The 72089-nt window shown below is 45.7% G+C and overlaps 1 protein-coding gene across 1 annotated transcript; it reads right to left on the reverse strand.

The window, feature by feature from the left end:
- Positions 1-32896: 32896 nt before the first annotated feature.
- LOC142302856 (olfactory receptor 11L1-like) lies at positions 32897-33874 on the reverse strand. The gene has a single exon (XM_075343963.1). It carries the CDS (start codon positions 33872-33874, stop codon positions 32897-32899), a length of 978 nt encoding a protein of 325 aa, XP_075200078.1.
- Between the last annotated feature and the right edge of the window lie 38215 nt (positions 33875-72089).

The raw sequence follows: 72089 nt of genomic DNA on the forward strand, positions 1-72089 counted from the left end.
AGAGAAAATAAATAAAACACAAATACCAAAAAACCCTTTATTTCAAATAGAAATCACACATCCGTTACACTACTTTATTAACCCCCAAAACACACTTGCAGATCCTCCTTAATCAATATGAAGTCCCATGATGTTCCCCATCTGACCTGATATGACTGGTTTGTCCCAGTTGACAGTTCCATGGTGTCCAGCAGTAGAAAGTTGCAACATTTGGCTGCACAAACTGTTCCCTGACATTCTATTTTTCCTGGTGTGGTGTACATGTTTTCCTATGTGTCTTATCTGCTTTAGGTGTATCCCTTTCCTTTTAGGACCCTACCGAAATCCTCACCTTTCAGCTGCCAACCATCATCACTTCCCCTTGTGTCCTTAAATATTTACATTTTTTTCTAGATGTTTACAGGTGATAGAATTATCTTCCTATACAGGCCTTGGATCCAAGCATCGGCTTGCAATCATATGAAGAAACATTGTAGTGTGCTGCTGTTCATGTCCCTGGCTTCTTTGAGATAAGATATTTGTTCACTCTCCCTGTTTGTGCTCCCTGTGTCTTCTTTAGAGCTTAGTGGGGTTGACTAAGTGATCATCCCATCTGTTCTTTACCTAGGGCCCACTTTCAATCTTGGGTGGTTAGGGGAGCTAGGGGCCAGCTTAAGGTTTAGTCAGGGGGTTACAATCCCCCTTTCCCTAGATACAGGGTCTCCCTTCCCTGTTGACATACATGTGGTATTTCCCCATACCTAGCACAACACTATCACCAGCTGTATAAAGAAAAAAAAAATGATACTCTGTTTTTTTGTTGTTTTTTTATTAGCATTTTTATTATTATCATTATGGACCCCATCACTGTTCTGACTGAGAAACTTCAGGGTCTGTCTCTGGAGGAGGCAGACTCTCGGTTAGCTGTTCAGTAGCAACAGAAGTCACAGACTCCTAATTTGAGATTCTCTGGGTAAACAAGTCCAGCTAGAGCCCACAATTTCTCTCCTAGACAGGTTTGCAGGATATAGAGGCAAATTATTGGTGTTTAAAGGAGCATGTAAGTTGTACACTGGGCTTTAGCGTTACTCCATCGGGAATGAGGAGCAGCGAGTGGGGATTGTGATCTCAAGGTGGCGGTGGGATCCACAATCCTGGGCTTTCCCTTTACCACATGACTCTCATTGTCTTCGGTTGGTGGATGGGTTTTTTGAGGCCTTAGATCTTATCTGTGATGATCCTGACTGAGTCTCCTTGGCTGAGTCCAGACTGCGTCTTCTCCAACACAAGGATTTCATAGTTGTGCAAATGACACCAAGTGGAATGAGCCAAGTCTGAGAAGCCAATTTTTTCAAGGGACATTCAGGAAGGTTGAAGGATGCCTTGGTGATTTATGAAACCCCTGAGACCTTGGAGGCTGCTATGTTCATGGCTATATGTGAGAATAAACGTCTCTGAGATAGGAAGGTTTAAACATTTTCCCTGGAGACCCTCTCGGGGAAGCACCCCATTGCCGAGGGGTGATCTCAGGGGGACCATCACTCATGGATTTGGAGGAGCCCATGCAGTTAGAGGGAGACACTTTTTTACATGTTTCTACTGAGATCCGTAAAAAAGAGGGTTTTTTTGTGGTAAAAAAGGTCATTCTGTTGGAGTCTGACCCTTGGTTCCTAAGCAAATAGGAACATCTGGGACGCGGCTAATCTTTGGTGGTGTGGACAATCCGGGTGGGACATTGTCTTTCACATGTAATTCTCAGTTTGTCCTGACAAAGCTGGTGCTAAAGAGCAGTATTGGGAATATTGTTGTGTTACCATGGGGCAATTGTTGCCACTGTCCTGCCGTCTACCTCTAATTTTTGGAAATGTGGAGACTCCAAGATGGGTCTCAAACATAATAATAATATTATTTTGTCACTTATATAGCGCTATAGATTCCACAGCGCTTTACAAACATTGGCAACACTGTCCCATTATCTCACAATCTAAGGTCCCTATCAGTATGTCTACAGAGTGTGGGAGGAAACCGGAGTACCTGGAGGAAACCCATGCAAAAACAGGGAGAACATACAAACTCCTTGCAGATGGTGTCCTTGGTGGGATTTGAATCAGTATGTCTTCAGAGTGTGGGAGGAAACCGCAGTACCTGGAGGAAACCCACGCAAACACGGGGAGAACATACAAGCTTTTTGCAGATGGTTTCCTTGGTGGGATTTGAACCCAGGACCCAAGTGCTGCAAGATTCCAGTGCTAACCACTGAGCCACCATGCTGCCCATGACGTAGCTTGTCTGCACTGGCAGGGTTCTCAGAGCAACAGACCTACACTTGTCACTCATCCAACTACCCACCTCTTGATTTGAAAGCTGTAAATGCTGAATCAGACCATGTATTATGTATGGCCCATACTTGACTGTAGCGCTAAAACACTGTGGGAACAGTGGAGAAATTGATGCCATTGTCCTGCTGTCTGCCTCTAATTTCTGGAAACAAGAAGATCCCAAGATGGGTCTCAAAGTTGTACCTTGTCTGTCGTGACAGGGTTCTCAGAGTAACATGCCTACACCTGTCACTCATACATTCACCCACCGCTTGATTTGAAAGTTGTAATTGCTGGGCCAGACCCTGTGCCATGTATGGCTTATGCTTGACTGCAGCAGTAATACAATATTGGTACTGTGTTAATGTTGGCCATAAATTTACTGTGATGCAATCTAGTCATGCATCCCTCTTAAACTGTCTGCAGTCCAAATTATGAGTCACTCGTGGTAGCATGCATACCACTCTCTTTCACTCACACTAGAGACGTACTCAGATATGAATAGAAAGTAAGACTGATTTATTCAGGAAGTTGTACAAATATTTAAACGGACTTATTGGCTAGGTGCCAAGAATACGTAACACGTCTCCTATTGGATAAAGTAGAACAGCTTATTCTGTGATATACAATTTACTGCAATGTGCTTGGTTCCTCATTTATATTAAGCAATGTCAGCATGATTCACTTGTCACAAGAATAGCCCAGACTGTCTGAGTCTTATGTCCAAATGCAGAACTAGGTATGGTAGACAGTCTGAAACAGCATCTTAAATCTTGGTTTTTGGATATCTTCATATATACTCCTATATACTCATAATAGTTCATAATCTTGTCCATAACAGTCCCCCCTTTGGAGATAGACAAACGTTTTTCCTTACTTTCCCAAGTCTATTGATCTGTCCTAATGCTGATGGTTACATCACTCACATACGAGATAAGTCATCCCTTATGGATGAATCTCCCCACCCAACAGACTATGCATAGGAAGCCAGATCCTGACCGTATTCTCTAGACTGTCCTCATGGCTATGTTCCGCTGGCACACGTTATTAAGGAAGGGGGAACATGGCAGTAGTCCTCTAATTGGCTAATTTTTATCAGGGTTGGTTTCACTCAGAGTCTCATGCTCCTCAGTCCTCAGGCGGTAATGGTGGGACATCATCAAAGGTGGGATGCACAGTCATCTTCTGGTCCACATGCTTAGATATCATCATCCTGGCACAACGTATTGGGTAGAAGAGGGAAGACAGCCATCTACTGGTCTCAGGTCCGACATCTCTTTGTTGTGGAATGCATGGATCTTCGTCCGAAAGAAAAAAGTGAGAGAAGAGAGAGGAAGAGAGAGAGAAAGATTGAGAAGAGAGGAAGAGAGAGAAAGATTGAGGAAAGAGAGAGAAAGAGAGGAAAAGAGGAGAGAGAGAAAAAGAAGAGAGAAAAATCTAGATCTGGTTGGATCTGGAGGAGAAAACTCAAAAACGTATATTAGGCAAATGTTTAGTTAAACAAACAACAAGCTTAGTTGAAGTATCTGGGGGTACTTCTAAACAGAATTTCATAGGGTCTCAACCTAGTGGTCCCTGCTGGGGTGTGTCTGACACTGAACAATTCAAGGGGAAGACTCTCATGCCCTTGCTTTCTACACTGCCCCATCCTCCCAACCTTCCCTTTATTCTGTGGCTGGTATGGGGTGTGTAGAGTCAGTTCTGTGTCTAAGGCCTGCCATATCTCTTTGGCTGGCAGTGAAAGCAGGTCACTAGCCACTTTCTATGGTCTTCGGGAGCCCACAGCTGCACCCTATCTCAGTCCTCTTCTTCTTCTGAGACTTGCTCTTGTAGGGTCAGGACAACGTTTTCTCAAGACTTTCCCTCTTTCCTTTCTTCTTCACATCGGGGTCATTCAAAAAGCACAGATTGACTGACTGTTTCTTTGGTAAGTGGTCTTGGGGCTTCTTTGGATGTTCTGTCAGTGAGGGCACTTCTTACTGCTTCCCTTGACTCCTCCAATGTAGGCCTCAACCCTGCTCACCACGACTCCGTTCTTCTATGGCCTCATGGCGGCGTACAGTTCCATTGGCAGTGATCAAGTCTCTTCTCTTCCATACAGAGTAGATGCTGGCTGCCATCTTGCAGGCTTCAGAGAGAGCACATACATCTGCTTCTTCACAGACAGGCATGCGGGTAGCGACTGCTCTATCAGCACAGCGTCTTCTGCTACCACCACCATACCCATGTGGAACAGTCTTCTTGATGCACATCTTGATCCATCCGCAAAGGGGTTAAGTCAGGGTCCAAAGGTGTTTCCATCACTGTATCGAATCCAGAGTTTCCTTAGCTATGCCAGAGTCGACTACCTCTTCCACCAAGGTGTCAGAGGTGGGACACTCCCCTCTTGGAAGAGGGAGAAGTTTTAGCAGGATTAAGGACCGCAAACTGGGAGTTGGTGACTTTGTCAGGGAGCAGTGATGTCATACGGACACTGATCTTCAACTGGTGCTTTAGGTAGGTGTTCAATCTGGCTGAGTAGTGTTCAAAGGGCTGCTGTCTTCCTCCATGGCAAACAGGTAGAATGACTTCTGGGCTGGAGATGACGTGATGATACTCTTCAGGTGACTGTGACAGTAACTCAGGTGATTGTGAATGCAGCACATCCGTATGTGGGGTGATCTTGTAAGCTGCTAGATTCATCTCCAGACATCTTGCCACTTGAAGGAGGGTGTCTTGGTCTTTACCAGCTGTAGTTTGCATGTGGGCTCTCGGTGACCTGATACAAAGGACTATACCCAGGTTTGTAAGAAAGAGCAATGAGTGTAACTTGGGGTCAGGAGAACACTGAAATTCTAAAAACTAAGACTCCCTAAAACCTCGGGGAAAGAGAAAAGAGCACAAGAGGGTTTGGAAACTACCAAGCAGTACCCCCTGACTACATATACACAACTAGGAAAAAGCAGTGGAGCGTATCTACTCTACCTCTCCTGTGCTGACCCTGTAACTGGGGGCCTTGCACTCTCCCTCATCCCGACGGTAGACCTGATGGTGGTCAGGGTCGGGCCTCCAGCGTATCCCTCTCTCCTGTCAGACCCTGCAAACTAGGACACAAAGGATTACTGGGTGCTGCCAACGAAAACCCTAATATATGCCAACTTCTGATGATCAATGTCCCCTTGGGACCACGTGATCCTTCACCCTCTCTATCAGGGAACTCTTGTGCAAGATACCAGGTAGGATAACGTACAAGTGAAAATATCTCAAACCAGGCTAAGCAGCAACTGCCATAGGCAGAAAAATATTCACTGTCCACCAGGACTAATAGTGAGCAGTCTATATGGTCTACTAAATTGTATACTAGATACAGAAAAAACAAACATGCAAAAGTGAGGGGAAAAGGTTTCCACAGGACTATCAGCAATAACCTCTGCTAAAGTTCATTAATGGGAACACAATGGGGAACAACTGCATATATGATCAAAAACGGAGTGTGTGTTTCAGGTCCCTATGTCCCCCTCTGCAGTCCCTGCTAGATCAGCAATAAACAGAGCAGTGGCTTTGGCTGCTGAAACAAAAATGGAGAGCTGGGTGTCGGCTGGACTAAAATGGCGTCAAAAGATGAAGTATGTAGTGTCTGAGTTAAAACAGCCGCTAAAGATAATTACCGATAAGAAACAGCTGCTAAAAGGGGAAGTAGGTGTTGGCCAAAAATGGCGTCTGAAGAGGCCTGGGAGGGAGTGACATGGATTGTAACATCTACATTCAGGAGGCATTCAATCTGTCACTGGGAATACGGATTATATAGGGACCCCTGGGCTGACCCTGTAACTAGGGACCCTGTACTCGTCCTCATCTCCTGTCAGCCCCTGCAACAATATCCCCATACCATACCCCACCCAGGGCTGGGCAAAACACAGAGTGACAGAAAGAAATCTACATTCAGGATAGAAAATAATGGGGTGGGCTTACGTGGACGCAGTGCTCCACAGACAACACACAAGTCCACCCTATATATCAACTTATATCATCTTATTTTCACAGACAAGTAAAATACACATAGTGTAGTTACTAGATTCAGAATTACATCTCTTCTAATCATCTCAACACTTTCACTATATTGACATTCAATATAACATCCTGTACCTTCAATCAATTCTCATCTAATCTCCACCCTTGGGAGAATTCTCCTTTTCAACATACGTTTGTCACTTACAATTAAACTTCACAAAACTTCATTCACAGGACGAGCCCCCCATGAAATAGAAACTAACACTTCTTTTTCATTTTTTGTTTGTTTTTCCTCTACGGTGTTCCACACCAGAAACTGCGTGCATTATACATACAAACATCTTCCAGGAAAACCTAGAGCACCAGGGTGATAATAAGGTACACGCAGCCTCACTGTAAACCCGAAAACCTGGCTCCTTTACTGGCCAGAAAGAATCCCCAGCTTTAATTTGGGTGAGCCCATACAGTCTCTTCGGGGGCGTGGATTTTTCAGGCTAGGGAGGGCGTTTGGTGGGCAGGGGGACAAACTACACAAGTCCAACCCTCTGGGGACGACTTATATGGAGGGAGGGTTGCTTCCTAATGGGCTGGGCCACTTCCTAAGGTGCCATTTTCTGAGCTGGTGCAATATAGAAATATCTACCATCTCTATCCCATTCCTCTTTCCATGCCAATTTTCTAACATCTTTTGACGTTCTATACCACGCCTCAGTATCCATAAGGAGATCTTTATCTTTCAAAATCCCTTGCTTATTTAACAAGACATCTATCCATTCTTGCTCCTCTAATCTCCCTCTTGGCAGTGATCCCTGAAGGAGCGACTTCATATTTTTAACATACTTTTTACCTTTTTGCTCGCTTACTAATTCATCTGCCGTTAACTTGACAGGTGTGGACTGATTAGACCCCATATTCAAAAGGGTAAACAACCTAAAACTAACACGTCAACCTGGATGTCTGGTCTGTGCCGTAATGCACTTCCTCTCCTGGACCAGCGACTATACACATCCACAGAATACACAGATTTTCTACCTCAGTCCACAAAAACACAACACAAACGGGTTGTCCTACCAGGAAGAAGTGTCACGTGGGTGATAGAAACTAAATTCACCCTCCCTAAATCTTACTTCAAGTACTAGTAACCTCTGTTCACACTATATACACCTTATTTGAACAGTCCGTCCACAACATCAATACTCAATGATTAAGCCCACAATCAAGGGTTTCCCCCAATGTATTCAATCCTAGGTAAGAATACACTGACATCCACTAAAACAAGACCAATGAGTACGCATACAACGTTCAACTCACTGCTTAGCAGGAAAACCGTACCAGGTAACAGTCAGGGTCCGTCCCCCACTTTATAACACTGCACCTGTACATAGAAAACCCTTCCAAATCTTCTATTCCCGAAGATCAGGTCCAAGGCCTTATCAAACATCAACTGTCGACCGGACTTGTCACACACCAGTGTATCTCACAGTATACACAGCAGTATACATAAACAGTTAACTTTTCCAAAGTAAGGCTGCAGTTTTGTTTTTTTCCTCTCAAAAGACAGCTCTCACTACATTATCGTGACACTTCTTTTTCCGCCGTAACTGAACAAAACAGAACTTCCTGTTTCAGGCAGCCAGCAAGTACACCACCTGCTGCAAATAGACAGACATTTCAACAGGTAGACACAGGTAAACACAATGACATAACACTATATATACCATCCAGGTGGCTGATCTCACCTGCAGATATAACCATATATATATATATATATATATATATATATATATATATATATATAACCAGCGTATATAACAACTTCCTCATTTTCCAAAAATGAAACTTAGAACTTCTGCTTTCTCCCAGAGCAGACAAAAACCTCAAACCACATTACATTTCATGCGATTTAGAATTACATTTATACAGACAGCTTAAGGTGAACCTGACCACCTTGGTGTGGGATCTCTTAGGACGGCTTATCTCATGCGAGATGGCGGTCATTAGGTGTCTAGACTGGGACAGCCCAACCCCCCTTTCGAAATGCAAGTACACGCATGAGGTTGCAAGGTGAGATTATACAAATGTTCTCACCTGCATATGGAGTGCGCATCTTCATTCCTCGTCGCGAAGTTGCCTTTCGAAGGTGTCAGCACGGCTGTCCGCCATCCAGAGCTCCGTCCTAAGGTTCGCTGGGCGCCAACTGTTAATGTTGGCCATAAATTTACTGTGATGCAATCTAGTCATGCATCCCTCTTAAACTGTCTGCAGTCCAAATTATGAGTCACTTGTGGTAGCATGCATACCACTCTCTTTCACTCACACTAGAGACGTACTCAGATATGAATAGAAAGTAAGACTGATTTATTCCGGAAGTTGTACAAATATTTAAACGGACTTATTGGCTAGGTGCCAAGAATACGTAAAACGTCTCCTATTGGATAAAGTAGAACAGCTTATTCTGTGATATACAATTTACTGCAATGTGCTTGGTTCCTCATTTATATCAAGCAATGTCAGCATGATTCACTTGTCACAAGAATAGCCCAGACTGTCTGAGTCTTATGTCCAAATGCAGAACTAGATACGGTAGACAGTCTGAAACAGCATCTTAAATCTTGGTTTCTGGATATCTTCATATATACTCCTATATACTCATAATAGTTCATAATCTTGTCCATAACAACTGTGGGGCAATTGATGCCCCTGTCCTGCTGTCTGCCTCTAATTTTTGAAAATGGGGAGACTGACGCGTTGCTCTCCAATTGTATCTTATCTGTAGTGGCAGGTTTCTCAGAGCAACTGGCCTACACCTGTCACTCATTCATGCACCCACCTCTTTATTTGAAAGCTGTAAATGTTGAGCCAAACCCTGCATTGTGTATGGCCCATGCTTGACTGCAGCACTAAGACATTTTGTGTGCTGGGCAGCAATTGATACCACTGGCCTGCAGTCTGCCTCTAATTTATGGAAATGTGGAGACTCTAAGATGCATCACCAAGATGTATCTTGTCTATAGTGGCCAGGTTCTCAAAGCAACAGGCCTACACATGTCACTAATCTATCCACCCACCTCTTGATTTGAAACCTGAAAATACTTGACTAGACCCTGTGTGTTACGGGGGGCTGTCTGATAACCTAAAGGAGTATCAGACAGTCAGGGTCCACCGTGCAAAGACTCTGCTGCAGACTATGGCAGAGTGCAATACCTCTGTTAACTCACAGAAGGATATAATAAGTAAGTAAAGCAATTCCTTCCTTACTTGGAGGGTGTGTGGAATGATCTCTGTTAATAATCACAGAGACAAAGGCAATGTGTGCGAAATGGCACCTACCTAGGTCCGCTCTTCTAGTGGTGCAAAAGAGACGAACAGCAGCGTAAGCCGCACAAAGCTCCTACCTACGTTCGCTCCACTAGTGTGCGAGGACACGAACCACTAGATATGGCACCTGCCTAGGTCCGCTCTTCTAGTGGTGCAAAAGAGACGAACAGCAGCGTAAGCCGCACAAAGCACCTACCTCTGTTCGCTCCCCTAGTGTGCGAGGATACGAACAACTGCCAGACGCAGTATAAGGAACGTTACCCTAGCGGCAACGTCCACCTACGAGTCGAACCACAAGGCCCAGCCAGACCATGTGCCTCAGGCACCTGCCTATGTCCGCTCCCCTAAGAGGTAAGGATACGGACAGCAGCCGAAGCTGTAAGGTATAAGAACGCTACCCTGCCGGTAGCGCTCACCTAGCATAGACAGAGGAATGCCTAGAGGAACGCGCACAGAGCGTCTACTCTTATGCATGAACCAAGAGGACTGAGCACCATGCGGCGTGTGTCAGGGTCTTATATAGACTCTGTGCCTCATCCAAGATGGAGGACACCAGAGCCAATCCGCTGCCAGAACGACAGGAGTGACGTCATGCTGGCCTATCACCGAGCAAGGCATCACAAGCACATGACCAGCGACCAATCGGCATAGAAGGTGTCAGAGACATGTGACCTCGTGTCAGCGATGATGTCACCCGCACATGTGCAATGGCTCCAAGATAGGACTTAGTCTCCGGCGCTCACACATGTGCAGTAGCAAGAAATCTGGACTTAGTCTCCAGCGCTCGCACATGTGCAGTAGCAAGAAATCTGGACTTAGTCTCCAGTGCTCGCAGCAACCGTAACAGTACCTCCCCCTCAAGGGCCCCCCTCCCGGCGACGCAGGTAATCGGCAACTAAGTCGGGAGCATGGACAGCCTCCTCAGGCTCCCAAGAGCGATGTTCCGGGCCGTAACCCTCCCAATCTATCAAGAAGAACCTGCGCCCTCTAACCATCTTAGAACCAACTATGGCTCGTACCTCATAGCTAGAGCGAGAGGAATCAGAGGCAGGAGAGTGCACTTCACGAGCGTGAGGTAAAATAGCCGGCTTTAGCAGTGAGACATGGAATTTGTCATGAATCTTAAGATGGACGGGTAACTTCAATTGGTAGACTACAGGATTTACCTGTCGAAGAACCTCATAAGGACCCAGGAAACGAGGAGCAAATTTGACAGAGCTCACTCTACGTCTCACGTGTTTTGCAGAGAGCCACACAAAGTCCCCTGGAGAAAAGACAGGAGCCGGGCGACGAAACCGATCGGACACCGTCTTCATACGGTCCTTAGCTGCTTGGATCGACTCTTGAGTCCGATCCCAAACCTCTCTGGCATTAGTTGCCCAGTCGGCCACAAGAGGAGGAGGTGCAGCAGCGGGAAACGGTACCGGTACCCTAGGGTGTTGCCCATTATTGAGTACGAACGGTGTCTGCCCAGTGGCCTCAGCCAGCGAATTGTTAAGGGCAAATTCTGCCCAGGGTAGGAGGGAGGACCAGTTATCGTGGTTCTCAGCAACAAAGTGTCGAAGATTTATAATCATAGATTGATTGGTACGCTCAACCAAACCATTGGTCTCCGGATGGTATGCCGAAGAGAGATTCAACTCAATTTGCAGAAGGCTACAAAGATCTCGCCAGAAACGGGAAGTAAATTGCGGGCCTCTATCACAAATGATACGATCTGGCATCCCGTGAAGCCTAAAGACATGCTTGAGGAATAGTTTGGCTAGTACCCTGGAAGATGGGATTCTCGATAACGGTACGAGATGAACCATCCGGGAGAAATGGTCCGTAATGACCCACACAAATCTATGTCCCTGTGAACATGGAAGATCACCCACAAAGTCCATGCCTACCACCTCCCATGGTCTATCTGGCACTGGTAAAGGATGCAAGAGTCCAGCCGGTCTCTGCCGTAATGGACGGTTGCGAGCACACGAGTAGCAGGAACCGACATATCTCTTGACGTGGCTGGCTAAGTGTGGCCACCAATACCACCTCTCCAGTAACTCTCGTGTCCGCCTAATACCAAAATGCCCACCCACCTTTGAGGTGTGGGCCCATGACAGTATATCATTCTGTCGATCAGGCGGAACAAAGGTCTTGCCCGGTGGGATTTGGTCTAACGTCACAGGGGAGAGCGTATGAAAAACCCTGGAGGGAAGGATAAGACGAGGTTCGTCAATCTCCTCCTGGGTAGAAAGCATAGAGCGAGACAGGGCGTCTGCCTTGTTATTCTTACTCCCAGACAGATAGTTGATGGAGAAGTGAAAGCGGGAGAAAAACAAGGACCAGCGGGCTTGGCGAGGATTCAGACGCTGAGCGGTTTGTAAGTACGTCAGATTCTTATGGTCTGTATAGACCTGGAAAGGATATTTCGCTCCTTCCAGCAAGTGACGCCACTCCTCCAAGGCTAATCTCAAGGCGAGCAGTTCCCTATCCCCAATGGTATAGTTTCTCTCTGCTGGTGAAAAGGTTTTCGCAAAGAAGAAACACGGCCTTTTTCTACCTGCACCGTTCTTTTGATACAAGACCGCACCAGCACCCACTGAAGAGGCATCAACCTCTAAGAGGAAGGGCTTACTCTCATCGGGTCTTTGAAGAACGGGAGCAGTTGAAAAGTGTCTTTTTACTGCCTCAAAAGCCTGAGATGTCTCAGTAGACCAGGCTTTGGGATTAGCACCTTTCTTAGTCAAGGCCACCAAAGGGGCCACCAAAGTAGAAAAATGGGGTATGAACTGCCTGTAATAATTTATGAATCCTAAGAAGCGTTGCACCGCCTTCAAGGAATGAGGTTCGGACCATTGCAGGACAGCAGAGAGCTTCGCAGGATCCATAGCCAGGCCCTCTTGTGAGATAATGTAACCCAAAAAAGGTAATGAGGACTGCTCGAATACACATTTCTCGAGTTTAGCAAACAATGAGTGCTCCCTTAAACGGTAAAGGACACGAACGACATCCTGACGATGAGTCTCCAGATCAGGAGAAAAAATCAGGATGTCGTCCAGATACACCACTACTGAGGATAACAGTAAATCCCTGAACACATCATTTACGAAGTCCTGAAATACTGCGGGTGCATTACATAACCCAAAAGGCATGACGAGGTATTCATAGTGACCGTCTCGGGTGTTAAAAGCGGTCTTCCATTCGTCACCCTTTCGAATTCGTACCAAGTTATACGCACCCCGCAGATCCAACTTTGTAAAAACTTGAGCTCCTCTCAATCTGTCAAAGAGCTCCGAAATTAAAGGTAATGGGTATTTGTTCTTTATTGTGATTGCGTTGAGACCCCTGTAATCTATGCAGGGACGCAAATCACCCTCTTTCTTCCGAACAAAGAAAAACCCAGCTCCCACGGGAGAGACAGACTTACGAATGAACCCCTTCTCTAAACTCTCTCTTATATAGGTCGACATGGCCTCCGACTCAGGTATCGACAGGGGGTAAACCCTGCCTTTAGGTGGAACCCAACCTGGGATAAGGTCTATGGCACAGTCATACGGCCTATGGGGTGGAAGAACCTCAGCACCCTGTTTGGAGAACACGTCAGCGAAATCCAGATAGGGTGTAGGTATGGGAGAGAGATCAGTAGATGCAACCGCAATGACCTTAGGTGGTAAGGGAAGACATCGGGACTGACATTTCGAACCCCAACTAATAATGCTGTCAGACTCCCAGTCAATGTGAGGAGCATGAGTCCGAAGCCATGGGAGACCCAGAAGGATGTCGTCTATACCCTCAGGCAAAACAAGAAAAGAAATCTCCTCTATGTGACCCTGAGACAGGGAAAGGCGCAAGGGAACTGTCCTCAATGTAATGGAGTCAGACAACATAGTTCCATTAACAACACGGACAGGAATAGGCGCCTCTAACATGATAGAGGGAATATTGTGTCCCTTTACAAATCCTGAGGACGCAAAAGTCCCGTCAGCTCCGGAATCCACAAAAGCCATAATAGGCCATGTATTCTCAGATAACGAGAGCTGACCTGGGATACAACACTTAGAGGGTGCAGAAGACGTCTCTAGTAACCCCCCTCTAATGGTTACTAGGCCAGGGAGTTTCCCTGACGACTAGGACACTTGTTGGCATAGTGCCCAGCCTGACGACATACGTAACATATAGGAGGACCAGACTTGCGTAGTCTGGAAGACATATGACCTAACTCCATAGGAGTGGGAGATGTTTCAGATGCTGAGGAAGATGGTAGTGGACCCTAAACAACTGGAATAGCCCGATGCTTAGGGCGTGAGGAAGAGACCTCGAGTCTACGTTCCTTATGGCGTACATCGATCCTCGTTGCTACTGTGATCAAGTCCTCCAGAGAAGCAGGGACCTCACGAGTAGCAAGAGCATCCTTGACATAGCCTGCCAACCCTCTCCAGAAGATAGGAATCAACACCTTCTCTGGCCAATCTAGTTCTGCACCAGAGTTCTAAAAGCAATGGCATAAGAACTAGTGGATAACGAACCCTGAGATAGATCTAACAGTCTCAGGGCCGCATCATGGGTAACCTGCGGACCCATGAATACCGCCTTAAGAGCATCAAGAAAGTCTTGATGTCTCAGAGTAACCACATCAGAGCGCTTTCCTATTGGAGTCGCCCATTCTACGGCTTTGTCCTGAAGTAAGGAGATGATAAAGCCTACTCTGGACCTCTCCGTAGAGAAGCGAGAAGAGTTGACCTCTAGGTGTATCTGACACTGACTAATGAAACCACGACATGATCTGGCATCGCCAGAATATCTGTTTGGCAGAGCAAGTCGAGGATCATGTGCAGATGTCACCATGGTCTGAGGTTTATCCTCTATACTCTTGAGCCGTGACTCAAGTACTTGTATGTAACGGTGTAACTGCTGATATTCTGCTATAACTGCCAGACCCTTGGCTCAGTCCTAATGTTACGGGGGGCTGTCTGATAACCTAAAGGAGTATCAGACAGTCAGGGTCCACCGTGCAAAGACTCTGCTGCAGACTATGGCAGAGTGCAATACCTCTGTTAACTCACAGAAGGATATAATAAGTAAGTAAAGCAATTCCTCCCTTACTTGGAGGGTGTGTGGAATGATCTCTGTTAATAATCACAGAGACAAAGGCAATGTGTGCGAAATGGCACCTACCTAGGTCCGCTCTTCTAGTGGTGCAAAAGAGGCGAACAGCAGCGTAAGCCGCACAAAGCTCCTACCTACGTTCGCTCCACTAGTGTGCGAGGACACGAACCACTAGATATGGCACCTGCCTAGGTCCGCTCTTCTAGTGGTGCAAAAGAGACGAACAGCAGCGTAAGCCGCACAAAGCTCCTACCTCTGTTCGCTCCCCTAGTGTGCGAGGATACGAACAACTGCCAGACGCAGTATAAGGAACGTTACCCTAGCGGCAACGTCCACCTACGAGTCGAACCACAAAGCCCAGCCAGACCATGTGTCTCAGGCACCTGCCTATGTCCGCTCCCCTAAGAGGTAAGGATACGGACAGCAGCCGAAGCTGTAAGGTATAAGAACGCTACCCTGCCGGTAGCGCTCACCTAGCATAGACAGAGGAATGCCTAGAGGAACGCGCACAGAGCGTCTACTCTTATGCATGAACCAAGAGGACTGAGCGCCATGCGGCGTGTGTCAGGGTCTTATATAGACTCTGTGCCTCATCCAAGATGTTGGACACCAGAGCTAATCCGCTGCCAGAACGACAGGAGTGACGTCATGCTGGCCTATCACCGAGCAAGGCATCACAAGCACATGACCAGCGACCAATCGGCATAGAAGGTGTCAGAGACATGTGACCTCGTGTCAGCGATGATGTCACCCGCACATGTGCAATGGCTCCAAGATAGGACTTAGTCTCCGGCGCTCACACATGTGCAGTAGCAAGAAATCTGGACTTAGTCTCCAGCGCTCGCACATGTGCAGTAGCAAGAAATCTGGACTTAGGCGGGCTTTGCACACTACGACATCGCAGGCCGATGCTGCGATGCCGAGTGCGATAGTCCCCGCCCCCGTCGCAGCAGCGATATGTGGTGATAGCTGGCGTAGCGAAAAGTATCGCTACGCCAGCTTCACACACACACTCACCTGCCGTGCGACGTCCCTGTGGCCGGCGACCGGCCTCCTTGTTAAGGGGGCGGGTCGTGCGGCGTCACTGTGACGTCACACGGCAGGCGGCCAATCGGAGCGGAGGGGCGGAGATGAGCAGGATGTAAACATCCTGCCCACCTCCTTCCTTCCGCATATCCTACGGAAGCCGCAGTGACGCTGGTAGGAGATGTTCCTCGCTCCTGCAGCTTCACACACAGCGATGTGTGCTGCCGCAGGAGCGAGGAACAACATCGGACTGTCGCGTCAGCGTAATTATGAATTACGCCGACGCTGCACCGATGATACGATTACGACGATTTTGCGCTCGTTAATCGTATCATCGAGACTTTACACACTGCGATGTCGCATGCGATGCCGGAAGTGCGTCATTTTCAATTTGACCCCACCGACATCGCACCTGCGATGTCGCAGTGTGCAAAGCCCGCCTTAGTCTCCAGTGCTCGCAGCAACCGTAACACTGTGTCATGTATGGCCTATGCTTGACTTCAGCGCTAAAACACTACAGGTACTGTGGTAAAATTTATGCCACTGTCCAAATATCTGCCCCTAATTTTTGGAAACATGTAGACTCCAAGTTTGATGCCCAAGTTGGGTATTCTCTGTAGTGGCAGGGTTCTGTCACTCACCAATCCTCCCTTGATTTGAAAGTTTTAAATGCTGGGCCATTGTAACACCTGCCTGGAACCACAGACTGGCTGTCATGGACAAGCTAGAGGAAAGCTGCTCACAAAGCAGGACCCCAAAAACCCTAAAACCTTTTAACCCCTATACAGGGATTTGGAATTACTGCAAAGCCCCAAAGATTGTACCTGTGGAAGGCTGCAGTCCAGAGGAGAGTAGTAGTCAGGCAGGGTCAAACCAGGAGATGCAGAACAGGGACAAAATTGGCAGACAAGGACATAGTCAGGAAACTAGGCAGAGGTCAAATCCGGATCTGGCAGCGAGGTACAAAAATAGCAGGCAGAAGGGTAGTCAGAGAACAGGCAGAGGTCAAAACACAGGGATCACTAGTCAGAACAGAGCAGGAACCAGAAACCAAGAATACAAAACTATGTCTGGCAGTGACCAGCAGACAGGAGGGGGAATTAGAAGGGTGTGGTGTCTTTCCATTGGCAGTAGCTGAAAGGTGGTAACTTCAACTGAAAGACACACGCCACCTACAGTCAGCCAGTGGTACTGCAGGTGCAAAGGAAACCTAGCTTAGTGGATGAGTGGAACTTGCACTGACCAGAGCCACTGGCATCGACTCCTCTCCCATCATCGGCACAGTCCAAGGCGGGAACACGGTATCGCCCAGTGATCGAAGCAGGAGTCGCAGAAGTGGACACTGGTGGGACGTGGTAGCCAGACCCTGTGTCATGCATGGCCCATGCTTGACTGTTGCGCTAAAACACTATGGGTACTGTGGGGCATGCCTCTGTCCTGATGTTTGCCCCTAATTTGTGGAAACACGGAGACTCCAAGTTGTGTGTACAAGTTGTATCTTTTGAGCTGTTTGGTAGCTTTTGTCCCCAATAAAGGTGTTATCTCTGCCTTTGTTTTTGTCTCCCATTACATTTAATGGGTTCTGACATGTTCGGCAAACATGAACCAAACTAAACCTCTGGCAGTTTGCTCATCTCTAAGCTCGAGCACAGTACTCAATCGAGTACCTGGCAGTGCAAAGCACATTCGCCCATCACTGAATTTATACAATGGTTTCAAGATAACGTTTCACTAAAATTTATTTTTAGGATAAAATAATTTGAATATAAAATATGAACTATTTTCATAGGATTTGTGAATATTTACTGCAGGACCCATATTATTATTATTATTATTATTTATTATTATATCGCCATTTATTCCATGGCGCTTTACAAGTGAAAGAGGGTATACGTACAACAATCATTAACAGTACAAAACAGACTAGTATAGGAGGAAAGAGGACCCTGCCCGCGAGGGCTCACAGTCTACAGGGAATGAGTAATGGTACAATAGGTGAGGACAGAGCTGGTTGCGCAGTGGTCTACTGGACTGAGGGCTATTGTAGGTTGTAGGCTTGTTGGAAGAGGTGGGTCTTGAGGTTACTCTTGAAGCTTTCCACGGTAGGGGAGCGTCTGATGTGTTGAGGTAGAGCGATCCAGAGTATGGGGGATGCACGGGAGAAATCTTGTACGAGATTGTGGAAAGAGGAGATAATAGAGGAGCAGAGAAGGAGATCTTGTGAGGATCTGAGGTTGCGTGCAGGTAGGTACCGGGAGACTAGGTCACAGATGTAGGGAGGAGACAGGTTGTGCATGGCTTTGTATGTCATGGTTAATGTTTTGAACTGGAGTCGTTGGGTGATGGGAAGCCAGTGAAGGGATTGGCAGAGTGGCGAGTCTGGGGAGTAGCGAGGGGAGAGGTGGATTAAGCGGGCCGCAGAGTTTAGTATATATTGGAGGGGTGCAAAAGTGTTGGAAAGGAGGCCAGAGAGCAGGAGATTGCAGTAGTCGAGGAGGGAGATGATGAGGGCATGCACTAATGTTTTTTCTGATTCTTGGTTAAGGAAAGCACGGATCTGGGAGATATTTTTGAGTTGTAATCGGCATGAGTTGAAGAGGGCTTAGATGTGTGGCTTGAAGGATAGAGCAGAGTCGAGGGTTACTCCAAGGCAACGAGCTTATGAGACTGGGGAGAGTGAGCAACCATCGAGTTTGATGTAAAGGCTTGTTGGGGGAGATGAGTGAGGAGGAGGAAAGACAATGAACTCTGTTTTGTCCATGTTAAGTTTAAGGAATCGCGCAGAGAAGAAGGATGAAATAGCAGACAGACATTGTGGGATTTTGGTTAGTAGAGAGGTAATATCAGGTCCAGAGAGGTAGATCTGTGTGTCATCGTCATAGAGATGATACTGGAAGCCGTGGGACTCTATGAGCTGTCCCAGTCTGAAGGTGTAGATGGAGAACAGCAGGAGTCCAAGAACTGAGCCTTGGGGGACACTGACAGATAAGGGGCGAGATGAGGAGGTGGTGTGAGAATGGGAGACGCTGAAAGTTCGGTCAGTTAGGTATGAAGAAATCCAAGATAGTGCCAAGTCTGTGATGCCCAGAGATGAGAGAATCTGTAGTAGGAGGGAATGGTCTACGGTGTCGAAGGCAGAGGACAGGTCCAGGAGGAGGAGGATAGAGTAGTGTCGCTTGGCTTTGGCGGTTAGTAGGTCATTAGTAGAGATGAGCGAACCAGCCGCGGTTCGGCTCGAGTTCGGTTCGTTGAACGGAGGTCTCGTTCGAGTTCAGTTTGGTGAACGTTCGACGAACCGAACTCGAACCGCATAGGAAACAATGGCAGGCAATCACAAACACATAAAAACACCTAGAAAACACCCTCAAAGGTGTCCAAAAGGTGACAAACAACTCACAACACAACACAAACACATGGGAAAGTGACAAGGACATATACTCATGCGAAAACAAAAGAGCTGGACAAGTAAAAAGAGGAGGAGACACAGATATAGGCATGGCACGCCCTTCTAAAATCATGTAAAACACCACAAGGTGACTCCAAGCGGAGTTCTCCCTTTTTTCCCAAAATTGGGCCACACAGACACCCCTTCAGTGGCAGCACTTGTGCCCCAGTTATACACTTCACAGGTAGATTTGCATCAAGCACATTCAAAAATACGCCATACTTAACCGTCCCCAGGAGGACACCGGGGTAGGTAGCAAAGTCTTTCCTGATCCCAGCTCTGTTCATCTTGGATCATTTTTAAAAACAATGTAAGCAAGGGTTACTCCAAGCGGAGTCTCCCTTTTTTCCAAAAATTGGGCCCCACACACACCCACCCATTCAGTGGAAGCACTTGTGCCCTAGTTGTACACTTCACAGCTAGATTTGCATCAAGCACATTCAAAAATACGCCATCCTTAACCGTCCCCAGGAGGACACTGGGGTAGGTAGCAAAGTCTTTGCTGAACCATGACTTGTTCATCTTGGCTCCTTTTAAAAAACACAGCAAGCAAGGGTTACTCCAAGCAGAGTCTCCCTTTTTTTCCAAAAATTGGGCCCCACACACACCCACCCATTCAGTGGCAGCACTTGTGCCCCAGTTGTACACTTCACAGGTAGATTTGCATCAAGCACATTCAAAAATACGCCATCCTTAACCGTCCCCAGGATGACACCGGGGTAGGTAGCTAAGTCTTTCCTGATCCCAGCTCTGTTCATCTTGGATCATTTTTAAAAACAATGTAAGCAAGGGTTACTCCAAGTGGAGTCTCCCTTTTTTCCAAAAATTGGGCCCCACACAGACACCTTATCAGTGGCAGCACTTGTGCCCTAGTTGCAAACAGGATGTTTTGATTTACATCAAGCACATTCCAAATCCACAAGCATTTTCTCTCCCCAGGATGACACAGGGGTAGTAAATTCCTTGTGGATCCATGACTTGTTCATTTTGATGAACGTCAGTCTGACCACATTGTCACTGGACAGACGCGTGCGCTTATCTGTCAGCACACACCCAGCAGCACTGAAGACACGTTCAGAGACAACGCTGGCAGCTGGACACGACAAAATCTCCAAGGCGTAACTGGATAGCTCTGGCCATTTTTCAAGATTTGAAGCCCAAAATGAGCAAGGCTCCAGTTGCACAGTCATGGCATCGATGTTCATTTGGAGATACTCCTGTATCATCCTCTCCAGCCGTTGACTATGTGTCAGACTTGTTGTCTCTGGTGGCCTTGCAAAGGAGGGTCTAAAAAAATTATGAAAAGATTCAATAAAATTGCTGTTACCAGTAGCACCAGATGCGGTGCTACTGGTATGGGTAGACTGTTGAAAATGACGAGACCATCCCATGTTTGTGAAGTTACAACTGGGAGATTCACTCTCTGCACCTGCACGGTTGTTTGGTGGAAAAGCCGAGCTAAGATCGAGTAACAGCTTCTGCTGATACTCCTGCATACGTGCGTCCCTTTCTATGGCTGGAATTATGTCACAAAATTTGGACTTGTACCGGGGATCTAATAGTGTGGCAAGCCAGTAGTCATCATCACTTCTAATTTTGACAATACGAGGGTCATGTTGGAGGTAGTGCAGCAAGAAGGCGCTCATGTGTCTTGCGCAGCCATGCGGACCAAGTCCACGCTGTGTTTGTGGCATAGAGGTGCTAACCGTTCTTTCTTCCTCTGACATCTCCCCCCAACCTCTTTCAACTGAAATTTGACCAAGGTCTCCCTCATCCGCTGAGTCTTCCATGTCCATGGACAGTTCGTCCTCCATTTCTTCATGTTCTCCTGCACCTTCCTCAACATTTCGCCTGCTACCATGCGCCCTTGTTGATCCCTGTCCCCCATGGTCCCATGCCTGCCGCGTTGGTGATGATGAACGTCTGGACCTTGGTGATGTTGTTGTGTCTTGCGCATATGAATCCTCCTGTAGTTCCTCCCCTTCCTGTTGTCCCACCCCCTGACTCCGAATAGTGTTTAGCGTGTGCTCCAGCATGTAAATAACTGGAATTGTCATGCTGATAATGGCATTGTCAGCGCTAAACATATTCGTCGCCATGTCGAAACTGTGCAGAAGGGTGCATAGGTCCTTGATCTGAGACCACTCCATCAGGGTGATCTGCCCCACCTCTGCATCTCGTTGGCCCAGGCTATACGTCATGACGTATTGCACCAGGGCTCGGCGGTGCTGCCACAGTCACTGTAACATGTGGAGAGTCAAATTCCAGCGTGTCGCCACATCGCATTTCAGGCGATGAACCGGCAGGCCGAAAGACTTCTGGAGCGATGCAAGTCGCTCAGCTGCGGCGGTTGAACGGCGGAAGTGAGCAGACAGTTTACGTGCCCTGGTCAGAAGGCCATCTAGGCCGGGATAGTGTGTTAAAAATTGCTGGACAAGGTTCAACACGTGAGCCATACAAGGCACGTGTGTCACCTTGCCCAGGTGAAAGGCCGCACCCAGGTTTGCAGCATTGTCGCACACGGCCTTACCAGGCTGCAGGTTGAGTGGAGACAACCATTTATTAAACTCAGTCTCCAGAGCTGCTCACAACTCAGCCGCTGTGTGACTCCTTTTTCCAAGACATGTCAAGCTAAAGACCGCCTGATGCCGTTGCGCTCTGCTGCCAGCATAGTAATGAGGGGTGTTTGATTCCTTCTGCGCAGTGAGAACGCTGGAGGCCTGACCAGGCAGGCTTGGGGCGGAGGTGGAGGACCCAGATGAGGTGGAGGAGGCAGAAGCAGTGGTGGAACTTGGACAGACAGAGGATTTACACACAAGTCGTGGGGACGGCAAGACTTGTGCAGCAGACCCTTCACCATCTATCACCATAGTTACCCAGTGCCCAGTCAGCAACATGTAACGTCCCTGTCCATGCTTACTGGTCCAAGTATCGGTGGTGAAATGCACCCGTTCACACACAGAGTTTCTCAAGGAAGCGGTGATGTTGTGTGCGACATGCTGGTGTAGCACGGGCACACCTTTCTTAGAGAAGTAGTGGCGACTGGGCATCTGGTACTGGGGTACAGCGACAGACATAAGGTCTCTAAAATCCTGTGTGTCCACCAGGCGGAAAGGCACCATTTCGGTAGCCAAGAGCTTACAGAGGGATAAAGTCAACCTCTTAGCTTTGTCATGGGTCGCAGGAAATGGCCTTTTATTTGTCCACATCTGATGGACAGAGATCTGGCTGCTGTGTGTAGACGGTGTTGAGTAGGGTGTCCCTGGAAAAATGCAGGTTTGTGAGGAAAGTGCAGGCATAGACATGATGTGTCCTTCATCCAACGTTGGTGCTATCGATGTCTGAGAGAGCTGTACACGCACTTGTTTCCCCTTCCAAACCAACTGACGACCTACCAAGCAAACTGCCTGTTGCGGTTACAGTGGTGGAAGTTGTGCATGGAAAACCAGGTGTGACAGCTGTCCCCCACAGTTCTAGAAGATGAAGCGCTCGCGGATGCACTGGAAGGGGCAGGCGGTGGATGGTTCGCTCCGCTAGGCCGCATTGCAGCACGGTGAGCTTCCCACTGGGACATATGATATTTATTCATGTGATGATTCATGGAAGAAGTTGTCAAACTGCTGAGGTTTTGCCCTCTACTAACAGAATCATGACAAATTTTACAGATCACATAATTTGGGCGATCTTTTGCTATGTCAAAAAAGGACCAGGCTAGGCAAGGCTTAGAGGTCATGCGACCTGCTGATCCACCCCGACTAGTGCTCAGATGCAGAGTGGTGGCTGAGGATGCAGTTGTAGACGTGCTACCAGTGCTCCGACTCTGTCCAGGAAGGCGCAAGGTAACTTCGTCGTCGGTTGCATCCTCCTCCACCGCCTCTGTTGACCTCCTCGAGTGCCTGTCTGTGGGTTGACAGTAGGTGGGATCTAGAACTTCCTCATCAATTTTTGTGTTTGCACTCCCCTCACCCTCAGACCGAGCCTCTTCTTGCCCTGACCGAATATTTAAGTTGTCATCCCAATCTGGTATCTGCGTCTCATCATCATCAGTATGTTCCTCATTGTCTATAACAACAGGTGTTACAGTTTGTGAAAAAGGGTCAATATTATGCTCAGAAACTTGGTCTTTACTAGAGATGAGCGAACCGGTCGCGGTTCGGCTCGAGGTCGGTTCGCCGAACGGGGGTCCCGTTCGAGTTCGGTTCGTCGAACGTTTGACGAACTGAACTCGAACCAATAGGCTATAATGGGAGGCAATCACAAACACATAAAAATGCATTATAAATGTACACAAACAGTTAATAAACATTGCCATAACACTTACCGGTCCTCGCGATCCCTTCTGCACTCTGTCTCCTGCCGCTATTCCATCCGATGATCGCTGAATCCTCCCGGTGACGGCACTGCCAGCAGAGATGCAGGACCTATCGTGACGTCAAAATAGCCATGTGACCAGTCATGTGGCTATTATCTCATTGGCTACAGACTGGTCACATGACTATGACGCGTCATGTAGGACCTGCGATTGCATCTCTCCGGTACACGGTGCACATATGTGTATCGCCGTGTACCGGCGACATGCTCTAGCACACGGTCGACTCCCCGTTCCGTTAGGGACCGGCTGTCACAGCCGGTCATTAACGGAGATCACCGTTGCCATAGCAACGCAGTTAGCGGTGACGTCACCGCTAACTGCGGCTCCGAGAGCACCGTTGCTATGGTAACCCGTCTGTCAGCTTTACTGCTGTTACCGCTGACAGCCAGCACTGATCACTCACGGAGTGAAGGCTGCACGGTGCTTCCCGATTGTAGTGAGGATTGTAGTGAGGATGAGGTTCCCCAGCCCCAAGTGATGAGCTGGTGAACCTCATCCTCACTACAATCGTCACTACTACTACACTAGTGAGGATTGTAGTGAGGATGAGGTTCCCCAGCCCCAAGTGATGAGCTGGGGAACCTCATCCTCACTACAATCGTCACTACTACTACACTAGAAAGAAAGAAGACAGAAGAGCAGGATCGTGGAGGGCTGACAGGGGGTAATAAAGATGGAGTCTCTAATGCGTCTGTGTATTTATTTCTATTAAAGTATTTTTTCTCTGTGTGGTGTTTTTTTTTAACCCTTTATTGGAGATTCTTAATGGCCGGGTCAAACGTGCCTGACATTAAGAATCTCTGGCTTAATACTGGCTAGTAAAACAAAGCCAGTATTAACTCATGATTACCCAACAAGCCACCCGGCTCCAGGGCTGTTGGAAGAGTTGAATACAGCGCCAGATGATGGCGCTTCTATGAGAGCGCCATTTTCTGGGACGGCTGCGGACTGAAATCCGCAGCAGAGGCGCCCAGAAACCTCGGGCTAACCTGTGCTGCGGATTCCAATCCCCAGCTGCCTAGGTGTACCCGGCTGGACACAAAAATGGGGCGAAGCACACGTCATTTGTTTTTTAATTATTTCATGAAATAAGTGAAATAATTAAAAAAAACGGGCTTCCCTATATTTTTGGTTCCCAGCCGGGTACAAATAGGCAACTGGGGGTTGGAGGCAGCCCGTGGCTGCCTGCTGTACCTGGCTAGCATACAAAAATATGGTGAAGCCCACGTCATTTTTTTGGTGGGCAAAAAAATTCTGCATACAGTCCTGGATGGAGTATGCTGAGCCTTGTAGTTCTGTAGCTGCTGTCTGCTCTTCTCCATACAGACAGACAGCAGCTGCAGAACTACAAGGCTCAGCATACTCCATCCAGGACTGCATGCAGAAGTTTTTTGCCCCCTGAAAAAATTATGTGGGCTTCGCCATATTTTTGTATGCTAGCCAGGTACAGCAGGCAGGTACGGCTGCACCCAACCCCCAGTTGCCTATTTGTACCCGGCTGGGAACCAAAAATAAAGGGAAGCCCTTTTTTTTTTATTTCATGAATTTCATGAAATAATTAGAAAACAAATGACGTAGGCTTCGCCCCATTTTTGTGTCCAGCCAGGTACAACTAGGCAGCTGGGGATTGGAATCCGCAGCACAGGTTGGCCTGAGCTTTCTGGGCCCCACTGCTGCGAATTGCAGTCTGCAGCCGCCTCAAAAAATGGCATTTTCATAGAAGCGCCATCTTCTGGCACTGTATCCAACTCTTCCAGCACCTGCCTGCTATACCTGGCTAGCATACAAAAATATGGCGAAGCTCATGTCCTTTTTTTGTAGTTTTTTGGCAAAAAAAATAAAAAATGCTTCCCTGGATTTTTCATTGCCAGTGAAGGTAACACCAAGCAGTGGGGGTTAGCAGCCAGTAGCTGCTTGGATTACCCTTAGCTAGCAATACAAAAAATGCAGCGGGAGCCCATATATATTTTTTTTAATTATTTATTTAAATAACTAAAAATAAAATCGGCTTCCCTGTATTTTGATTGCTGGACATCACAGTGCTGTAAAAATAAATCTTTAAAAAAATGACGTAGCGCTCCGTGGTATTTTTGATTCTCAGCGCAGATAAAGCAGACAGCTATGGGTTGCCACCCCCATCTGCCTGCCGTTACCTTGGTTGGCAATCAAAATACAGGGAAGCCCATTAATTTTTTCTATTTAAAAAATAGTTAAAAAAAAAAATGTCGTTGGGTCCCCCCATTTTTGATAGCCAGCTAGGGTAAAGCAGACGGCTGTAGCCTGAAAACCACAGCTGGCAGCTTTACCGTGGTTGGGGATCCAATGTGGAGGTCCCCTCAGGCTCTGTTTTATAATTATTTTATAAATATTAATAATTACACAATAAAAGTAGGGTCCCCCCCAAATTGGATCACCAGCCAAGGTAAAGCGGACAGCTGTGGTCTGGTATTCTCAGGGTGGGAAGGTCCATAGTTATTGGGCCTTCACAGCCTAAAAATGGCAGGCCGCAGGCACCCCAGACGTGGCGCATCCACTAGATGCGCCAATCCTGGCGCTTCACCCCAGCTCATCCCGTGCCCTGGTGCAGTGGCAAACGGGGTAATAAATCGGGTTGATACTAGCTATAAAGTAACCTGAGATCAAGCCCAGCAGTTTGTGATGTCATGGCGTCTATTAGATACCCAACATCATAAACTGTCAGTACTAACAAAAAAAAAAAATCGACAAAAGAAATTTATTTGAAAAAACAGTCCCCAAAACATTTCCTCTTTCACCAATTTATTGTAAGAAAAAAAATAAAGGGGTCCCACGACGACTCTGGACCATCTAGAATATGGGGGGGAGACACTCAGGGAACGTATCCCCCATTTTCTAGGAGTGCGGACCCTTCATGTGAGGAGTGTGGGTGCAATGAATATGCACTCACTCTTCTCGGGTCCACAGCAGCAGAGTCCATGTCGTAATGGTTGCTACCAAAGCTGCAATGCCCTGCTCATGAGGTAAGGGCATGCCTAATCAGGAGAACTACTGTAGAGGAAGCTCTGCTCACTGGTATATAGGTGCTCAGAGGTAATAATAGATAAAATTAGTGAGTAACCTCGGCACTCTAAATCTCCCAGACTAAGTCAGTAAGTCACAACGGATAGTAATGCAAAATCACTCTTTATTGGTCCGTATTAAGAAAAAAAATGTTTTCATAAGCATATATGTTTTTGTCCAAAACAAGTTACAAATGACGTTTCGGCCTGAGCCTTCGTCAGATTGGACTTATCTGCATGTAATCATGAAAAATGACAATAATCAGTATCACATAAGAGTGAGAGAACAATAACATAAGCTCGAACAATGTAGAGCTACAATTGGGATGCAGCAAAAAAATTGCAACACAGCAAGAAATGAAACACATGATACAAATGTCATAATACAGTACAAGGACAATATAGTAATGACAAATATGGGGTCAGGGTAGGCTTAGACAGCTCTGGTACGAAAGAGATGTCAATCATAAAGTAACATGTGCAGTAGGTGTAGAGCTACACTATGCATGGCAGAGCTAATGGGTAGACCGACCATAGAAAAAGAACGGAGAATAAGTGGAGAAAAAGTGGAGAAAAAGTGGAGAAAAAAATGGAGAAAAAGTGGAGAAAAAAAGTAGAAAAAGTGGAGAAAAAAATGGAGAAAAAGTGGAGAAAAAGTGGAGAAAAAGTGGAGAAAAAGTGGAGAATAAGTGGAGAAAAAATGGAGAAAAAAAATGGAGAAAAAGTGTAGAAGAAGTGGAGAAAAAGTGGAGAAAAAGTGGAGAAAAAGTGGAGAAAGAGTGGAGAAAAAGTGGAGAAAAAATGGAGAAAAAAATGGAGAAAAAAATGGAGAAAAAGTGGAGAAAAAGTGGAGAAAAAGTGGAGAAAAGGTGGAGAAAAAATGGAGAAAAGGTGGAGAAAAAGTGGAGAAAAAATGGAGAAAAAAATGGAGAAAAAAATGGAGAAAAAGTGGAGAAAAAGTGGAGAAAAAGTGGAGAAAAAGTGGAGAAAAAGTGGAGAAAAAGTGGAGAAAAAATAAAGAAAAAGTGGAGATAAAGTGGAGAAAAACTGGAGAAAAAAATGGAGAAAAAGTGGAGAAAAAGTGGAGAAAAAGTGGAGAATAAGTGGAGAAAAAGTGGAGAAAAAGTGGAGAAAAAGTGGAGAATAAGTGGAGAAAAAAATGGAGAAAAAAATGGAGAAAAAGTGGAGAATAAGTGGAGAATAAGTGGAGAATAAGTGGAGAAAAAGTGGAGAAAAAATGGAGAAAAAAATGGAGAAAAGGTGGAGAAAAAGTGGAGAAAAGGGGAAGAAAAAGTGGAGAAAAAGTGGAGAAAAAAATGGAGAAAAAAATGGAGAAAAAGTGGAGAAGAAGTGGAGAAAAAGTGGAGAAAAAGTGGAGAAAAAATGGAGAAAAAAATGGAGAAAAAAATGGAGAAAAAAATGGAGAAAAAGTGGAGATAAAGTGGAGAAAAAGTGGAGAAAAAATGGAGAAAAGGTGGAGAAAAAGTGGAGAAAAAAGTGGAGAAAAAATGGAGAAAAAATGGAGAAAAAGTGGAGAAAAAGTGGAGAAAAAGTGGAGAAAAAAATCGAGAAAAAGTGGAGAAAAAGTGGAGAAAAAGTGGAGAAAAAGTGGAGAATAAAATGGAAAAAAAGTGGAGAAAAAGTGGAGAAAAAAATGGAGAAAAAGTGGAGAAAAAGTGGAGAAAAAGTGGAGGAAAAGTGGAGCACCTTTTGGTGCCTTTCATGTGGCACTAAGGGTTGCTTAGCTTTGTATTTAGCCAAAAAAATGAAAAAAAAAATGACGTAGGGTTCCCCCTAGTTTTGTAGCCAGCTAGGGTAAAGCAGACGGCTGCAGCCTGCAGACCACAGCTGGCAACCTCACCTTGGCTGGTAATCCAAAACTGAGGGCACCCCACGCTGTTATTTTAAATTAAATAAATAATTTGAAAAAAAAACACGTAGGGGTCCCCCAAAATTGGATCACCAGCCAAGGAAAAGCAGACAGCTGGGGCCTGATATTCTCAGACTAGGGAGGTCCATGGTTATTGGACTCTCCCCAGCCTAAAAATAGCAGGCCGCAGCCCCCCCACCCGGAATGGGGCATCCATTAGATGCGCCAATCCTGGTGCTTCGCCCCAGCTCATCCCGCGCCCTGGTGCGGTGGCAAACGGGGTAATATATGGGGTTAATACCAGATGTGTAATGTCACCTGGCATCAAGCCCTGGGGTTGGTGAGGTCAGGCGTCTATCAGATACCCGACATCACCAACCCAGTCAGTAATAAAAAAAATAGACGACAAACACATTTTTATTTGAAAAAACACTCCCCAAAACATTCCCTCTTTAACCAATTTATTAGAATGAAAAACAAATCCAGGTCTGGTGTAATCCAAGGGGTTGCCATGACGATCCACACTGTCCCAGTCAATGAAGGGCAGGATGTTCCCCATTGGCTGGGAGAGCAGTGCAGTGACCTGAGCTAACATCAATGGGTCAGCCCAGGTCACTGCAGGGCATGACAAGTGCTGCTGTCAGCGAGGTACATTACCTGCGCTGATCACCAGCACACTGACAGCCCCTGTCACTGAGTTCAATGACCGGCGCCTTCACACCAAGTATCGCGAGAGGCCCGTGACGTCACCGCTAGTCAGTCTCGGGTCGGAAGCGAGAGAAGGTGATGTGACAAGCGGCGGCCATGGATGACAGTGACAGCGCTGAGGTCGGGACTTCATCACCGCAGGTAAGCCGAGTGGGACCATGTGTGTGTGTGTGTGTGTGTGTGTGTGTGTGTGTGTACGTGTGTACATGCCGCGGGCAGGAGGGGGCGGAGTGAGCTGAGCGGGGAAGTGTGGGCTTCCTGCACGTAACTAGGATAAACATCGTGTTACTAACCAAAGCGCTTTGCTTGGATACCTGATGTTTATCTTGGTTACCAGCTTCTGGCAGGCTGCCAGCGATGGCTCCTGCACACTGTAGCTGTAAAAAGCCCTGCTTTTTGCTGCTAGAACCATTCTCGAACGTATCAAGAACTAGAACTGGAGAACCTAGAACCTCGAACCGCGCTCAACTCTAGTCTTTACGGCCTGAATCAGAGTCACAAAGGTTCTGGGCATCACTGCAGACCATTTCCTGGTCTGTACTCACTGTAGCTTGGGAGCAGACCTCTGATTCCCAGGCTATAGTGTGACTGAACAGCTCTGCAGACTCAGCCATCTCAGTTCCACCATACTGTGCAGGGCGGATGGAGACTTCAGAGCTGGGAGAATGCAAGTGTGATTGGGCTGACAACTCAGAGGACTGGTGTTTTTTGGATGCGGTAGTTGAGGTGGCGGAGAGGGCACTTGTTGGACCACTTGAGATCCATTCAAGCATTTTCCTTTTTTTGGCCATCATCTACCTTTGTTCCAGTTGTTCGTGTCCGTAAAAAAGGGAGCACATCGGATTGTCCATGGTAAGTAGTAGACATCTTACTTTTGCTGGAAGATGGTCTATCTTCAGCAGATGTTAATGGAGCTTTGCCACCTTCCCCATGGACAAACCATTTTTTTCCTTTTCCAACACGCCTCTTCCCCTTTCCACCAGCATCTGTCATTTTGCCACTCATTTTGATTGCGACAAGATTGTGCACTTAAAATGTGGTAGTAAAAATTGGGAGGTGGTGTAGATTGCAGCGGTGGTCTAGCTTTATTAACAGCAGAATAAACAACAATAACTATCCCTGACAATGCAACTACGGCCCTTAAACTGGCAGCATAGTTTGCTAGTATAATGGCTTAGTAACAATGAGTTTGAGTGTGCAATGCAGGCAGACGTGCTGCAAATATCTTTGCACTAGTGAGACAATACAGAAGTCCAACAGCCACGTTTAGGATGCCACTAAGTTCACTCAGTGTTTGCTAGTATAATGGCTTAGTAACAATGAGTTTGAGTGTGCAAAGGGCAGGAGGGTACAGTGGCAGGGTTGTGGGTCTGGGTAGAGGAAAGGAAGCCTCCCTTTCTATCCCTCCTAATGGGGAAATGCAGCGAGGAAATCCCTGACCTTAGCTACACAGACGCTGTCATCTTGTGTAGCTGTTAAAATCTGTTTTCACGGCCCTGACTGTCACCTATGGCTCTGACCCTGCCAGTATTAGCCCTTACAAGGGCTGAAAGAAACTTCTATCCCTATTCTGTATAGCGCTGTGTATAGAGTGTACACAGCAGTATCGGAGACAGGAGCTACGCCAGCGGTGACTGACACCAAGACGCAGAAGGCAGATAATGGCATGCTGGAGGAAAATGTCCGTTTTTATAATGCAGGGACATGTGACATGGACATCCTATCACACATGCCGTTGCTTCTCTGGCTAAAAGTCCACTTAGCTGTGAGTGTGTCTGGGATTGGCTGACATGCTGGCCCCCCCCACTACACGTGCGCGCTTAGGGAAGGAAGACAAGGAAAAAAAAAAAAAATGGTGATCGCCATTATACATACAGCAGTGATCTGAATGCGCTGTTCCCGCACACTATACACTGAAATGTCATAATAGTGTGAGTCACAGAGTGACTTACACTATTACAGCGGAAAGCCAGCTAGTAATTAGCTGGTCTTTTTACTGCTAGAACCGTTCTCGAACGTATCTAGAACTATCGAGCTTTAGCAAAAAGCTCGAGTTCTAGTTCGATCTAGAACAGCCCCCAAAATCACTCGAGCCGCGAACTGGAGAACCTCGAACCGCGAACCGCGCTCAACTCTAGTCATTAGTGACTTTAGTTAGGGCAGTTTCAGTGGAATGATGCGGTCAGAAGCCAGATTGTAGCTGGTCAAAGAGGGAGCAGAATGAGAGGTATGAGGACAGTTTAAGATGGACATGCTGTTCTAGTAGTTTTGAGGCATAGGGAAGAAGGGATATGGGGTGATAGTTTGACACAGAGGATGGGTCAAGGGAGGGCTTTTGGAGGATGGGTGTAATAGAGGCATGTTTAAAGCATGAAGGGAATACACCAGTTGCTAGTGATAGGTTGAAGAGATGGGTTAGGGCTGGGATGAGGACTGCGGTGATGTTGGGGATGAGGTCTGCGGTGATGTTGGGGATGAGGTGTGATGGGAGCAGGTTCAGTGGCACAGGTTAAAGGTGCACAGGACCCATATATGTAATTATTCTTCTAGAAAATGATCATACTTAGCCTTACAGGATCTATACATTTAGTGAAACCATGCTCAGGAGATGCTTTCTGTTATAGCTAACCATTTGCTTGATAGTGATCTGTCCGGGGCTTTAAACTGACAGAACATGGACATACTGTAGATAATATCCCAATTTTGTTAGTGTAGTAATAATCCATACAATTTGGTAAACAGATTTTTACATGATTGGTAAATTACATATTTGTTCTTTTTCTCCACTAAATCCATGAAAAAGTTAGCACAAATGCACGTCTTACAGATGCGTTAGGCAAAATTACTGTAAAAAAATTACAAATTTCAGCTTGGCTATTACATTTATGAATAAACAAAAAAAAGTCTGAACAACTAGATCATGACCGTTCACTGTGTACTGTATATTCATTTTTTTGTCTGTATCTATCTTATTTATTATCATTTTTATGTATGCACTATGTACTTTATATCTATGATCATATTGGTATGTATGGTATACTGTATTAACATTTGTACATTATAATGTTTCTTATATGAATATGCGTGAAAAAGTGGATGTTAAAATTCATGTGGGGCCTGATGTACAGTATGTAGGAGCCCTGATGCCGCCACGCACAGCGGCTTGTACTGCCTGTATCTACTGATGAATCTTAGGGATTTGATATGATTTTTCTATCACATGCAGTAAGGCTGGGGCCACACGGGGACTACTGTGATCCCCTCGCATGACACTTGGCTCACACTGGCAGTACCGCAGAGCTGAGTGTCATGTGTGTGTCCCTGCGACTGAGGTCAGACTGTGCGAGCGTACCTCAGCTGCGTGGGGCGGGCTGGCACGAAGGAGGGGAGGGAGGGATTTATCTCCCTCTCTCGTCCGTAGCCGGCTATTGCCATTCTCACTCTGCACTCGCGGACACCGGTGTACCGCGAGTGCAGTGCGATTTTCCTCTCGCCCCATACACTTGAATGGGTGCGTGAGAAAGAGTCTTGCATTACAGTTGTAGCATGCTGCGATTGTTTTCTCGGTCCGATTAGGGCTGAGAAAATAATCGCTCATGTGTGCTGACACACAGGCTAGAATTGGTCCGAATGTTTTATCGCACTCCACTCGCACCGTTTTTCTCGTCGTGTGGCTTAGGCCTAAAAGAATTCACCAGTGGCATGAGATTTCTGTTTAATTCCCATCTGTAAATTAGAGAGTTATCTGTATTTGATAAAAAATGGAGATTGACTTTTGAGCCAACTCATTTGAAGAGCAGTCAGGAATTTGCCCATTAGCTTTCGGAAAGCTTGCTTAATGTCTCTGTTACCCAGACTGTATGTTATAGGATTCAGAATTGGTGTTACAACAGTATATAACAAGGAAACAATTTTCTTGACATCTTCAGTATTTGGAAATAAATACATACTAATGATAGTTCCATAAAATATACACACCACAGCCAGGTGAGAGCTGCAGGTGGAGAAGGTCTTCTGTCTCCCGGACACAGATGGAATCTTCAGTATGGTGAAGATAATATAGGCATAAGAGACAATAATCACAGTAAATGGGCATAAGACTATAGGTATAACCAAAATCATGCTTTCTATTTTAATTAAAGAAGTGTCTGAGCAGGAGAGTTCTAATATAGGATCCAAATCACAGAAGAAATGGTCAATGACGTTGTCTCCACAGTATTCGTATTGACCCATTGGTATGGCAAACATCAAAATCATACAAAAAATGATCAACCAAATAAAGGAAATGGCTTTTAGACAGAATTGAATATCAATGACAGTAGTGTAATGTAGAGGGTTACAGATGGCCTGGTACCGGTCATAGGACATCACAGTCAGTAGAAGACATTCCAGTGCTTCCACCGCAAAAAATAGAAAAAATTGTATTAAGCAGCCAATGAAAGGCATAGATCGTCCTTCATACAATACAATAGGGAGCATGTTGGGAATTATGTTGGTGGTGAGAAGGATATCTAGCAATGAGAGCTGTGTGAGGAAGAAATACATGGGGGAATGAAGCGATCTGCTGGAGAATACCAAGAGAATGATGAGGAGGTTTCCACAAACAGTCAAACAGAAGGTCATGAGAAGCAGAGGAAAGATCAAAACACTAAACCTCTGCACGTTCTGAAACCCCAGTAGAAAAATTTCCGTCACCTGGCTAGCATTCTTGAGTTGCATTTTTCTATTCTTGACATATATCAGTATATGATAGATTCGGAATCCTTAAATATTTATTTTCCAAGTAACTTTAATGATTTGGAAACTAAATAAGATAGCAAAATAATATATTGTTAAGTAATAGGACACAAATAGATTAAAATGATTTTATCAAATTGAGCAGAGGAATCTCATCAACATATCTTGGTTCTACTAATTCTACATCTTGATTCCTTCACTGGATATTTAACAAAAATCCAAATAATACCATTTTGTATAAGCTGGACCAGCCCATAACTAAATGGGCCCAAAGGGTCTATGCGAAAACCCCATACTAAACAACAAAATCCGGAGAACCAAGAGTGTACCATACAAATGTATTTTATTGAGAAAATAATTCAAATTTAATTCAAGTGACAAAAAGTTTCTCTATGTAGAAAGTCAAGCAGAAGAGTAGGACAAGAGGAAAGTGGACATGTATAAATTAAGGACTTTGGAAAGTCCTAGGCTAAAGCTGAAATGCCAGGTATATATTAATAATAAAGTGCCACCCCACCTAAAGCTGCCGCCCCACCACCGTGCGGAGCTGCCGCCCAACCTACACCCCACCTACTGTCTCCTCCCCAAAATCCTATAGAATGTAATCCCACAAGGGCAGGGCCCTCTTCCCTCTGTACTAGTCTGTCTACTGTAACTTGTATATGCATTCTGTATGTAGCCCCTTCTCATGTACAGCACCATGGAATCAATGGTGCTCTATAAATAAATAATAATAATAATAATAATAATAATAATAATAATAATAATAATAAAGTGCATAGCAAATTTACCAAATATAGCAGCATGAATAACCAACACCAAATAATCCTGGTCCCATTTAAGTCACTAAGTACTAATGCATTGAACAGCACATAAACCAATTCCAATTAATAAGACAGGAATCCAAGACTAAAAAAAGTCTGTAAATACAAGTATACCGCCTCCCCCTAAAGTAAAAGACCCCAACGTACGTTTTGCTATCTTACCATGTAGAAAAAGCCTGCTTCCTTAGGGGGATCTTCCAAAGTCTTTAACACTAGAAGTCACAGAAATTTCGAGCTCCCCCCTGAAGTTCCGAAAGAGGGTCAAATAACCCTAAATCCAAACTGAATAGAACTAACTAGAAACAAATTTCTAAACTCAAAGGAAAACAACAACCTCCTGTGGTGCGACAGTAATGGCCTTAATTACAGAACGAAAGACGATGATTATAGGATGTTAGCTAAAATCCTTCAGGTCATTCGACCCGTCTCTGGGTTCCAAAGGTAGGAATGTTAAATGACCCCTCTCTGGGACTTCTAGTGTTAATTGATACATGTCCACTGTCCTTTTGTCCTACTCTTCTGCTTGACTTTTTGTATAAAGAAACTTTTTGTCAATTGAATTAAATCTGAATTATTTTCTCAATCAAATACATTTGCATGTCATACTCTTGGTTCTCCGGATTTTGTCCTTTGCTGGATTGTCTGATAAAACAAATTATCACTTATTCACTGGATTGGGGATAACCAACTTATCGGTCATAGTCTGACAGTGACTCACATTGATCAGCAGAATGAGGAACTTTTATCTCTCTTACAAAATGGAGCAGCCGGTTAGATATCTGAGCTCTGCTTAATTCATTTTCAATGGGGCAATTGGAAAAAGCTGAGACCAGCAATCATCAATCGCAAAGAGAATGACTGGATTGGTGTTTCCATGAACACTGTCTTCCATTCTAATAGCGATAAACATTCAATTTTCTGCCGATCGCTGCTGGTCTCATTTTTCACACTTTAAGAGCCGTCACTTTTGCCTCTGTATATGCAGCTGGGATTTTTTAGAGCACCATTTTGTGTATATTAAAGTTGTTAATTAGTTTTACTTAAATTTAGTTGTTCAGATGACAAAAATCTTGGCAATTCACTAACTATTTTTTTATTAGCGTGCTCTAAAAGTGGCGAGCTTAGAATTTTTAAAGCACAATAAAATAGGGTGGAAAACTAATTTATACAAATTGAAATAAAAGTCTCTTTTTTTCAAATTTCCAGTGGAACAGAAGGTCGAAGTAGAACTATAGGCAAATAATGGGATTGGGGCTATTTAAATTTATTAACCCCTTAACGACCTTTGACGTACTGAGTACGTCATGGTGACATGGTGCTAAACGACCCATGACATACTCAGTACGTCATGGCGAAATCGCGGTCCCGGAGCACCAGGGAATGAAATTTGTTTACTTAAACGGTAGATTCGGGAAGGAGGGGACCTCTGCCTGACCTCAGGAGGGGTGGTGCCTCCTCCCCGAACCTACAGAGGCTGTGATTGGCTGACGAACGCCGCTCAGCCAATTACAGCCACTGTAATGTTCCAGCCATTGAAAATGGCTGGAACATTGAAATCCAGCCCTGATCAGTGCTGCTGTAGCACTGGCCATTGGCTGGAGCTGGGTGATCGATGCTTCACCCGCCCCCAGCTCTGATTGGAGAGACCGGTCTTGTGACCGCTCTCTCCAATCAATGTGGATCTGCGGCCTGTGACCGTCCCTGGAAGCCGAGGAGAGCAGTAAGTTGCTGTCCCCGCCGCCCGCCCCTGTCCCCGATCGCCCCGCCGCTGCTCCCGCTCCACCGCTGTCCCCGGCGCCACGCTCCTGATCCACCGCTGTCCCCGGCACCATGCTCCCGCTCCACCGCTGTTCCCGCCGCTGTCTCCGATCGCCCCGGTGCCATGCTCCCGCTCCACCGCTGTCCCCGCCGCTGTCTCCGATCGCCCCGGCGCCATGCTTCCGCTCCACCGCTGTCCCCGCCGCTGTCTCCGATCGCCCCGGCGCCATGCTCCCGCTCCACTGCTGTCCCCACCGCTGTATCCGATCGCCCCGGCGCCATGCTCCCACTCCATCGCTGTCCCCGCCGCTGTCTCCGATTGCCCCGGCGCCATGCTCCCGCTCCACCGCTGTCCCCGCCGCTGTCTCCGATCGCCCCGCCGCTGCTCCCGCTCCACCGCTGTCCCCACCGCTGCTCCCGATGCACCGCTGTCCCCGCCGCTGTCTCCGATCGCCCCGCCGCTGCTCCCACTCCACCGCTGTCCCCACCCCCGCTCCCGATCCACCGCTGTCCCCGGCGCCATGCTCGCCACTGTCCCCGCCGCCGTCGCACCCACCTTTTTCAGCCGCCGCCGCCTCCTTCATCGGCTGCCCCTTTTCCATCGCCACACCTCCTATCCCTCCATGTGCTGCAAGCCACCCTCCCCCTTGGCTTGAAGCACATGTAGGGGGAGGGTGGCTTGCAGCACATGTGGGGGGAGGGTGGCTGGCTTGCAGCACATGTGGGGGGAGGGTGGCTGGCTTGCAGCACATGTGCTGCAAGCCACCCTCCCCCCACATGTGCTGCAAGCCACCCTCCCCCCACATGTGCTGTAAGCCACCCTCCCCCTACATGTGCTGCAAGCCACCCTCCCCCTACATGTGCTGCAAGCCACCCACCCCTCGGGGCCCCCCCTCCTCCATGTGCCATCTCTCTCTCCCATCAGACTCTGCCCACCTCCCCGATCTGCTGCCTGCAAACTCCCATTTTCCATCTACTGCCCCCTCTCACCCTCCTCGATCTGTTGCCTCCTTCATCTGCTGCCTCTTCTGTCTGCTGTGATCCTGCTGCCTAGATCCATCCTGTAAGGTAGGTATCCCCATCTCACCTCCCCCCCCATCCTCTGCCGCTCCTCCATCCGCTGCGCCATTTCCCATCCATCCGCTGCGCCATTTCCCATCATCCATCCTCTGCGCTCTTTCCCATCCTCTGCCGCTCCTCCACCTGCTGCGCCCTTTCCCATCTTCCATCCGCTGCGCCCTTTCTCATCTGCCGCCCCGCCCTCTCGCATCGCATTATCCAGCGCAGTTGCTCGCTTCCAGACTGCAGTGGATGATGCGATGCGAGACTCGTGCATTGCTCTCACGTTTGGCACTGGTCTTAGTGGCAGGCGCTCATTTTTTTTTTTTTACTGATGTCTGTATTTTTTATTTCGCCAAACTAATTTTTTTTGTATGGGGGGGGGGTCTAGTTTCCAAAATGGGATCACATGTGGGGGAGCTCCATTGTTTAGGCACCTCAGGGGGTCTCCAAATGAAACATGGCGTCTGCTAATAATTCCAATCAATTTTACTGTGAAATGGCGCTCCTTCTCTTCTGAGCCCCGCCGTACGCCCAAACAATTGATTTCCACCACATATGAGGTATCGTCGTACTCAGGAGAAATTGCACAATACATTTTATGGTGCATTTTTTCCTGATACCCTTGTGGAAAAAAAAGCTACCTGTTTGAAAAAACAATTTTGTGGTAAAAAAAAGAATAAAATATTTTCACGGCTGAACATTACAAACGTTTGTGAAGCCTCCAGGGGTTCAAAGTGCTCACTAAACAGCTAGATAAATTCCATGAGGGGTCTAGTTTCCAAAATGGGGTCAATTGTGGGGGAGCTCCATTGTTTAGGCACTTCAGGGGGGTCTCCAAACGCAACATGCCATCCGCTAATAATTCCAACCAATTTTGCTGTGAAATGGCGCTCCTTGCCGTCCTGCCGTGCGCCCAAACATTTGATTTCCACCCCATATGGGGTATCTGCGTACTCAGGAGAAAATGCACAATACATTTTATGGTGCATTTTTTCCTGATACCCTTGTGATAAAAAAAGCTACCTGGTTGAAGCAACAGTTTTGTGGTAAAAAAATTTTTTTTTCTTTTCACGGCTCAACGTTATAAACTTCTGTGAAGCCCCCAGGGGTTCAAAGTGCACATCAAACATCTAGAAAAAATATTTGAGGGCTCTAGTTTCCAAAATGGGGTCACTTATGGGGGAGCTCCATTGTTTAGGCACCTCGGGGAGTCTTCAAACCCGACATGGCGTCCGCTAATGAGTGCAGCTAATTTTGCACTCAAAAATTCAAATGGCGCTCCTTGCCTTCCGAGTCCTGCTGTGTGCCCAAACATTTGATTACCACCACATATGGGGTATCTGCGTACTCAGGAAAAAATGCACAATACATTTTATGGTGCATTTTTTCCTGATGCCCTTGTGATAAAAAAAGCTACCTGGTTGAAGCAACAGTTTTGTGGTAAAAAATTTTTTTTTTCTTTTCACGGCTCAACGTTATAAACTTCTGTGAAGCCCCCAGGGGTTCAAAGTGTACATCAAACATCTAGAAAAAATATTTGAGGGCTCTAGTTTCCAAAATGGGGTCATTTGTGGGGGAGCTCCATTGTTTAGGCACCTCAGGGGGTCTTCAAACCCGACATGGTGTCCGCTAATGAGTGCAGCTAATTTTGCACTCAAAAATTCAAATGGCGCTCCTTGCCTTCCGAGTCCTGCTGTGTGCCCAAACATTTGATTACCACCACATATGGGGTATCTGCGTACTCAGGAGAAAATGCACGATACATTTTATGATGCATTTTTCCTGATACCCTTGTGAAAATACTAATTTTTATGGCTAATGTAACATTTTTGTGTTAAAAAAGTAAAATTTTCATTTTTTCGTCTACATTGCTTTGGTTGCTGTGAAGCTCCTAAAGGGTTAATAAACTTCTTGGATGTGGTTTTGAGCAGAGTGAGGGGTGCAGATTTTAGAATTGGGTCACTTTTGGGTATTTTCTGTCGCCTAGGTTTCTCAAATCACTCCAAATGTGATGTGGTACCTAAAAAATTTTTTTTTGGAAATTTTGTTGGAAAAATGAGAAATTGGTGATGAACTTTGAACCCTTCTAACGGAATTTTTTTTTTTTTTCAAAAATTGCGCTAGTGTAAAGTAGACATGTGGGAAATGTTATTTAGTAACTTTTTTGTGTGACATATCTCTCAGATTTATGGGCATAAAATTTCAAATTTTGAAAATTGAAAATTTTCAAAATTTTCGCCAAATTTCCGAAATTTTCACAAATAAACGCAAAACATATCGGCCTAAATTTACCACTGACATGAAGTACAATATGTCACGAAAAAACAGTCTCAGAATCGCCAGGATCCGTTGAAGTGTTCCAGAGTTATAACCTGTCAAAGTGACACTGGTCAGAATTGCAAAAAATGGCCGGGTCTTTAAGGTGAAAACAGGCTGGGGGCTGAAGGGGTTAAAGACTTAATATATCATTGACAAACGTAGACAACCAGCTTATGTATCAATGCTTTGTCCAGGCAGATTATCCAATAGAAAAATGTTATTGCAAAACACAATTAGAATACTCCCAAAAAAGTGTAAGATAGTCAGCACATTAATAATATTACATCATTTGGGAAAATAAATGATGTGATTATTATCCAACAGTAGTCTTGTATGTTAGAATAAATATGTAATATTGACTTTACATGTGTCATGCTGTTAATTTGAAGAAGTGGTTTATTTGGTGAAGACATCCTGCTCTTCTACACCAAAGGAAGAGTCTTCATTGTCTTCAATCAAGGCAGGTAAAGCCCGCTTTACACACTACAATATATCTTACGATGTGTCGGCGGGATCACGTCGTAAGTGACGCACATCCGGCATTGTAAGGTACATTGTAGTGTGTGACAGGTACGTGCGATTGCGATTGAACGGTAAAATGTTCATCGCACGCACGTCGTTCATTCCTCATGAATTGAACGTCAGGTTTAGAGATGAGCGAACCGGTCGCGGTTCGGCTCGAGGTTGGTTCGCCGAACGGACCTCCCGTTCGAGTTCGGTTCGTCGAACGTTCGACGAACCGAACTCGAACTGCATAGGAAACAATGGCAGGCAATCACAAACACAGAAAAACACCTAGAAAACACCCTCAAAGGTGTCCTAAAGGTGACAAACAACTCAAACACATTGGAAAGTGACAAGGACATATACTCATGCGAAAACAAAACAGCTGGACAAGGAAAAAGAGGAGGACACACAGATATAGGCATGGCACGCCCTTCTAAAATCATGTAAAACACCGCAAGGTGACTCCAAGCGGAGTCTCCCTTTTTTCCAAAAATTGGGCCACACACACACCCACCCCTTCAGTGGCAGCACTTGTGCCCCAGTTGTACACTTCACAGCTACATTTGCATCAAGCACATTCAAAAATACGCCATTCTTATCCGTCCCCAGGATGACACCGGGGTAGGTAGCAAAGTCTTTCCTGATCCCAGCTCTGTTCATCTTGGCTTCTTTTAAAAACACAGCAAGCAAGGGTTACTCCAAGCGGAGTCTCCCTTTTTTCCAAAAATTGGGCCACACAGACACCCACCCCATCAGTGGCAGCACTTGGGCCCTAGTTGCAAACAGGATGTTTTGATTTGCATCAAGCACATTCAAAAATACGCCATTCTTATCCGTCCCCAGGATGACACCGGGGTACGTAGATAAAGTCTTTGCTGATCCATGACTTGTTCATCTTGGCTTCTTTTAAAAACAATGTAAGCAAGGGTTACTCCAAGCGGAGTCTCCCTTTTTTTCCAAAAATTGGGCCACACAGACACCCACCCCATCAGTGGCAGCACTTGGGCCCTAGTTGCAAACAGGATGTTTTGATTTGCATCAAGCACATTCAAAAATACGCCATTCTTATCCATCCCCAGGATGACACCGGGGTAGGTAGCAAAGTCTTTCCTGATCCCAGCTCTGTTCATCTTGGCTTCTTTTAAAAACACAGCAAGCAAGGGTTACTCCAAGCGGAGTCTCCCTTTTTTCCAAAAATTGGGCCACACAGACACCCACCCCATCAGTGGCAGCACTTGGGCCCTAGTTGCAAACAGGATGTTTTGATTTGCATCAAGCACATTCAAAAATACGCCATTCTTATCCGTCCCCAGGATGACACCGGGGTAGGTAGCAAAGTCTTTCCTGATCCCAGCTCTGTTCATCTTGGCTTCTTTTAAAAACACAGCAAGCAAGGGTTACTCCAAGCGGAGTCTCCCTTTTTTCCAAAAATTGGGCCACACAGACACCCACCCCATCAGTGGCAGCACTTGGGCCCTAGTTGCAAACAGGATGTTTTGATTTGCATCAAGCACATTCAAAAATACGCCATTCTTATCCGTCCCCAGGATGACACCGGGGTACGTAGATAAAGTCTTTGCTGATCCATGACTTGTTCATCTTGGCTTCTTTTAAAAACAATGTAAGCAAGGGTTACTCCAAGCGGAGTCTCCCTTTTTTTCCAAAAATTGGGCCACACAGACACCCACCCCATCAGTGGCAGCACTTGGGCCCTAGTTGCAAACAGGATGTTTTGATTTGCATCAAGCACATTCAAAAATACGCCATTCTTATCCGTCCCCAGGATGACACCGGGGTAGGTAGCAAAGTCTTTCCTGATCCCAGCTCTGTTCATCTTGGCTTCTTTTAAAAACACAGCAAGCAAGGGTTACTCCAAGCGGAGTCTCCCTTTTTTCCAAAAATTGGGCCCACACACACCCACCCCTTCAGTGGCAGCAGTTGTGCCCCAGTTGTGCACTTCACAGCTAGATTTGCATCAAGCACATTCAAAAATACGCCATTCTTATCCGTCCCCAGGATGACACCGGGGTAGGTAGCAAAGTCTTTCCTGATCCCAGCTCTGTTCATCTTGGCTTCTTTTAAAAACACAGCAAGCAAGGGTTACTCCAAGCGGAGTCTCCCTTTTTTCCAAAAATTGGGCCCACACACACCCACCCCTTCAGTGGCAGCAGTTGTGCCCCAGTTGTACACTTCACAGCTAGATTTGCATCAAGCACATTCAAAAATACGCCATTCTTATCCGTCCCCAGGATGACACCGGGGTAGGTAGCAAAGTCTTTCCTGATCCCAGCTCTGTTCATCTTGGCTTCTTTTAAAAACACAGCAAGCAAGGGTTACTCCAAGCGGAGTCTCCCTTTTTTCCAAAAATTGGGCCCACACACACCCACCCCTTCAGTGGCAGCAGTTGTGCCCCAGTTGTACACTTCACAGCTAGATTTGCATCAAGCACATTCAAAAATACGCCATTCTTATCCGTCCCCAGGATGACACCGGGGTAGGTAGCAAAGTCTTTCCTGATCCCAGCTCTGTTCATCTTGGCTTCTTTTAAAAACACAGCAAGCAAGGGTTACTCCAAGCGGAGTCTCCCTTTTTTCCAAAAATTGGGCCACACAGACACCCACCCCATCAGTGGCAGCAATTGGGCCCTAGTTGCAAACAGGATGTTTTGATTTGCATCAAGCACATTCCAAATCCACAAGCATTTACTCTCCCCAGGATGACACAGGGGTAGTAAATTCCTTCTGGATCCATGACTTGTTCATTTTGATGAACGTCAGTCTGTCCACATTGTCACTGGACAGACGCGTGCGCTTATCTGTCAGCACACACCCAGCAGCACTGAATACACGTTCAGAGACAACGCTGGCAGCTGGACACGACAAAATCTCCAAGGCGTAACTGGAGAGCTCTGGCCATTTTTCTATGTTTGAAGCCCAAAAGGAGCAAGGCTCCAGTTGCACAGTCATGGCATCGATGTTCATTTGGAGATACTCCTGTATCATCCTCTCCAGCCGTTGAGTATGTGTCAGACTTGTTGTCTCTGGTGGCCTTGCAAAAGAGGGTCTAAAAAAATTATGAAAAGATTCCATAAAATTGCTGTTACCGGCACCAGATACGGTCCTACTGGTACGGGTAGACTGGTGAAGATGACGAGACCGTCCCATGTTTGTCAAGTTACAACTGGGAGATTCCCTCCCTGCACCTGCACGGTTGTTTGGTGGAAAAGCCGAGCTAAGATCGAGTAACAGCTTCTGCTGATACTCCTGCATACGTGCGTCCCTTTCTATGGCTGGAATTATGTCACAAAATTTGGACTTGTACCGGGGATCTAATAGTGTGGCAATCCAGTAGTCATCATCACTTCTAATTTTGACAATACGACTGTCATGTTGGAGGTAGTGCAACAAGAAGGCACTCATGTGTCTTGCGCAGCCATGCGGACCAAGTCCACGCTGTGTTTGTGGCATAGAGGTGCTAACCGTTCTTTCTTCCTCTGACATCTCCCCCCAACCTTTTTCAACTGAAATTTGACCAAGGTCTCCCTCATCCGCTGAGTCTTCCATGTCCATGGACAGTTCGTCCTCCATTTCTTCATGTTCTCCTGCACCTTGCTCAACATTTCGCCTGCTACTATGCGCCCTTGTCGATCCCTGTTCCCCATGGTCCCATGCCTGCTGCGTTGGTGATGATGAACGTCTGGATCTTGGTGATGTTGTTGTCCCTTGCACATATGAATCCTCCTGTAGTTCCTCCCCTTCATGTTGTCCCACCCCCTGACTCCGAATAGTGTTTAGCGTGTGCTCCAGCATGTAAATGACTGGAATCGTCATGCTGATAATGGCATTGTCAGAGCTAAACATATTCGTCGCCATGTCGAAACTGTGCAGAAGGGTGCATAGGTCCTTGATCTGAGACCACTCCATCAGGGTGATCTGCCCCACCTCTGCATCTCGTTGGCCCAGGCTATACGTCATGACGTATTGCACCAGGGCTCTGCGGTGCTGCCACAGTCGCTGTAACATGTGTAGAGTTGAATTCCAGCGTGTCGCAACATCGCATTTCAGGCGATGAACCGGCAGGCCGAAAGACTTCTGGAGCGATGCAAGTCGCTCAGCTGCGGCGCTTGAACGCCGGAAGTGAGCAGACAGTTTTCGTGCCCTGTTCAGAAGGCCATCTAGGCCGGGATAGTGTGTTAAAAATTGCTGCACGACAAGGTTCAACACGTGAGCCATACAAGGTACGTGTGTCACCTTGCCCAGGCGAAGGGCCGCACCCAGGTTTGCAGCATTGTCGCACACGGCCTTACCAGGCTGCAGGTTGAGTGGAGACAACCATTTATTAAACTCGGACCGCAGAGCTGACCACAACTCCTCAGCTGTGTGACTCTTATTACCAAGACATGTCAAGCTAAAGACCGCCTGATGCCGTTGCGCTCGGCTGCCAGCATAGTAATGAGGCGTGCGTGATTCCTTCTGCGCAGTGAGAACGCTGGTGGCCTGACCAGGCAGGCTTGGGGCGGAGGTGGAGGACCCAGATGAGGTGGAGGATGCAGAAGCTGTGGCGGAACTTGGACAGACAGAGGATTGACACACAAGTCGTGGGGACGGCAAGACTTGTGCAGCAGACCCTTCACCATCTATCACCATAGTTACCCAGTGCCCAGTCAGCGACATGTAACGTCCCTGTCCATGCTTACTGGTCCAAGTATCGGTGGTGAAATGCACCCGTTCACACACAGAGTTTCTCAAGGAAGCGGTGATGTTGTGTGCGACATGCTGGTGTAGCGCGGGCACACCTTTCTTAGAGAAGTAGTGGCGACTAGGCATCTGGTACTGGGGCACAGCGACAGACATAAGGTCTCTAAAATCCTGTGTGTCCACTAGGCGGAAAGGCAGCATTTCGGTAGCCAACAGCTTACAGAGGGATAGAGTCAACCTCTTAGCTTTGTCATGGGTCGGAGGAAGTGGCCTTTTATTTGACCACATCTGAGGGACAGAGATCTGGCTGCTGTGTGTAGACGGTGTTGAGTAGGGTGTCCCTGGAAAAATGCAGGTTTGTGAGGAAAGTGCAGGCGGAGACATGATGTTGCCTTCATCCAACGTTGGTGCTATCAATGTCTGAGAAAGCTGTACACACTCACTTGTTTCCCCTTCCAAACCAACTGACGACCTTACAAGCAAACTGCCTGTTGCGGTTACAGTGGTGGAAGTTTTGCGTGGAAAAACAGGTGTGACAGCTGTCCCCACAGTCCTAGAAGATGAAGAGCGCGCGGATGCACTGGAAGGGGCGGGCGGTGGATGGTTCGCTCCGCTAGCCGGCATTGCAGCACGGTGAGCTTCCCACCGGGACTTATGATATTTATTCATGTGACGATTCATGGAAGAAGTTGTCAAACTGCTGAGGTTTTGACCTCTACTAACAGAATCATGACAAATGTTACATATCACATGAGTTGGGCGATCTTTTTCGATGTGAAAAAAGGCCCAGGCTAGGCAAGGCTTAGAGGCCATGCGACCTGTTGATCCACCCCGAATAATGCTCATAGGCAGAGTGGTGGCTGAGGATGCAGTTGTAGACGTGCTACCAGTGCTCCGACTCTGTCCAGGAAGGCGCAAGGTAACTTCGTCGTCGGTTGCATCCTCCTCCACCGCCTCTGTTGACCTCCTCGAGTGCCTGACTGGGGGTTGACAGTAGGTGGGATCTAGAACGTCATCATCAATTGTTGTGTTTGCACTCCCCTCCCCCTCAGACCGAGCCTCTTCTTGCCCTGACCGAATATTTAAGTTGTCATCCCAATCGGGTATCTGCGTCTCATCTTCATCAGTATGTTCCTCATTGTCTATAACCACAGGTGTTACAGTTTGTGACAAAGGGTCAACATTATGCTCAGAAACTTGGTCCTCACGGCCTGAATCTGAGTCACAAAGGTTCTGGGCATCACTGCAGACCATTTCCTGTTCTGTACTCACTGTAGCTTGGGAGCAGACCTCTGATTCCCAGGCTATAGTGTGACTGAACAGCTCTGCAGACTCAGCCATCTCAGTTCCACCATACTGTGCAGGGCTGATGGAGACTTCATAGCTGGGAGAAATCAAGTGTGATTGGGATGACAACTCAGAGGAATGGTGTTTTTTGGATGCGGTACTTGAAGTGGCTGAGAGGGCACTTGTTGGACCACTTGAGATCCATTCAAGCATTTTCCTTTTTTGCCCATCATCTACCTTTGTTCCTCTTGTTCGTGTCCGTAAAAAAGGGAGCACATCGGATTGTCCACAATAAGTAGTAGACATCTTACTTTTGCTAGTAGATGGTCTATCTTCAGCAGATGATAATGGAGCTTTGCCACCTTCCCCACTGACAAAACATTTTTTGCCTTTTCCACCACGCCTCTTCCCCTTTCCACCAGCATCTGTCATTTTGCCACTCATGTTGATTGCGACAAGATTGTGGACTGAAAATGTGGTAGTAAAAATTGAGAGGTGGTGAAGATTGCAGTGGTGGTCTAGCTTTATTAACAGCAGAATAATAAAGAATAAATATCCCTGACAATGTAACTTAGTTATAATTCGTTGGAGTGTGCAACGCAGGCAGACGTGCTGCAAATGTCTTGGCACTAGTGGGACTATAGCAAAGTCCAATAGCCACGTATAGGATGCCACTAGGTACACTGAGTGTTTGCTAGTATAATGGCTTCGTTATAATTTGTTGTAGTGTGCAACGCAGGCAGATGCGCTCTGCAAATGTCTTGGCACTAGTGGGACTATAGCAAAGTCCAATAGCCACGTATAGGATGCCACTAGGTACACTGAGTGTGTGCTAGTATAATGGCTTCGTTATAATTAGTTGGAGTGTGCAACGCAGGCAGATGCGCTCTGCAAATGTCTTGGCACTAGTGGGACTATAGCAAAGTCCAATAGCCACGTATAGGATGCCACTAGGTACACTGAGTGTTTGCTAGTATAATGGCTTCGTTATAATTTGTTGTAGTGTGCAACGCAGGCAGATGCGCTCTGCAAATGTCTTGGCACTAGTGGGACTATAGCAAAGTCCAATAGCCACGTATAGGATGCCACTAGGTACACTGAGTGTGTGCTAGTATAATGGCTTCGTTATAATTAGTTGGAGTGTGCAACGCAGGCAGATGCGCTCTGCAAATGTCTTGGCACTAGTGGGACTATAGCAAAGTCCAATAGCCACGTATAGGATGCCACTAGGTACACTGAGTGTTTGCTAGTATAATGGCTTCGTTATAATTAGTTGGAGTGTGCAACGCAGGCAGATGCGCTCTGCAAATGTCTTGGCACTAGTGGGACTATAGCAAAGTCCAATAGCCACGTATAGGATGCCACTAGGTACACTGAGTGTTTGCTAGTATAATGGCTTCGTTATAATTAGTTGGAGTGGGCAACGCAGGCAGATGCGCTCTGCAAATGTCTTGGCACTAGTGGGACTATAGCAAAGTCCAATAGCCACGTATAGGATGCCACTAGGTACACTGAGTGTTTGCTAGTATAATGGCTTCGTTATAATTTGTTGTAGTGTGCAACGCAGGCAGATGCGCTCTGCAAATGTCTTGGCACTAGTGGGACTATAGCAAAGTCCAATAGCCACGTATAGGATGCCACTAGGTACACTGAGTGTGTGCTAGTATAATGGCTTCGTTATAATTAGTTGGAGTGTGCAACGCAGGCAGATGCGCTCTGCAAATGTCTTGGCACTAGTGGGACTATAGCAAAGTCCAATAGCCACGTATAGGATGCCACTAGGTACACTGAGTGTTTGCTAGTATAATGGCTTCGTTATAATTAGTTGGAGTGTGCAATGCAGGCAGATGTGCTCTGCTAATGTCTTTGCACTAGTGGGACTATAGCAAAGTCCAATAGCCACGTATAGGATGCCACTAGGTACACTGAGTGTGTGCTAGTATAATGGCTTCGTTATAATTAGTTGGAGTGTGCAACGCAGGCAGATGCGCTCTGCAAATGTCTTGGCACTAGAGGGACTATAGCAAAGTCCAATAGCCACGTATAGGATGCCACTAGGTACACTGAGTGTTTGCTAGTATAATGGCTTCGTTATAATTAGTTGGAGTGTGCAACGCAGGCAGATGCGCTCTGCAAATGTCTTGGCACTAGAGGGACTATAGCAAAGTCCAATAGCCACGTATAGGATGCCACTAGGTACACTGAGTGTGTGCTAGTATAATGGCTTCGTTATAATTAGTTGGAGTGTGCAACGCAGGCAGATGCGCTCTGCAAATGTCTTGGCACTAGAGGGACTATAGCAAAGTCCAATAGCCACGTATAGGATGCCACTAGGTACACTGAGTGTGTGCTAGTATAATGGCTTCGTTATAATTAGTTGGAGTGTGCAACGCAGGCAGATGCGCTCTGCAAATGTCTTGGCACTAGAGGGACTATAGCAAAGTCCAATAGCCACGTATAGGATGCCACTAGGTACACTGAGTGTGTGCTAGTATAATGGCTTCGTTATAATTAGTTGGAGTGTGCAACGCAGGCAGATGCGCTCTGCAAATGTCTTGGCACTAGAGGGACTATAGCAAAGTCCAATAGCCACGTATAGGATGCCACTAGGTACACTGAGTGTGTGCTAGTATAATGGCTTCGTTATAATTAGTTGGAGTGTGCAACGCAGGCAGATGCGCTCTGCAAATGTCTTGGCACTAGTGGGACTATAGCAAAGTCCAATAGCCACGTATAGGATGCCACTAGGTACACTGAGTGTTTGCTAGTATAATGGCTTCGTTATAATTAGTTGGAGTGTGCAACGCAGGCAGATGCGCTCTGCAAATGTCTTGGCACTAGTGGGACTATAGCAAAGTCCAAAAGCCACGTATAGGATGCCACTAGGTACACTGAGTGTTTGCTAGTATAATGGCTTCGTTATAATTAGTTGGAGTGTGCAACGCAGGCAGATGCGCTCTGCAAATGTCTTGGCACTAGTGGGACTATAGCAAAGTCCAATAGCCACGTATAGGATGCCACTAGGTACACTGAGTGTTTGCTAGTATAATGGCTTCGTTATAATTAGTTGGAGTGTGCAACGCAGGCAGATGCGCTCTGCAAATGTCTTGGCACTAGTGGGACTATAGCAAAGTCCAATAGCCACGTATAGGATGCCACTAGGTACACTGAGTGTGTGCTAGTATAATGGCTTCGTTATAATTAGTTGGAGTGTGCATTGCAGGCAGATGCGCTCTGCAAATGTCTTGGCACTAGTGGGACTATAGCAAAGTCCAATAGCCACGTATAGGATGCCACTAGGTACACTGAGTGTTTGCTAGTATAATGGCTTCGTTATAATTAGTTGGAGTGTGCAACGCAGGCAGATGCGCTCTGCAAATGTCTTGGCACTAGTGGGAGTATAGCAAAGTCCAATAGCCACGTATAGGATGCCACTAGGTACACTGAGTGTTTGCTAGTATAATGGCTGAGTTTAAAAAACTTGGAGTGTGCAATGCAGGCAGATGTGCTCTGCTAATGTCTTTGCACTAGTGGGACTATAGCAAAGTCCAATAGCCACGTATAGGATGCCACTAGGTACACTGAGTGTTTGCTAGTATAATGGCTGAGTTTAAAAAACTTGGAGTGTGCAATGCAGGCAGATGTGCTCTGCTAATGTCTTTGCACTAGTGGGACTATAGCAAAGTCCAATAGCCACGTATAGGATGCCACTAGGTACACTGAGTGTTTGCTAGTAAAATTGCTTAGTTTAAAAAACTTGGAGTGTGCAATGCAGGCAGATGTGCTCTGCAAATGTCTTGGCCCTAGTGGGACTATAGCAAAGTCCAATAGCCACGTATAGGATGCCACTAGGTACACTGAGTGTGTGCTAGTATAATGGCTTCGTTATAATTAGATGGAGTGTGCAACGCAGGCAGATGCGCTCTGCAAATGTCTTGGCACTAGTGGGACTATAGCAAAGTCCAATAGCCACGTATAGGATGCCACTAGGTACACTGAGTGTTTGCTAGTATAATGGCTTCGTTATAATTTGTTGTAGTGTGCAACGCAGGCAGATGCGCTCTGCAAATGTCTTGGCACTAGTGGGACTATAGCAAAGTCCAATAGCCACGTATAGGATGCCACTAGGTACACTGAGTGTGTGCTAGTATAATGGCTTCGTTATAATTAGTTGGAGTGTGCAACGCAGGCAGATGCGCTCTGCAAATGTCTTGGCACTAGTGGGACTATAGCAAAGTCCAATAGCCACGTATAGGATGCCACTAGGTACACTGAGTGTTTGCTAGTATAATGGCTTCGTTATAATTAGTTGGAGTGTGCAACGCAGGCAGATGCGCTCTGCAAATGTCTTGGCACTAGTGGGACTATAGCAAAGTCCAATAGCCACGTATAGGATGCCACTAGGTACACTGAGTGTTTGCTAGTATAATGGCTTCGTTATAATTTGTTGTAGTGTGCAACGCAGGCAGATGCGCTCTGGAAATGTCTTGGCACTAGTGGGACTATAGCAAAGTCCAATAGCCACGTATAGGATGCCACTAGGTACACTGAGTGTGTGCTAGTATAATGGCTTCGTTATAATTAGTTGGAGTGTGCAACGCAGGCAGATGCGCTCTGCAAATGTCTTGGCACTAGTGGGACTATAGCAAAGTCCAATAGCCACGTATAGGATGCCACTAGGTACACTGAGTGTTTGCTAGTATAATGGCTTCGTTATAATTAGTTGGAGTGTGCAACGCAGGCAGATGCGCTCTGCAAATGTCTTGGCACTAGTGGGACTATAGCAAAGTCCAATAGCCACGTATAGGATGCCAATAGGTACACTGTGTGTTTGCTAGTATAATGGCTGAGTTTAAAAAACTTGGAGTGTGCAATGCAGGCAGATGTGCTCTGCTAATGTCTTTGCACTAGTGGGACTATAGCAAAGTCCAATAGCCACGTATAGGATGCCACTAGGTACACTGAGTGTTTGCTAGTAAAATTGCTTAGTTTAAAAAACTTGGAGTGTGCAATGCAGGCAGATGTGCTCTGCAAATGTCTTGGCACTAGTGGGACTATAGCAAAGTCCAATAGCCACGTATAGGATGCCACTAGGTACAGAGTGTTTGCTAGTATAATGGCTGAGTTTAAAAAACTTGGAGTGTGCAATGCAGGCAGATGTGCTCTGCTAATGTCTTTGCACTAGTGGGACTATAGCAAAGTCCAATAGCCACGTATAGGATGCCACTAGGTACACTGAGTGTTTGCTAGTAAAATGGCTTAGTTTAAAAAACTTGGAGTGTGCAATGCAGGCAGATGTGCTCTGCAAATGTCTTTGCACTAGTGGGACTATAGCAAAGTCCAATAGCCACGTATAGGATGCCACTAGGTACACTGAGTGTTTGCTAGTATAATGGCTTAGTTAGAATGAGTTGGAGTGTGCAGAGGACAAGAGGGTACAGTGGCAGGATTGTGGTGCTCTGGGTAGAGGAATGGAAGCCTGCCTTTCTATTCCCTCCTAATGGTGAAATGCAGGGAGGAAATCCCTGACCTGGGCTACACAGACGCTGTTGCTGTTTGCAGGACCTGTCACCTATGGCTCTCTGACCCTGCCGGTACGAGCCCTTAAAAGGACTGCTAGAATGTGCTCTCCCTAAGCTGTCTAACGCTGTGTATGCAGCGCATACAGCTGTATCGGCGATAGGACAAAGGACGGAACTGCGACAGTGATGTCTGACACCAAAGACGCAGAAGGCAGATAATGGCGATCGTGAAGAAAATGTCCGGTTTTATAATGCAGGGACATGTGACATGCAGATCCTATCACACATGCCGTTGCTTCTCTGCCTCAAAGTCCACTTAGGTGTGTGTGTGTCTGTGATTGGCTGACATGCTGGCCAGCCCCACAAGACGCGCGCGCTTAGGGAAGGAAGACAAGAAAAAAAAAAAAAAAAATGGCGATCGCCATTATAGAAACAGCAGTGATCTGAAGGCGCTGTTCACGCACACTATACACTGAAATGTGATAATAGTTTGATTCACAGAGTGACTTACACTATTACAGCAGAAACCAAGCTAAGATTTAGCTGTTTTTTGGCTGCTAGAACCGTTCTCGAACGTTTCTAGAACTATCGAGCTTTTGCAAAAAGCTCGAGTTCTAGTTCGATCTAGAACATGCCCCAAAATCACTCGAGCCTAGAACTGGAGAACCACGAACCACGAACCGCGCTCAACTCTAGTCAGGTTGTTCCTCGTACCCGGGGTAACACACATCGCAGTGTGTGACATCCCGGGGACAATGAACAGATCTTACCTGCACCCCGCGGCTCCCGGCCCACAATGCGGAAGGAAGGAGGTGGGCGGGATGTTTACGTCCCGCTCATCTCCGCTCCTCCGCTTCTATTGGCTGGCTGCTGCGTGACGTTGATGTGACGCTGAACGTCCCTCCCACTCCAGGAAGTGGACTTTCGCCGCCCACATCGAGGTCGTATGGACAGGTAACTACGTGTGACGGGGGTTAATCATTTGTGCGGCACATTCAACAAAATTGAACAAGCCGCACATATGATGGGGGCGGGTACGATCGCATACGATAATATATGCTGGATCGTAACATGTAAAGCAGGCTTAAATAAGAATAATTGTCATGCAGTTCTTTGCGGCTGCGGGAATCCGCAGCATTTCCCATAGGTGCAAATTCCGCAGCATTGAAACAGCACTCCCCAAATCCCATAGGATTACATGGGGAGTGCCTCTACTTGCATAAACCTGCAGATTTGTCTGGAAACTCTAGAAACTCCACAGGTTTTCCACAGCAAAATCCACATGAATTTTGTCCCATGGGCACAGGGTCTTAGACTCCTGTAATTATGAGAAACGAAAGTAATTCTATAAAATCATGCAAAGTCTTATATTCAGAGTACGTCTTGTTTATGGGAAAACATGGTAACATCTACCCTAATGCATGTTGTTGTTGTCCTATTGCATGAGCTGACTGGACAAAGCAATACTAAATAGTAGATGGTCTTGTATAAAACAACAGTCTGCCTATTTTTTGCCAATTTTTAAGAACTTACAATTCTGTTATGTTTTATGGTCTAATTAAATTGCAGTAATTTTATACAATAGTTTTACTTCTTTTAATTGATCCATCCATTATGCTGTATCCATGTGATTTCTTTCGTTTTGCCGAATAAGTTGTATTTGCTGATTTTTTTTTTTTACGAAAATTGAGAAAGGAGGGCACTCCTGTGTGTAAAAGTTACTTTAACCGTTGGTGAAAGTGTGCAGTGATAGGCTATGTGCGCACGTTGCATAACTACATGCTGTTACGCTGCGCTTTGTAGCGCAGCGTAACTGCATGCGTCCTGCGTCCCCTGCATAATCTATGGAGATTGTGCAGGGGCCATGCGCACGTGGCATCTTAGAGCGCAGCGATTCGGTTGCTGCCCGAAGTGCGCGTTCTAAGAAGTGACAATTCACTTCTTCCGTGCGCTTTGCCGGCAGCTCCTGCTCTGTCTATGGCAGGAGCTGCATGCAGAGCGCATGTTCTCTGCCGGCACCATGCGCTTGAGAACGGAGCTTTTCAGCTGTGCTCTGAAGCGCACCTTTTAGGTGCGGTGCAGAGCGCACACGTGCGCACATAGCCTTAAACTGACTCACCTGATTGTGTTGTACTGCAGGTACAACACTGATAATGACACAACCAGGGGTCCCGATGCTCACGATCATTGAAATAGGGGATAATATCATGCCAGTTATGCAAAATCTTCTTTCTGTGTAACCGCTCTCACGGACAGGAGGAAGGGGAAGATTGTACACCCCCGAAATGCGTTGTGGCTATTAATCTTAAACTAAATAAACCTTTGAACCCTTATCTATATCATCCATCCTGCCTCCAATCAGCGCGGCCGATACCGTGAATTTTTGCAATCTGTCTTCTGCTTTTTTTTTAAGATTCTATAATTTTTCTTATGTGTGAAGGAATAAATATATAAAATTTGACGTTTTCATGCTATGTTTCATAAAATATATTAAATAATATCTAGGTACATTCTTCCCTCATTTGTTCCTTAGTTCAACAAGCCCCGAGATGAAGGGTACAAGATTTGAAACATCCACAAAAGAAGAGAACACATTTGTTCAAAGCATGACTTGGTGCATGTAGACCTTTGGCCAGCAAAATATCAGAAATGAACTGGAGCACATGAGAACGCATTAAACTACTTCAATACATATAATATCAGTGTCCCTGATACAGATGGTAATGTCATATCTTGACTTACATGAGTAGAGCCACCATTGTGAAATTCTATATTCATTTTCCTCCGCTCTTAACATTTGAGCTAAAGAGCGGGCAGAGATGCTTCAGTGTTGGACATGAGCATCCATATCTGTAGTGACGTTTCGGGGCGCTCCATTTTGTCAATCATTTTCATCTATAAACTCTACCTTCTCTTGATCTCAAATGTTATGAGCTTCGTAATCTTGATCTAGTAACTCACAATGTTAGCTATACTTATATATATGAAGATATATTGTTATTTTCTGAATAACAGAAATTAATATGATACACAAAAAAGCAGTTTACTCCTTTCTCATGTGCTGCAGTTCACTTCTGACATTTTCTTCTCTTGGCTTATGGAGAGTCCATCAAAAGCACTTGTCATCCTTTAAATAGATGAGAATATTTCTGAAAACATCCTTTGGCCCGTCATTCACCCATTGTTACCCATAGGTTCCCAAGTTAAACATTTCAGAAAACAACACATGTGGTTAATGTTTACGCGGATGAAGCACAATTCTACTGAATTTTTTCCACAATATTTTTTCCGACTTAATGCAATTTGAGTTGTAGTGTTTTGTAGCTTTTCAGCCAAATTTCCAGCTTGGATTTAACCAAGTGAAAAAATCCTAGTTAAAAAATTCTCACTTGGTTTAAAATTTTTTTTTGGATCACTAGCCAATCATATTAAGGTAATGAACCCAAATTTCCAGCTTGCCATAAATTCTTGAACTTTGTAATCTAAATTTACCTCTTGAGCTCTATCCCCCACTGATGTCTTTCATAAGGCTGTAAATAGTGCTCCATTAACGGGAATGAAGATGACGACTGTGTGGGGACTTACTCCAAAATACCAAGTGGTAGGATATAGAATAATTTACTCAATACTGAGTATCCAACTGCTGGAACCATAAATATATCAAGAAGACTGACCCGCAGCATGCAGTTAAAAAACTTACCGTGTATGGGAAGCTTCCCATACACGGTAAGTTTTTTAACTGCATGAGAGGACACACACAAGCTAGGGACCCCAACGTAGAGAAATACTTTGGCGTAGTGTTGGGGCTCTATTGCATTGATCAATTCAGTAGCTACATTTCTCTTGATTCATATGTTCATGGCAGTAATGCAGATTCCATTTTTCACATATTCACTCTTGCATATAGCTATTGGATTTTTCAAGTCAGTACTCACACAGCAGTTTCGGCTATTTCATGTATTCCCCTTACATAGTCACTGGTGTGCATACCTTATCTCCCCATAGTGATGTGTTTTTTTAGGTTTTTGCACCCAGTTCAGACTTAGAATGGTGTTCCAAACGTTATTCCTTATTATTCCCATAAGCTGTAGCTGAATGATGGTACTTCATCTGGGAGACACACGCCACCTACAGTCAGCCAGTGACACTGCAGATCCTCAGGAAACCCAGACCAGTGAATGACCGGAGCTTGTGCCCACCGGCGCCGCTGTCCCATCACCAGCACCATCCACGGCAGGAACACGGCGTCGTCTGGCGATCGGAGCAGAAGTCGATGGAGCGGACTCCGGTGGTGATGTAACAAAAATGCTAACAATGAATAAGTGAACTCTTGCATTACTGCTATAGGAATATCTGAAAAAGATATTTAGCTTGTGTATTGGCCAATGCATATGAGTTCGGTCATCACAGTAAGGTAATGTCTGTATACCGGGAACCTAACTTATAATGCCACTATCTGGGTTAAAATCCTTCATGTCTGGGCAACTAGACTTAAAACCTACCTTAAAATGCTACTATCTGGGTTAAAAACCTCCAGACAGTGGCATTTTAAGTTAGGTTTCCGGTATCCCGGTGTACAGCGATACCTTGCCATGGTGACCGGGCTCACATGCATTGGCCAATACATAAGCTAATAACTCTTTCTTTCAAATTTTCCATTAGCAGTATTGCAGTACCAGAGTTCACTTATTCATTGTTAGGATTTTAGTTTGAAACTGTGTGTGTTTCGCAGTTCAACTGCTGGAACTACCAGTATGTGGCTGCAGAGCCCTCTTCCCGGGTTCCAATGCCCTGCTCTCAAAATCGCCGGGTCCCAGTGATCAGACCCCTTTAATAACAGGTTATACACTCTTCCTTCACTTGTATTTTGTGAATTACAAATTCATATTGAAATTATGTAAAAAAATATGTAAAATAAAATACAAGAAACAAGTAAATTATTTCTCCAATTTAGGTATCATTTCACTGAGAGACACAATTGTCTGATTAAGATAAAAGAAACAATAAAAAAATATTTTGAATAATAATTAATTGTTTTGATTTCAGGCTAATTTCACACAATTTGACATTTTTTCTCGTCCCTTTTTCTGCACTTTTTATTTATTTCCCCCATATAAGGAGTTTTTGTTGCTTCATTTCTTTGCTTTTTTGTTTCACTACAAGTCATCTATGTGATCATGTCATTTCAAGATTATTTCTTGAATCAATGATTTGAAGTAAAATGCAACATAGGAAAGTCACATTAGCAAATGCATTTTAATTTTTAACAATTAAAACACCATGGAGGTCACTGGGAGAAAAATGGCACCAATTATCAGAAAACAAAATCTCACCTGTGAAAAAATGCGCTTCTGAAAAACTGTGAAACATTTTTTCAGGGTGAGGGTGAAGTTCTGAGAATTTCCTTTCACTACCTGCTAACATGTAGCTGAGGTGGTTTTTGCTTTTGTTGCCCAAAAAAATTCACAACAGAAATGTAGCAAAAAAAAAATTTATTTTTTTTTCAAAAAGGATTATGTGTGAAGACACCTTAAATTTGATGGTAAAAGTCATGAAAGTGACATATATACATACTTCAATCACTGAAACCTCATTATAGCCTCAGCCCCCTGATGAAGCCAGACATGGTGAAACATGATAGGGAAACCATTAGCTTTTTATAGGCAGAGTAGGGCAATACCAACTTGATAATACTGTAGACATCAGTCCACTTGTATATAGTATATGGTTCGCAGCCGGATACATGACTTACTATTAGGTTGCTATGTCTGACGAGGTTTTAGATTGATTTGTTAATGTATATTTGAGAATAAAAGTTAAGTTTTATAAATATTTAGTTAGGGTACCTCTAGATGCCCTTTGGGCAAATTGTGTTTAATTATACATACTTTACATACTTTGTCTTGTGACATTACTAAGAGATGAAAACAAATTAAGAATGTTACTTACCGATTTTTTGTTAAATATTATTTAAGTAGATACTGTTTGTCTAAAAACTTGTATGATACGATCAGATATAATCAAGGAAACAAACTGTATGTTACAAAGTAAAATTAGCATAATAAAAGCAAATAGGATTTTGCAAAAAATAACAATAATTGTATGTTTAATAAAAATGTTCCAATATTTAAAAAAAAAAACAAAAACAATGTATTTCTAAAAAAAATTAAAGGAAAGTTGAAATTAAAATTTAATTTCTGTGATGATTAAAAAGTAAATTAACAAAATCTCCTGCAGTATTTACCATGTTGTAATAAGCACAGAATACAGTGAACAGTTGAGGAAGGAATTGGATAAAAATCTGGATTCTTCTGGTTTATAAAGGAGTGGAATCTTTTCTTCTGATCTGTAAAATGTACAAGACATGAGTTTATTACTTGGTGATACTTTTATAGGTGAAGTCCACCAGTAAAGTGTCTAAGGAGATTACAACTTCGATCTCTAGTGAGATGAGTCACAGGTAACTTTTCTTTATATATTAAAGAATGTGAATCTTGACAAAGACAAAGAACAAAGTTTTGAGATATTTTAGAACCGTGCAGTACAGTGTATAAATGTTATATAACTTATCACTAATGATGGGTGAGCATTAGGGATGATCGAATACCTCAAATATTCGGCTTCGCGAATATCCGATGAATATGGTCGCTGCTATGCAAATATTAAAAGCGCAATATAAGTCTATGGGAAGCCAGAATCGTTCCGAATAGTTGTTATTTGGGTTTCCCATAGACTTACATTGTACATCGAATATTCGCGAATAGTCGAATAGCGGCGACCTATTTGGCAAATATTCGCAAAGCCGAATATTTAAGGTATTCGATCATCCCTAGTGAGCATGCTCAGCACTGCTCCATACTCACTCGAGCATTGGGGTGCTTGGGTACTCAAAGTGCTTGGCTGAGTATTGTAGGTTCTCGGATGTGACGTACATGAAACAAGAACACAAAGCACAGGTTCGCTTTAGTGAATGATGGGAGTCAGCACTTCAGTATCTGAATGGCTCTCACCGAGGGTAAAACAACATTTTCAGATGTAGTGTATCTAAAAAACTTCTCCCTCCACCGGAAGTGCTCTGTTTATGGCAGGCTGTATGTGGTCAGAGGTCTGAACTGCCCAATCATTAACTTCCATTATACTCATTACTTGAGTAGAGATTGTGCTAGCATCTCACTTGCTCGACTCAAGTATTAAGCACTTGAGCATCATAGTACTCACTCACTTTTTTGAGTACCAAGCACCGAGCATTGTACTACTCTCCCAATACTAATGGTTATCAAACAGTTTTCCAGTTTAGAGGAAGTTATTCCAATTTCTTTCAATTACAATGAACCAGTTGGAACTTGCCATCAGAAGTCTCCATTTGAGCAGGAAGCACAATCACTATGTAACAATTTTACAAATATTTTTGTTACAAGGTGTTAATTGTGTATTCCTAATTCTTTGTGCCTATAAGGAAAAGAAATTGTTATTCCCTATGAACTATGCTTTTATGGTCAGCACAATGATATTCTGAAATGTATCTATTTTTAACAATATTCGCAAAATATTTAGTGCCGAGTATTGGCTTTGAGAAGCTTCTGGAGCTGAGAAGTAACCGGAAGTCTCTAGAACTGTTCAGAATTGTACAGAGCAGCATACATACAGTTATCTTAAACTAACAATTTCATTATATATATGAATAAATAATAATAATAATAATAATAATAATAATAATAATAATAATAATTTGCTGTACTGCTGAGTAAGTGAATTTGGAGTACAACAAAGGGATTGAGGAAGCAAGGTGCGGATATGGGAGAAGTGCACAACACTAGGTAAATGCATATGGCATGTATAATTCAAAATTGGGGCACTTTTTGTTGGTTTCCACTGTTTTAGTTCCAAAGAGGTTGACAATATGGTGCATGAAAATCATTATTCTACTAAACAAAAATAACGACCCTGTAATGTCTTCTCAAATGGACTTTTTTACATTTTTGCATTTTTATTTTTACCTCCACTTTTTCGTAGGAGATATAATTAAAAAAAAAAAAAAGGGGTGAAATTAACCACCTGTGGACTTCAGGATACACCTAATTTATGAGTGGTATCCTAAATGCCAAATTAGTCACACCTGAACCAATTAATTCACCTTGAGGATCAGCTGGAGGGCAAGTTCCAAATTCAAGGTAATGTGTTTTATCCACATTATGCCCTCCTATGGAAGGAGTAAATCAAACAGAACCTGGTCTGGTGAGATAATAGTGGAATCAACTGAGTGTTATTTAACCACAACATGAGGATCAACATAAGGTTCCATCAACAGGTAAATTCTGAACTCAAAAATGAGGTTCTGCTGTTCCCAACATAACATGAGGCAGCAACCTCACCATGCGGCATAATCTACTCAGAAAGTTCCAAAGCTAAACTTTTGTGCACGAGGCCCAGGTTTGCATAAGGCAAAGTTCCCCGATCCGGTAGCGGCGGCCCGACGCCCGACCCCGGTAATAACGGCTCTGCGGAGTTCCACAAACTCCTGCAGACGGCCACCACCGTCTGCCAACCTTGCTGTCAGTGCCTGGGCTCCTACCCAGACACCTCAAGTGTTTACTCCTCTTACTTTCACCTCCAAGACTGAACTGTCACTTTTCCCGCCTCAAGACCACATCATTGCAGATGGTGCGCTGATGGCTGAGGGACCTCTCTTTGCCTGGACCGCTTGACAGAGAGAAGGGAAGGCCGAGACCCCCCGATCCACCTGAGTCCGTTCTCATACAGCGAGCGAAGCCTGAGGGACCTCTCTTCGAGAGGTGTCGGCCCCAGGCAACTTGAAAGGGTGAAGGGAAGGCCAAGACCCCCGATCCCCCCTGAGTTCATACTCTTTGAGTCCGTATGATGAAATTCCAAAAGGGTAAAATAGCTCCACTCTAGGAGCACCTCTCATGCGTCTGTCTTCTGAAGGGACAGGAAAAACACTGGAGGGTGAAGGTGAGAGGGGCCTTTTAACCTCTGATCCTGTCCCTGTATAGGTCAAGGGGATTAACTCCTATGGTGCTGTCCTCAGGGATGTTCTTGAAATACACAATTCTACAATTGTTTTAGTGTTTGTTTCATTTTTATGTAATTTTTTATGCAGTAAAAATGACCAACTTGACTGGGGGGTTTGTGGGACGGATTGTACTTTTGAATGGCTACATTCTTTTTACCATATAGTGTACTGGAAAATGGGGAAAAATCCAAAATGAGGAGAAATTGTGAAAAAAACCCTATGCTGATGCGGATTTTGGGAATGTTTTTAAGGTGTAAATTTTGTGGTAAAAATAACCAGCAATATGATTCTTTTCATCAAAACGATTACGGTGATATTAAATGTCCTATTTTTTTTTATTATTTTAGGAGTGAAAATCAAAAGAAATGTTTGCAAAAAATCTTTGATGATTGTATCGCCATATTCCAAGACATTTTCATTTTTCAGTTGATTCATAGTATCATAGTTTTTAAGGTTGAAGGGAGACTCTAAGTCCATCTAGTTCAACCCGTAGCCTAACATGTTGATCCAGAGGAAGGCAAAAAAACCCCAAAAACCCCAATGTGACAAACAAGTTCCAATGGGGAAAAAAATTCCTTCCTGACTCCACATCCGGCAATCAGACTAGTTCCCTGGATCAATACCCTGTCATAAAATCTAATATACATAACTGGTAATATTACATTTTTCAAGAAAGGCGTCCAGGCTCTGCTTAAATGTTAGTAGTGAATCACTCATTACAACATCATGCGGCAGAGAGTTCCATAGTCTCACTGCTCGTACAGTAAAGAATCCTCGTCTGTGATTATGATTAAACCTTCTTTCCTCAAGACGTAGCGGATGCCCCCGTGTTCCAGTCGCAGGCCTAGGTGTAAAAAGATCTTTGGAAAGGTCTCTGTACTGTCCCCTCATATATTTATACATTGTGATTAGATCCCCCCTAAGCCTTCGTTTTTCCAAACTAAATAACCCCAAGTTTAATAACCTGTCTTGGTATTGCAGCCCCCCCATTCCTCTAATAATCTTGGTCGCTCTTCTCTGCACCCTCTCCAGTTCAGCTATGTCCTTCTTATATATCGGTGACCAGAATTGTACACAGTATTCTAAGTGCGGTCGCACTAGTGACTTGTACAGAGGTAGAACTATATTTTTTTCATGAACACTTATACCTCTTTAATACATCCCATTATTTTATTAGCCCTGGCAGCAGTTGCCTGACACTGTCCACTAAAGTGAAGTTTACCATCCCCCCATACACCCAAGTCTTTTTCTGTGTCTGTTTTACCCAGTGTTGTACAATTAAGTACATAATCATAAATGTTATTTCCTCTACCCAAGTGCATGACCTTACATTTATCTACATTAAACTTCAATTGCCACTTCTCAGCCCAATCCTCCAATTTACATAAATCTCCCTGTAATATAAAATTATCCTCCTCTGTATTGATTACCCTGCAGAGTTTAGTATCATCTGCAAATATTGAAATTCTACTCCGCATGCCCCCAACAAGGTCATTAATAAATATGTTGAAAAGAAGCGGGCCCAATACTGACCCCTGTGGTACCCCACTATGAACTGAGACCCAGTCCGAGTACGTACCATTAATAACCACCCTTTGTTTCCTATCACTGAGCCAGTTTTTAACCCAGTTACACATATTTTCCCCTATCCCCATTATTCTCATTTTATGTACCAACCTTTTGTGTGGCACCGTATCAAAAGCTTTTGAAAAGTCCATATACACAACATCCACTGCATTTCCCTGGTCCAGGCTTGAACTTACCTCTTCATAGAAGCTGATCAAATTAGTTTGACAGGATCGATCCCTCATAAACCCATGTTGATACTCTGTCATAAGGTTATTTTTCTTGAGATACTCCAGTATAGCATCTCTCAAGAACCCCTCAAGGATTTTACCAACCGTAGAGGTTAGACTTACCGGCCTATAATTTCCCGGCTCAGTTTTTGTCCCCTTTTTGAATATTGGCACCACATTTGCTATGCGCCAGTCCTGCGGTACCGACCCTGTTATTAAGGAATCTGAGAAGATTAAAAATAATGGTCTATCTATCACAGAACTCAATTCCTGTAGTACTCTGGGGTGTATGCCATCCGGGCCCGGAGATTTGTCAACCTTAGTGATTTCGAGGCGGCGGTGTACTTCCTGCTGGGTTATGCAGGTAATATTCAAGGGTGAATTTATGGTATCACTGGTCATGTCATCTGCCATGGCATTTTCTTGTATAAAAACCGTAGAAAAAAAGTCATTCAGCAGGTTGGCTTTACCCTCATCCCCTTCCACCATTTCACCAAGACTATTTTTAAGGGGGCCAACACTATCGCTTTTCAGTTTTTTACTGTTTATGTAGTTAAAGAATATTTTAGGATTATTTTTACTTTCTCTTGCAATGAGTCTCTCTGTCTCAAACTTAGCTAACTTAATTTGCTTTTTACATATTTTATTTAATTTTCTATAATTATATAATGCCTCATCACTACCTACCCTCTTTAATTCTTTTAAGGCTTTCTGTTTTTCTTTTATTGCTTCCCTTACAGCTCTATTTAGCCATAGGGGTTTCTTCCTATTTCTAGCATGTTTGTTCCCATAGGGTATATTTTCTGCACAAGCCCTATTCAGGATGCTTATAAAAGTCTCCCATTTGCTTTGTGTACTTTTATTACTTAGTACATCATCCCAGTTTATTGCACTAAGATCATCTCTCAACCGTTTAAAATTTGCTTTCCTGAAGTTTAGTGTCCTTGTAGCCCCTCTACTATACATCTTACTAAAGAATACATGAAAACTTATTATTTTGTGATCACTATTCCCCAAGTAACCCCCAACTTGTATATTTGATATGCGGTCTGGCCTATTGGTTAGTACAAGGTCTAGTAGTGCTCCCCCTCTTGTGGTGTCATGTACCATTTGTGAAAGGTAATTATCTTTCATTGTTATCAAAAATCTATTTCCTTTGCTGGAACTGCAAGTTTCTGTTCCCCAATTTATATCAGGATAGCTAAAGTCCCCCATAATAATTACCTCTCCGAGACTCGCTGCTTTATCAATTTGCTTTATGAGGAGATTCTCAACCTCTTCCATAATATTCGGCATCTTATAACAAACCCCTATCAGTATTTTGTTATTCATTCTCCCCCCCCTTATCTCCACCCATAGGGACTCTACATTCTCAGTACCCTCACATATGTTGTCACGCAGGATGGGTTTTAAGGATGATTTTACATATAGACACACACCTCCCCCTCGCTTATTTGTACGGTCATTCCTGAATAGGCTATAACCCTGTAAATTAACAGCCCAGTCATAGCTCTCATCCAGCCATGTCTCTGATATCCCCACTATATCATAATTTTCTTCCAACAATATTAATTCTAATTCCTCCACCTTATTTGTGAGGCTTCGGGCATATGTGTACATGCACGTTACGTATGACTCTTTACCTGTATTCCTGCTTACTGTATTAACTGTCCTAACCCTTCCCCCCGTACCACCCCCAATTTCATTACTTGTGCCTGGTCACTATCTGCACTACATTCCACTTCTATAAAGTGAATACCCTCGCCCCCTATTCCTAGTTTAAACACTCCTCCAACCTTCTAGCCATTTTCTGCCCCAGCAGAGCTGCACCCTCCCCATTAAGATGCAGCCCATCCCTAGCATAGAATCTGTAGCCAACTGAAAAGTCGGCCCAATTCTCCAGGACCCCAAAACCCTCTTTCCTACACCAATTCCTGAGCCACCTGTTAACCTCCCTGATCTCCCTTTGCCTCTCTAGTGTGGCTCGTGGCACAGGTAGTATTTCCGAAAATACCACCTTGGAGGTCCATGCTTTAAGCTTACAACCTAATTCCCTGAAATCATCTTTAAGGACCTTCCACCTACCTCTAACTTTGTCATTTGTGCCAATGTGTACAATGACCACTGGGTCCTCCCCAGCCCCTCCCAGTAATCTGTCAACCCGATCAGCGATGTGCCGAACTCGAGCGCCAGGAAGACAACACACTGTTCGGCGATCCCTGTCTTTGTGACAGATTGCCCTATCTGTCCCCCTAATAATTGAGTCCCCCACTACCAGTACCTGTCTTGCCTGCCCTGCACTCCTATTCCCCCCCTTACTGGAGCAGACACTCCTCTGGCATTCAGAGGTCATGCCTTGCTGCAGCAATGCTAGCCCTGTAATGACATCCCCCTCATCTGCCAAGTTTGCAAACCTATTGGGGTGTGTCAGTTCAGGACTAGCCTTCCTAGCACTTTTCCCTTTACCCCCCTTCCTAACTGTCACCCAGCTACCTACCTCACCGTCCTGCCGCTCCCTACTACGATCCTCCCCCACATCTGACCCAGCAAGCTAATGCTCAGTGAGCAGCAAACTCCTTTCCATATTGCTAATGCATCTCAGAGTTGCCAGCTGCTCATTTAGATCCAGTATCTGGGCTTCCAAATGTGCAACTTGCGCACATCTCGAACAACAGTATGCACCCTCGAACAGATTTTCAAGGACTGCATACATGAGACAAGATGTACACTGGATCGTATTAGCAATAGTGGAGCACATTTTCTAATGGGGATAGCACTAAACAAATGTTAAGTAATTAAACAACTAAATACAAACAATTCTACTCACACTTACTTTTGCTCACACTTTGCTCACTCATGCTCACAATGAAGAAGACAGGCTAAAATTCACGCTCCGCTAGGCGCGCGGTTTTCAGAAGTCTTCCTTCCGGCTGTAACGGCCAAAACCCGGTTCTCCTTGAGCTCACGGTGACTCTTCACTAGTGATGAGCGAGTACTAAAAAGCTCGGGTGCTCGAAGCTCGGGCCGAGCCTCCCAAGATACTCGTGTACTCGGCCCGAGCAACGAGCCCAATGTTATCCTATGGGAGACCCGAGTATTTTTGTGAAATGACCACCGGCAGCATGTAGAAACCCTAAAAATGGCACAAAAGTCTCCGAAGAGTGCTCAAATGACATGGCAACAGCATGGGGAAGACCCCTTGAAGCATTTATCACTCAAAAGTCACAGCTGTGAACAATTTAGTCCGCGTTTTACGCCATTTTTATGGACTCACCAGAAAACCTTCCAAAATGACACCAAAATGAATTTTCATGGTGGAAATGTTAAGGGCACATAACCAATAGTGAGATAGAGCTAATGTATGTTACTTTTTGAGATTACTACATGAAAGATTTTACGTAAAACATTGTGTGGCACTCCGATGTCCCTGAGAAGAGACGTACATAAAGGCCTCTGAGTCTAATGTGCCCATTTTGAGGAAGTGAGTCTTTGTAGTATTTTCCTTTGCCAGGGCAGTCCAAAATTGTGAGGTTCACCAATGCCCCTGCATACAGACGTGCATGATGGCCTGTAAACCTGATGTGCCCATTGGAAGGAAGTGGGTCTATTGTAGTATAGCCCTTAGGCAGGGCAGCCAAAAATTGGGAGGCTCCACGTTGTCCCTGGATAGAGACGTGCATGAGGGCCTGTAAACCTGAAGTGCCCATTGGAAGGAAGTGGGTCTATTGTAGTATAGCCCTTAGGCAGGGCAGCCAAAAATTGGGAGGCTCCACGTTGTCTCTGGATAGAGACGTGCATGAGGGCCTGTAAACCTGAAGTGGCCATTGGAAGGAAGAGGGTCTATTGTAGTATAGCCCTTAGGCAGGGCAGCCAAAAATTGGGAGGCTCCACGTTGTCCCTGAATAGAGACGTGCATGAGGGCCTGTAAACCTGAAGTGCCCATTGGAAGGAAGTGGGTCTATTGTAGTATAGCCCTTAGGCAGGGCAGCCAAAAATTGGGAGGCTCCACGTTGTCCCTGGATAGAGACGTGCATGAGGGCCTGTAAACCTGAAGTGCCCATTGGAAGGAAGTGGGTCTATTGTAGTATAGCCCTTAGGCAGGGCAGCCAAAAATTGGGAGGCTCCACGTTGTCCCTGGATAGAGACGTGCATGAGGGCCTCAAAACATTAAGTGTCCCTTGTCAGGAAGTGGGTCTTTTGTAGTATAGCCCTTTGGCAGGGCAGCCAAAAATTGGGAGGCTCCATGTTGTCCCTGGATAGAGACGTGCATGAGGGCCTCAAAACATTAAGTGTCCCTTGTCAGGAAGTGGGTCTTTTGTAGTATAGCCCTTTGGCAGGGCAGCCAAAAATTGGGAGGCTCCACGTTGTCCCTGGATAGAGACGTGCATGAGGGCCTCAAAACATTAAGTGTCCATTGTCAGGAAGTGGGTCTTTTGTAGTATAGCCCTTAGGCAGGGCAGCCAAAAATTGGGAGGCTCCACGTTGTCCCTGGATAGAGACGTGCATGAGGGCCTCAAAACATTAAGTGTCCCTTGTCAGGAAGTGGGTCTTTTGTAGTATAGCCCTTTGGCAGGGCAGACAAAAATTGGGAGGCTCCACGTTGTCCCTGGATAGAGACGTGCATGAGGGCCTCAAAACATTAAGTGTCCATTGTCAGGAAGTGGGTCTTTTGTAGTATAGCCCTTTGGCAGGGCAGCCAAAAATTGGGAGGCTCCACGTTGTCCCTGGTTAGATACGTGCATGAGGGCCTCAAAACATTGTTCCCATTGCAAAGGAGCGGGTCTCCTGTCGTTGTAATGTCCATTCTGCAAAGAATGGGCAAAAAAATTTACCACTGGGGGTATACCTGAAACAAAGGCCTAACTCTTGTAATGGTCATCATGGTGGCGCATGAGGAGAAGGAGGAGCAGTCCAGCGATTATCCAAAGTCCAGAAGTGTGTACCCATGGGTGACTGGAGGTACATGGCAAATTCCCGTTACAAACTTTAAATTCCGCTCTCATTTGCTGGTGGTGTGGTGAAGTCTGGCCCAATCCAACCCTTGTTCATCTTGATCAGAGTCAGCCTGTCAGCATTTTCAGTTGACAGGCGGGTGCGTTTATCTGTAATGATTCCACCTGCGGCACTAAAAACACGCTCTGACAAAACACTAGCGGCAGGGCAGGCCAGAACTTCCAAGGCGTAGAGAGCCAATTCATGCCACGTGTCCACCTTGGATACCCAATAATTGTAAGACACAGAGGAATGTCGGAGTACAGTTGTTCGATCTGCAAGGTACTCCTTGAGCATCTGGGCAAACTTAGGATTTCTTGTGGCACTACCCCGCACCTCAGGGGCTGTGGTACGTGAGGGGCTGAGAAAACTGTCCCACATCTTAAAGACTGTTCCCCTACCTCTGGCGGATTGGACTTGTGCCTCTCTCGGCTGTACGCCTTGGTTGTCCACTGATTCCTGACCTATGCCGCTAGCGTTTTGTGAGGGGAATGCTTTGCCTACTTCCGTGACTATGGCCTTCCGGAACTGCTGCATTTTGGTTGACCTCTCCGCCTCGGGAATAAGAGACATAAAGTTCTCCTTGTAGCGTGGGTCTAACAGTGTTACCAACCAGTAATGATTGTCGGCCAAGATGTTCTTAACGCGAGGGTCACGAGACAGGCAGCTTACCATAAAGTCAGCCATGTGCGCCAGACTCTTAACAGCCAGGACTTCAGTAGCCTGACCAACACATTGACTGAACATGCTGTCCTCCTCCTCCTCCTCCTCCTCCTCCTCCTCCTCATCTACCCTGTCCTCTGGCCAGCCACGCTGAACCAAGGATATGACTGGTGTGCATGTCATATCCTCAATTTGGCCGGAGATTTGCTCTATGTCTTCATCCTCCTCCTCGTCATAGTCCTCCACTGCACGTTGTGATGAGACGAGGCTGGGCTGTGTGTTATCACCCACACCCACTACTGTTTCTTGCTGCAACTCATCGCGCTCCGCCTGCAATGCATCATGTTTGGTTTTGAGCAGAGACCGTTTTAGAAGGCAGAGTAGCGGTATGGTGACGCTAATAATGGCGTCATCACCACTCACTATCTTGGTGGAGTCCTCAAAGTTTTGGAGGATGGTACATAGGTCGGACATCCATCTCCACTCCTCAGGTGTTATGTGTGGAGTTTGACCCATTTCCCGACAGTTTAGGTGATGCAGGTACTCAACAACTGCCCTCTTCTGCTCACATATCCTGACCAACATGTGCAGAGTTGAATTCCAACGCGTGGGGACATCACACACCAGTCTGTGAGCCGGAAGATGCAAACTGCGCTGAAAGCCGGCAAGGCCGGCTGAAGCAGTAGGTGACTTTCGAAAATGTGCAGACAGGCGGCGAACGTTTACCAGCAGATCAGACAGCTCTGGGTATGACTTTAGAAACCGCTGAACCACGAGGTTGAGCACATGGGCCACGCATGGAACATGTGTCAGCTGGCCTCGCCTCAAAGCCGCCACCAGGTTCCGGCCATTGTCACACACGACCTTTCCTGGCTTTAGGTTCAGAGGTGTGAGCCAGTGATCTGCCTGCTGTTTCAGAGCTGTCCACAGCTCTTCTGCATTGTGGGGTTTGTCACCTATGCAGATTAGCTTCAGCACAGCCTGTTGCCGCTTCGCCGAGGCAGTGCTGCAGTGCTTCCAGCTTGGGACTGGTGTGGAGGGTACAGTGGATGAGGATGCGCAGGAGGAGGAGGAGGCTGAAGAGCATGACATTCCGGAGCTGTAGAGTGTGGGTGAAACACTGACTGAGGTAGGGCCTGCAAACCTTGGTGTGGGAAGGACGTGTTCCGTCCCTCGCTCAGACTGGGTCCCAGCTTCCACAATATTAACCCAGTGAGCCGTCAACGAGATGTAGCGGCCTTGCCCACAAGCACTTGTCCACGTGTCTGTGGTTAGGTGGACTTTGGGTGAAACAGCGTTGTTCAGGGCACGTGTGATGTTTTGTGACACGTGGTTATGCAACGCGGGGACGGCACACCGGGAGAAATAGTGGCGGCTGGGGACCGAGTAACGTGGGACAGCTGCCGCCATCAGGTCGCGGAATGCTTCTGTCTCCACCAGCCTAAAAGGCAACATTTCCAGCGCAAGCAGTCGCGAAATGTTAGCATTTAGAACTGTGGCATGTGGGGTGTTGGCAGTGTATTTGCGCCTGCGTTCAAAGGTTTGCTGAATGGATAACTGAACGCTGCGCTGGGACAAGGACGTGCTTGATGATGGTGTTATTTCTGCGTAGGCAACTGCAGGTGCAGGACCGGAGGAGGCTTGTTCGCAGGCAGCATGGACAGGGGATTGGCTCGCATGCACAACCAGCGAAGACGTAGCAGTGACATTAGCAAGCACTGCTCCTCGACTCTGTTGTACTTCCCACAAAGTCGGGTGCTTGGCTGACATGTGCCTGATCATGCTGGTGGTGGTCAGGCTGCTAGTTTTGGTACCCCTGCTGATGCTGGCACGGCAGGTGTTGCAAATGGCCTTTTTAGAATCATCTGGATCCAACTTAAAAAACTGCCAGACTCGGGAAGACCTAACATTTGTACAGGCACCTTGTGTCGTGTTGTTGTTCCGGGGAACGGTTGCCTGACTTCTGCCTGGAGCCACCACCCTGCTTCTTACTGCCTGTTGGGATGCTACGCCTCCCTCCCCCTGTGCACTGCTGTCCTCGCTCTGCATAATCTCCTGCCAGGTTGGGTCAGTTACTGGATCATTCACCACGTCGTCTTCCTCTTCCGCACCCTGCTCCTCCTCCTGACTTCCTGACAATTGTGTCTCATCATCGTCCACCCCTTGTTGAGACACGTTGCCAACTTCGTGAGAACGTGGCTGCTCAAATATTTGGCCATCTGTACATACGATCTCCTCATGACCCACTTCAACATGAGCTGGCGAGAGGCCAGAATGTGCGAATGGAAACGTGAACAGCTCTTCCGAGTGTCCAAGTGTGGGATCATTAATGTCCGAGGACGTGTACTCAGCCTTGTGGTAGGAAGGAGGATCAGGTTCTGAAATGTGCGGTGCAGTATCACGGCTACTGACACTTGACCGTGTGGAAGACAGAGTGTTTGTGGTGGTGCCAATCTGACTGGAAGCATTATCCGCTATCCAACTAACAACCTGTTGACACTGGTCTTGGTTCAAGAGCGGTGTACTGCTGCGGTCCCCAAGAATTTGGGACAGGACGTGCGAGCGACTAGATGTGGCCCTTTGTTGTGGCAAAATTAGAGCTTGCCCACGACCTCGGCCTCTGCCTGCACCACCATCACGTCCACTTCCTTGTTCCTTGCCAACGCCCTTGCGCATTTTGCAATGCTGTGCTGACGTGTATTCACTAGACTGTGGCGTTATATCAAAGTTTGTGCAAATCGTGCACCTGTACGCTGCCACTGACAGGCACACACGTGCGGTTTTTAAATGCAAGCACGGACGCACTAAGAACCTAACACAGGTTTTAGTAGAAAAAATTTATGACGAGAACTCTGACACTATCAGCCACTGCTGACTGACGTGTATTATACACTACACTTGTGCGTTATATAATAGTTTGGTAAAAAGGCACACAAGTGCACCTGTACGCTGCCACCGACAGGCACACACGTGCGGTTTTTAAATGCAAGCACGGATGCACTAAGAACCTAACACAGGTTTTAGGAGAAAAAATTTATGACGAGAACTCTGACACTATCAGCCACTGCTGACTGACGTGTATTATACACTACACTTGTGCGTTATATAATAGTTTGGTAAAAACGCACACAAGTGCACCTGTACGCTGCCACCGACAGGCACACACGTGCAGTTTTTAAATGCAAGCACGGACACACTAAGAACCTAACACAGGTTTTAGGAGAAAAAATTTATGACGAGAACTCTGACACTATCAGCCACTGCTGACTGACGTGTATTATACACTACACTTGTGCGTTATATAATAGTTTGGTAAAAACACACACAAGTGCACCTGTACGCTGCCACCGACAGGCACACACGTGCGGTTTTTAAATGCAAGCACGGACGCACTAAGAACCTAACAGGTTTTTAGGAGCGACAATTGCTGAGAAGTCTGACACTATCAGGACTGTTTTAGACTGTGTACACCAGCCCCAGATATGATGAAGGCTGGTATACGGTCACCACTAGGAATGGCTATATACCCTGCCTGCCTGCCTGCCTGCCTGCCTGTATACTGCTACAATAGTCCTGACAAGGACTCTTTTGGTCACTAGCCTGTATTCCAACCTGGCTATACCCTGCCTGTATACAGCAACAATAGTCCTGAGAAGGACTCTGCTACTGTACTCCGACCTGGCTATACCCTGCCTGCCTGTATACAACTAGAATAGTCCTGAGAAGGACTTTTGGTCAC

Source organism: Anomaloglossus baeobatrachus, chromosome 4 (assembly GCF_048569485.1).
Source record: "Anomaloglossus baeobatrachus isolate aAnoBae1 chromosome 4, aAnoBae1.hap1, whole genome shotgun sequence".
In the NCBI taxonomy this organism is placed as follows: Eukaryota; Metazoa; Chordata; class Amphibia; order Anura; family Aromobatidae; genus Anomaloglossus; species Anomaloglossus baeobatrachus.

Excerpts from the sequence above, each read along its gene's own strand:
- LOC142302856 (XM_075343963.1), bottom strand. The coding sequence starts at position 33,874 with ATGCAACTCAAGAATGCTAGCCAGGTGACGGAAATTTTTCTACTGGGG.